General features: G+C 35.0%; 2 protein-coding genes across 2 annotated transcripts; both read right to left on the minus strand.

The window, feature by feature from the left end:
- Positions 1–8,541: 8,541 nt before the first annotated feature.
- Positions 8,542–9,411, minus strand: LOC131075594 (uncharacterized). Its single transcript, XM_058012448.1, has one exon. It carries the CDS (start codon positions 9,207–9,209, stop codon positions 8,691–8,693), a length of 519 nt encoding a protein of 172 aa, XP_057868431.1. The 5' UTR covers positions 9,210–9,411; the 3' UTR covers positions 8,542–8,690.
- A 7,376-nt stretch (positions 9,412–16,787) lies between these two features.
- Positions 16,788–17,615, minus strand: LOC131075530 (uncharacterized). Its single transcript, XM_058012374.2, has one exon. The coding sequence runs from the start codon at positions 17,438–17,440 to the stop codon at positions 16,937–16,939; it is 504 nt and encodes a 167-aa protein (XP_057868357.1). The 5' UTR covers positions 17,441–17,615; the 3' UTR covers positions 16,788–16,936.
- Between the last annotated feature and the right edge of the window lie 54,474 nt (positions 17,616–72,089).

Consider the following 72,089-nt stretch of genomic DNA (forward strand, 5'->3'; position numbering starts at 1 on the left):
AGTATGTGACCTATTAAGAGAAGTTATAAAATAGCTACCATAGGATGAATAAAGGAGTAATGTAACACCAAATAAAAAATACATGGAAAAGGGAGACAACATGAGATTAAGAGATGAGAGAAGATATTAAGTTGACAAAGAAAATTAACATGACAAGTCCAAACACGAAAGTAGTAAGGAAAAGATAGAATATTGAGAGGGAAGAAAGATATTGTAAAAGATTGGAAAATGCAAAAAAGAGAGAGACGGAGTGAGTGCACCAAGGTTGGTACTGCTAAGCATGCCAATGTGGGTGCTATAAAAAATGAGAAAGAAAAAAGAAAGACTCTAGAATAGATGATCTCACATTTTAAAAAAGAAGGAATAATCTAAACAAATTTGGAAAAGAGTATGGAATAATATGAGGAATCAAAGAGGTTATTGGTAGGCGACTGTAGAAGTAGCGAAATTTCAACCCTACCACATTTCACTAAAAAAATGTTAAGAAAGTCAAATCTATTAAACATTACAATCAAATTAAATTATATATTTTTTGATTTCTGAAAAACTCTAGAAAACATTTTATCTATAAAGGAGGAATATTTGGGAAAAATATTCAATAAAAAAGTGTGTAAATTAAGAAGAAATTAAATAGAAAAAGAAACAAACAATGTTTAGTTTAGGGAAGGAATTTTTAATGCTAACTAATGAGACACCATTACAAATAAGAAAGCATCATTAAAAATAAAATGATGTTATGAAGAGGCACAACCTCTAGACTAGGATCCATCCCTTATGTCATATAAGAAAAGAAGAAAATCAATTGAAGAATTACCACAGAAAGAAAAAAACAGTTTGCAAGAATAAATTATTGTAGATTATGAAGACGCCTTGGATAAAGATTAATTGTATACTAAATGCAAGAGAAAATAAAATACAATAATAAAAAGTGTTATGAAGGAGAAGGAGACTCAACCCCTCTACAAACCAAAACAAGAGAAAGCATAAAACATCATGGATTCCTCAATCAAACTCCCACTATTTGGTAAGGATACTATTGAGGTTGTAGAACATATATTCCTACTAGAATCACTCTAGAAGAGGAAAGATATTGATGAGGATAAAATTAAGTTATTTAAATTTGTGGCATTGTTGACAAAGGATTGGGAAGAAGTAAAGAAATATTTTTTGGCAAACTTTAACACTCCAAAAGTGTGAGTAAGATGAGATAAGTGGTACAAAGGATAGGAAAATCAATAAAGTGTGTAATAAAAGGTTCAAGGAAGTATCTCACAAATTTGAGGAACCATTAATAGAAAAACAAAATGTAGAATGGATCATATCCAAACTCCAAAAAGATATTTGAGAAGCATTAGATGGTAGAGTCTTTAATACATAAATGGATGTTGTAACCCTATCCTACTACATCGAGGCACAACCATGGAGAAAGATAGACAAAGAGAAGGAAAGTGAGGCAATAGAGAAACTATAGTTGGTAGTGGAAAAACTCTCTTTGCACAAAGATATAATGGTAAGAGAAGAGTCCAACAAAGGAAAGAAAAATATACGGTGCTCCTACTATTCAAGAGAATGTCACTTAATAAATGACTACTAGAAGGCATAGGGTGAAAAGAAAGCCCATGACATTAATATTAGAAGTATGAATAGTACCACAAACATTTCAATAAGTATTTTGTGGACAATGCAACAAGTGGGATGACCATGTGATAAACAACTATCCATTAAAATCCTTTCAATTTAGAAATTTAGAATTATACCAAGATCCGATATGTGCATTGAACCATGGGTATAATAAAGAAACCAATCAAACTATGACATATGTAAATGGAATTTCACAATGTCCCTTGTATACACAAAATGATGTATGTAAGCTATAATCCCAAAGAGACAATATAAATGACAACACATTGAAAAATACCTCTCTATAGAATTACCAAGAGGATGACAAAGCGTTCAATTACATAGAAGGTAGAGGATGTAGAAGGGAGAATCATAGGAGAGATGAATCAAGTTCCTATAAATAAGGTAAGACCAAGTATTATGACAAAATGTTAGTCAAATAAAAGAAAGAATTACACATTTTGTGGTAATTCAAATAATGAACTTTACAACTATGATAGAGAACAAAGACCTTTACAACTATGAGAGAGAACAAACGAAAATTTAGAATGCCCTATCAAAATCCAAGAATTATGAAATTCAAGGGTTAAGTAGAGGGGTTAGAGTTATAAGGAAAGTACATTCATGAGGGGCTAGAAGGTGTCAAAAAAAAGATAATTAGTCATTTGACACATCTTATAGTCAAGATACATTTGGAGAAGAGATAAATATGACACAAAATTTTAGAAAAATAAAAAATATAATATCACAGAACAAGAAAAATAAATCTATGATAATCACCTACCAAGGGACATATATTGTTTAAAATAAGAAAATTATAAATAGTGAAGATAGTCAAGAATTAGATGAAGAAGAAAAAATAAACTACTTTTTCAACAAAGCAACAGATGTGATAAATTTTTTGAAAACACAAAAAGAGAAATAATCTAACAAAAACATGAAGAAAGTAGATGTTTTTTAGAATTAATTGCATTAAAGTTGACCACTTTTTGTACAACAAAAACTATTTTGGTGAAATTAGAGCAATTTGGCAAGTATTAGAATGGTCACACAAATATCTAACCACATATATGTTGGTGTTTCCAACTGGTTGTTTGGTTATCTCTATAAAGAAGCTATCTTTAGTCCTTGAGACTCTTAGATTAGTGGCCAACAAACATGAGACAATAAATTGTTCTCATCTACACTTTAGGCTCTATTAGACCTAGAGGCTAGACCTTATTACAATATCTTAAAATTTGGCTTTTATAATTTGAGATATTGTTTAAAGTAGACATGTTCTCATTACAGTCTGAATGATTTTATATCAGATTAGCTATACTCTTAATAACCTATCCACCTCAACACCTTGAAACACGAAACAACTTGAATACACTAAAAAAAGATAAAATGTAGTTTTTCTATTTTAGCGTTTTGAGAATCTAGGTTTTGGAACATAATTTTTCTTAGATTAGTTCCTATTTAGGGCTACATAGTCAAAATATCACACATAAATGTCTTATTTTGACAACAAACTTCTTACTCAAAGGATTGATTAAGATATCACTACTTTAGAATGATGCCCAAGAAAGGGTATTGTAGTGTCATAACTTGTATCCCTTTACAATTTCACACTCATTTTTGTGGTTGTGCCTCATGCTCTTGATTCATCTATGATTGTGCTCAATTTCATGGCTATTTTTGGAATCTTGATGCAATCCCCTACTCAAAGACCATTGTTTTGGGATAAAATGCTAGGACAAGGGCACATAGCGCCCTTAACCTCTTGGACTAGGGTGCCTAGTACCCATGTACAACCATTTTGGCTCCAAATTTGAAATTATAATACTTGGCTTTGCAAGTAGAAGAAAAGTGTCTTCTAATGTTGTCCTTCTTCACAAATTAAACACGAAAAGATTAAGTTGTGTATAAATACAACTCTCCTCTCTCATTTGAACATACATCTTGAAATTACCTCTTCACATTAAGCATTCCAATTACGCATTCAATCAAGAATCTTCCAGGCAACTGAGGAGAAGTTTGAAGTCAAACAATCAAGCATTTGAGTTTAGCAATCATGATCAAGCTATGTGTTCCTCCATGATGCATGCATGCACTAACATCCATGAAGAAACATCAAGCTTTATGTGGGGCTTCAAAGAAAAGGATTTCACATCAAAGGTATCATTTCAAGAATTTTATTTAATGTTTCTAGCATCTTTCATACCAGGGGTAGGCTCTATTTATATTCAACATTGTTGTAATGAAGGTGGAAACACCAACACAGGGTTTGAATTAGGCAAGCCCCTATACAACATAACATTTTTCCCTATCATGTGTGTATAATTTATAGATATGATAATCAAAAGTTACAAAAAAATCACAAAGCAAATTGAGATGCACAATCCTAGTCTTCTAACAAATGAAAAATCCTAGACTATGCCAATTAGTTAACTCAATAAAAAATTTTAGGCTGAATTTTGGAGGGGAACATCTACAGAGAATCTTGACATGAAATCTAAATCCTCAGTTGATGAAGACACCTCTAAGTCTAGGGAACCTATCTCCATAGACCAACACTTTCAACTCTAGATTTTATTCATAGGTTCTTATCTGTCTCCTAATTCCACATTTGTCCTTCTATGTTTTCTTCCAATTCTACATTTGCATGTTTACATTGCAGCTTGTCAATTTTGCATCATTTTACCTAGCTTTTGCATTTTCACATCATAATCATATCCAAACATATTAAATAAAATGGGGAACAATAAATCAAATTTGTTCAACTCTCCTTGAGGATTGAAGTTAAACTTAATTGATTGTTCCCTCAATGAAATTATCACAATTGGAAATGGTGAATTAATGTCCCTATTTTTCATTTCTACACTAAGACCCCATTTCCAAACATTTCATTTTAGTGAACCACCTCTATTTGCACAATTTTTGATTTGGATGTTCAAATCTAAGTTTATTTTCATAAGATTTTTAGATTTAGAATCATTTATTTGAAAATTCATCTTTCATGTGCTTTCATTCATTAATTAATCATCATTTTGTTGGCTCATATTGCTTAATTATGTGGTTAATTGATCATATCATTATCACATAGTTTAAGCATTTTCTTAATCAGTTGCATCATTTATATCATTTTCTATCATTACTTAATTTATTGTATTATCATTATTCACGTTTATATTAAATAAATTATCAATTAATAAAAGGCATTGTAAGCATAAACCAATTCCCCTACCTTTGTCTCTAGTTAAATTCGTTTCTTATTTCTTAGGAACAATTGTGTGTTGTTGGAGCTTGTACTTGTTTATGAGTTTCTTAAACTATTGTTTTGAATCTATATTTTTTGTAAAAAGAAGTTATAGACTTTTGGTCTTCAATGCTTTAAATGCTAATGGTGTTGAGCTTGAGTTAGGTGTTAACTTATTCCCACTTGTAAGATTGAGTGAATAATCTTCTCTTAGTCCAATGCCCATCTGACCTAACATTATTGAAAATTATTCCTTTCAAGCTTCTAATGATGAGGATGACCCTTCAATACATGTGTCTAACAAACACTTTTTGGATGATAGTAATTAGTTCTCGGATTTAAAATGAGGATGGTGGTTTTAGAATCTAGACTAGGATAGTGATGTAGTAGTAGTATTCCTAGCTGCAAATCTAGCTATCTTTCAAATAATCTTCACTTTACCCAATGTTGAATGATAAGATGGGATGAAACATGCACTTCTTTTAATGTCAAATGATAAGATGAGATGACATGGATTTTCAATAAACATATTATTTATCATGCCAAAGGTGTATTACACTGACATAGGGACACAAAGACGTCCATCAATAAAAACTAGAAGCATTTAATGTGATGTGTTTGTGACACTTAAATGCATGAAAATATACACACACAAATATAATTTTCAATTATTTTATGCTAATTATATCTTCACTTCCACCTCTCAACTACCGCTCACTCTTAGTTTCATCATCAATCAATTTTCTCTATCTTCATCACGTAATTATCTTAATCTACTACTAGCATATATATCTTAAATTTTAATCTATATAAATTACGTCAAGATATATCAAGGCGATGAAATTTTTCAACGCCGTGATATATCTGAACAATTTAATTATGGGGATTGAAAGTGTCCCTACATATAGCCCACTTTATTATCAAGGACAAGGATAAGAAGGAATATAAAATAAAAATATAATAATAGTATTGTAGTCTTAATAGATTTTTTTGCTTTGGTCAAGAGTTTAATAGAAATATAAAATTATAATAATAATTATTTAATACTAAAAGTGTTTTTACTTTTGTAAAGAGTTTAATAGAAATATAAAATATAAAATATAAAAAATAAGAATATATTAAAACATAATAATATAATTATATCTTAATAATAATTTAATATTAATTATCATATCATTATATAATGACGATATAATATTAATTACAATATAATGATATAATATTTTTAAAAATAAAATAATAAATAAATATGATATTTTGAATAAACTTTACTTATATTTTCAAAAACTAAAAATCCTACTTTATTATTATATTCTTAAACATTGATCTTTATAATCACTAGATATTAATACATCAAATCATATAGACGATAAATTTTATCGCATTAAAAAAATTAATAATTTATAATATATTGAATAGGTGTTGAAACATTATTGACAATTAACTTTTTCCATTTTAAAAATCAATGCACAATTTTTTTATTTTTATTTTTAAATGTTGTCAGCATCATCACAACATAAAACTTCAAACTTGCCAAGCGAATTTGATTCCAATATCAAATAATCCAAGCTAAAGCTAAATTTGTACATGGCACCTTATTGATGGAGATTCTTCTTGTAGTGCACGATACTTGTGGCGATGCATTATTGGACATGTCTATTTAGTCTTAGTAAATCAAATTTTTAATTGCCCGTGATTCATTTTCTGTCTCGCATTTACCATACGTCCTACACGCCCATGTCGTATAGGTCACGTCGTCCTCGTTGTTTTTTTGACTTTTAACTGAATTTTTTAGAGTAATAATTGAGAGAGCGATATTGACATTTTGATACTATTTTAAATAATCTATGATATTTATATTGGCATAGGTGATTGTAATTTTTTATGTTTATTTATTTTATTTTTAAATAAGTTATGTTTTAATATTTTAATGGAAAAAATTATTTAATTTTTTGATAATAATTAAAAATAAAAAATTCATTATTTTCAATATAATTAAATTGTTAAAAGATAAAATTTCGATAAATAGGATCACTTTTTCATATGAATGAAATGAAATCATTATTGATTATTTGACCATTTCATGTTTAAATAAAATAAGAATCATAATTTCTTTAATAAAAGTTAATATTCATAAAAATCTTCATTCCAATTAAAAAATAATAATTTTCCATAACTTTTAGCGTGCATTCAATGAAGTCTATTAAATGAAGTTTACATTTTACTCATAACAAACTCTTTTTTCCCTTCTTTTTTTCATTACTCTCTAGTCTTTTTTGTTGTTTCAGTTTTTGTGGAGGTATTATTTATTACTCCAAATAAAATAGAACCCTCACCACTTGTCTCCAGCCAGATTCAAAGCTGGACTTAATGGATTTGTATTCTTGGTGTTTAGTATTTTAGAAGAACATTTATTTTAGAGATGATTCTCTTCTATTATAAGATATCTCTCCCCATATTTTACATATATTTTTTAAATATGAGTATAAAAATCATTTGCATTTCATTTATCTATATATAATATAAATATTAATAATATATTTATTGTAGAATGTTCTTTTGAATTAAACTATGTATGTTTTTCATTGGTACCACTCAATTATCCAAAAACTTACATTCTACAATTTCATGGACTCTCGAAAATCTATAACAACTAATTTATTTATTATTTGTATTAAAAACTTTCATATGTAAATTATTGTCAAATTTAAGATAAAAGCCAAAGTCCATGTTGTAAGCACTTAGATGGTGTGGAGTTCAAATTTTCTACAATATAAAAAAAAAAATTGTTAACACAATCATGTCATTACATTCGTTTGCTTATGTTGGGGTCCATGGAGCGGAGCTTCCTAAAAAATAGAGTTGGAGCTACTAAATTTTTTTAAGAAAATTTTAAAGTGGGTGGTCCCATGAATTTTGTATACAAATTTAAGCTACCAAATTTTAAAAAGCTGTGATCTCGTGAATATAAAATTGAACTTAGATTTCTAACCCCACCCTTTTTTACAAACTCACATACATAAAAAGTGGCACTCCTATTTTTTTTTGGAAAAGATTCATACAACATTTTATAGAGACACAAAATTGTCTTCACCTAAATAAATTAAAAAAAATTCACGAATAACATTTCATACAAAGACAAAAATTGTAAATATTTTAAAATAATTAAATTTTGTTTTATCCATTAAATTGTTCAGTCCCGTGAAAATGCCGTAAATCTCTCAACATGAGATAAACATGGCCTTATCCGTGTTTCTGAGACAAAAGAGACGGCAAAATGGACCCCAATCCCAGATACAATGACTCCAAAGCTTTGTTTTATTAATTTGTTGTGCGACACACGCTTGTTCAGAACGTATAAGAAACTCCTATTTGCAGACCAAACATACAACAAATCCTGAAACAAATTTCTGAATACATCGACTGCGGTTAAACACCAAAACTCTCAACAAAAAAAAAATTAGTCATGCAATTTCTAAAGTCTAGATTTGATAAATTTCTGGATTAATTTGTGTGTAAATTTTTTAGTATCAATTTTAGAATCCTATTAATTTCAACATTAAACAACAGAAATGATGAAAAATTATGGATTAACAGAAATTATGAAAATTTTACAAAGAAATTTATCAAATCTCAACAAAATTCCACATCAATTTCTGAGAAGCATTTTATCATGGCGATTGCAGCCAACACAAGCTTTCCGATTTCATTAATCATCAATAAGGCGTAGCAGTTACATCCAAAACCGAAATTAAAATACAGGAGAAAATAATTGCAAGAGTTTCTTAAAGGAAAGGGAAAAAACAGAGGGAAAGCAAAGCAGAGGTTTTTACACAGCGATTCCTCTCCGAACATGAAAATTCTGAGCAGTGCTGTAGCTGTGACTGCGAGGAAACCGAGGATCGGCTTCAGGAATGCTTGTTTTGAAAGATCCTGGAAAATAGGCGGGGCTGTCCTCGTCTATTCTTCCTACAGAAGGCGGCGTACTTGCAGAACTGAAACTCCGCGGAAAAGGATCCTGTTGCTGCTGTGCAGAAGAAGATCTGGAAAGGTATGGATTGCTCCTCTGCGAAGCAGCCCTGACAAGCTCCCTGAATTCCTCTTCATTTCTTGAAGAACTTGTGCTGAAACTCTTTGGCAGAGAAGCAGGCATCGCAACTCCTGGACCTCCTGCAGCCAAGCCGCTATAATTTGCCCTTCCTGCGCACTCTGTCAAGCTTCTCACATAATAATCCCTCGCTTTCGCAAGGTATGGAATTGGAGACAAAGCTTTTAAGCGCCTGTAAAATGACTTCCCTCGCTGCTTTTCTGAAACTTCAGCGGCTGGAACTTTCTTGGCAGCTTCCATTGCAGGAATTGCTCCGATGCAAACAAATATTGAATTCTTTGAATCAAATCTGCGCACACAGGCTTTTAAGAAGTTCTATAGAAACTGTGGGCTTGTGGGAAAGCATATAAAGAAGTGTGGGATATGCCTGCCTATTGTTAAATAAGGTACAAGCGCGTCATTTGACGTGGTCGTGAGGGCAACTGCAACTGTCGGAATTTAATTTGGCAGCCGTTTGATTGATTAGTGAGGAATTTATACGGGCTTTTTATAGAAAGAGTGATTTAAAGGGTGGAAAGCATATAGTAGTAATTTTAAAATATTAAATGGTTTTATAGGGGAAGGGTATCAGTAGTCGACACATTGCAATAGTGGACAGTTTTTTGTCAACTCACAACTTTTTGTCAACCCAACCCCCCAGTTACTAGATTGTAGAAGAGCTCAAAAAATTGATAATGAAAAGTTCATTAATGAATATCACATGTACTAGTAGTGGATAACTATGTACAAATGTCCGAGTAGTGGTGCACAAATGGGCTAATTATGGTAAAAAAAAAGTTGATCAACTATTGGGTCATTTGTCCACTACTATTGTATATTTTGAGTTATATGCTATTGGCGCAAAGGTGATTATGTATTTGGTGGCACTTTTAAATGACCATTTTTTGACCTTTGCGGACATAATGAATTCCACATGTGCATCGTTACTACCGAGAAGCCAGATCCTTAGTTATAAATAGTTAAGTTGTATAAGGAGACAACAAAAAAATAAATTGAAATCTGATGTACGGTTTGAGAGCTAAAAATGCCCAAAGTTAGCTATGTCCGCTACTGGTATGCTTCCCCTAGTAAAAATAATTTTTTTATTAAAAATAAGATGAGGTGTAAAATTTTTGTTAATTTTTGTTTCTTAATTATGTTTAATTATTGAAAAAATTGACTATTAATTGTGAACAAAAAAATAAATTTTTAATGAAAAAATACTAATCATAAGGGTTTCAATTGCCAACCCCACCACTTGAAACCACATCTCAATGACAATCATATCTTACATCATGATACAAACAACCATGTCCTACATTGCCAATTCCTTATCACCACCTGAAGCATCACCAAAGGAGCCTCCCTAAAAAGCTACATGGTCATCTCTTCTATTCCACCTAAGGCATCACCAAAAGCACCTCCCTAATAAGCTACATTCAAGGTAGGGAATTTGACCCCATAGAAAACCACAATAGCTCTTTAAGGTACACTACTTGTTGGTCTCTAAATAGGGCAAAACAGGAAGCAATGGGAACTCCCAAATGACCATAAGAGTGTGTAATCATCAAATTCTTAACAATTAGACTCAAATCAATGTTGAAGGCTTGCGACTCTATACATAGAAAATGTCTCTGATGCAGAGCCCTGGTATAGGTATAGGATAGGTTTCCCCAATCCAAGGACAAACCAAGGACTCTAGCAATCATTATAGACTCTAAGGGGTCAAGAAAAATCAATTTGACAAGCCCCACATCCTTACCTTTCTAAGTGCTTCCTCACAAGGTCACTTACCTTGAGTGCTTCACAAGGTCTTCTAGTGATTCTTAAGGACCCTATAGCCCAACACGGTTTGGTTCTCTCTCCAATTCATTAGTTCTTATCTAGGGTTTGGTTTGAAGTCCCCTAGGTCAAGAAGACTCTTTTCAATCACCAATTTAGGTTCCCTCTAACGATTTGTACCAACTGCTGCAATAAGGCCTACAAATCCTAGTAGCCCCGCCATACCGGTTTTCCACAATTAACTTCTTATTTCTCCAAAGGACCCAAAAAAATAGTTCAAGATTTGGATACCCTTTAGAGAGTTAGAAAACATATCCCATGGGTTCTGACATTTTGGGAACACAAGTGTCCAAACCCTATCTTGGTTAGGAGACCTAATAGCCCCAATTAGGCTTATTTTACAAAGGAGAGGGTAGGCACATACCCTATCTTGTCAAACCAACGTAATGAAAACTCTTAGGGCATGGTAAATCCACCAATTCCTAAGTATTAGGCAATGATCAGACCCCTAACACCAGATGTGAGACCTATTTGCTTGCACTTGCACGGTGGGCACATGGAGTTGCTCACCTTAATGCATCAAACCCTTGCCTCCAACCGATCCTAACCTGCAAAAGGCTTTCAAAATATTAAAATACATTAGCCATACTTGCATCTCCTCCAGAGCCGTGGGTCACCCATGAAGGATCAACAAGATGAGGCCATTTCTTTGTGAAACCCTAGGCAAAACTGTCAATTCTAGACCACTTCCAGAAAATGACCGGTTTCTCCCTTGTCCCGATGAATTAAGACCTCAAACTTGATGCATATGAAAGGTGTTTGGCCACTCTAACACATCCTACTGGTTTCCTACTTCCAAAATGATCGTATAGTACGATACCCCGATCAGAACAACAAAATTACAGGAAATTCTAAGAATTTTATTGCTTCCATGATGCCAAATGTTTACAAAACTCTTCTCTCTCCCCAATGATGATTGGGAATGACATTTTATACCTTAATCAATGGTTATCAACCACCATTTGAACTTTCATGACCATTGGAAAGAAGTTTCTCTTTGTAACCAAAAGTTGTCATGAAAGTTGTCATCAAAAGTTGTCATGTTTGAGCAACTTTGACACATGTTAAGTCTGCATACCTAGAGTTATTCCAACATGTCTAAAACCTTCCTAAGACATCCCCAACACACATACATCTACAAAATACTCAACTAAATACCCCTAGGCCTATATGCCCATGGTGGCTTATCAATTTGCCAAATCCATGTCATTGGGTAACAAAGTGGGGTTTATTACAAAAATCAAACAAAGCTATCCTATTACATATATTGAAAGGTCACATTCCCATGTGTGCCCTTTAGGCCTTCATTACCCTAATTGTCTTACTCATGAGGTGCCCCTGCACCATACTCTTGGGGTGAATGAATCTCAAGTGCTTCTGTTTATAGTGTCATTGTAGGCAAACTTAGCCTAAGATAAAATTGAATCCCACTTTTCACCATGCTATCTTGTAAGGAATCTCAACAAATTCCCTAATGATCTATTTACTACTTTTGTTTGTCCATCTGTTTGTGGATGATAGGTTGATGAGAAAGATAGATTGGTGCCAAGTTTCTCCCATAGAGTTCTCCGAAAATGGCCAACAAATTTGACATCCCTATCGGACACTATATTTAATGGGAGTCCATGAATCCTTGCTACTTCTCTGAAAAATAAATCTACTATATAAGATGCATCACTAGTGGACTTACATGGCAAGAAATGTGCCATCTCACTAAACCTATCCACTACCACAAATACACTGTCAAACCCCTTTTGTGTTCTAGGTAAATCCATTACAAAGTCCATTGACACACTTTCCCAAGGTCTTGAGGGAATGGGTAAAGGTTGATAGAGACCAACATCGACGCTTCTTCCTTTTGCCTTTTGGCAAATGGTGCATGCATCTACAAACTTTCTTACATCAACCTGCAATTTGGGCCAAAAGTAGTGCCTCCTTACCAATTCAAGTTTCTTGTCCAAGCCAAAATGACTTGCCATAGCCCCACTATGCTTTTCCTTGATGATATTAGTCCTCATTGAGCACCTTGGTATGCACAATTTCCCATCTTTGAAGAGAAGTCCATATTGGATCAGAAAATCAGAAAATTCCACATGATACCTTTCATCAAATTCAGTACATACCTTGTATATCTCCTTGAATTCCTCATTTGCAACATACATATCCCTCAATGCATTAATCTCCTTGAGGAACACCTTGAGTTGTAGCCATTGGATACTCCATGGATGGGAGTAGTTGAGAGGTTGGACAGTTTGTTTCCTTTTGGAGATGTTGATTGCAACAGAGGCATGAGAATGGTGATAAGATGAAGAGGCAAAGACAAAGATGAAGGTGATGACTTTAATCCAAGGCACTAATTTTTTTTCTTGCAGGTTGATGTTCCCTATGTTTCCAAGAGACTTGGAAAGATTTTAAAGTTGGCAGTATGGTGTAGGAGCACCTTGTCAACAGTCATGTCATGAGTAATTTCATAAGGTTTTGAGTCTATGATTGTCTTTAAGTTCATTTGGATGTAATTCAAGGCATGATGAGTCATTTTGTAAGGCAATGTCACTCATTTGTAACAAGTTGCTCAAGTTGAGTATTTGGGTCCTAATATGGTCAAGGAGGCCAACATTGTGTAAAAGAGTCATGAAAGGGTAAAAGTGATGTAAAAGGTTGTTTTGAGTCCATTACAGGGTTTTCAAAGTGTCTAAGTGAAGTTTAGAGGTCATTTTTTCTAAAATGTGAAAGTTGTCAATGATGTAAAGTGTTGTTAAGCAACAAACCATGTTCTAAAAGTTGCAAACCAAGGATGTAATTGGTCTTGGGCAGTTGTAACTGCCATATGGATGTTTGAAGGTTATAAAATCCATCATTTAGTTGAATCCAATGGGGGTGTGTATGATTGGAGGAAGGAAATGAATAACATTTGAAGTTTTTACATAGTCCACATTGTTTTATGGGTATTGCAATATGATCATTCATGTTTTTCTTTATGAAAAATAATTTCTCCATTGGAAATCTACTGGATATGATAATGGCATGCGCTAAATTTGTTTTCCCTTTGGTTTCATTTAATTTCAATCACTTTGAAGCAAGTTATGCACGTTTTGGTGAAAACTATCAGTCTATCAAAACCCTCAATGAGGGTTACTAGTTTTACAAAAAATGCTATAAGTTTGGATTGAACAGTTGGATCTTTCTGTAAATTTTATGGATGGTCTGTATTGAGGTTATCTAAAGGTCTACCGAAGCGATTGGCTAATTGTTTGCATTTTCAAAAGATATTAATGACTGTTTGTTTGCATTTTATTGTGAAAATCAGACAAATTAAGTTTTGGGACAATGATAGGTTGGTTTGTTCACTTTGTTGTAAGGGGACCTCTCTATGTTTATGAATATTTTAAGGCACTATTAGTTTTTGTTTTTCATGCAAATAAACCCCTCTTGATGTGCTTTGGAACTTATTGGAAGAGATAAACAAAAGACCTTTATGTTGATTGTCACAATTAGGACATTATTTCAGTCATAAAAAAAATGGAAGATTGTTTGTCTTATTTTGCATTTTGGACTCACAAGAACTTAAAGGATTGGTGATAGTTCTATATGGATGGTTTGTTTCATGATGCTCTACATCAGTTTCCTTGCTAGCCAAGCTTATATATCTATTTTAATTATTATTGCCATAGATCAAAATCCATGAAATTTTGTGATGTTTCAACTCCTTTAGTTTTTTAGTCAAAATTCATTCATCAGTATTTCATGTGAAATTATTTACAAGAGCTCATCTCTCACAAATATGAATGGTCCACTTACAACTCATTACATCTAGGAAATGTTCACAAGGGTGAAGCATTGAGATTTCTTAAGAGTTCACCCATCTCAATACTACTCAGACTCAAACATACTAAACAATAGAGCTTTCCCCTTAAACTAAATCCACTTAACTTATTATCTCATCTATAAAACTTTCACTTTATAAATCATTAATCATAGAACTCTCATTATAAAAAATAATATTTTTAACAAAATCAATTCACCTGCTGAAATTTTTAACCAAATTCATTGACCAATGTTCAACTAATCAAATTATGTAATATATTTTTTCATTGACCTATATTTTCTCGATAATAATCCAAAACAACTTTTCCCACAAACATAAGTAATCCACTTCACACTTCTTACCGTCTTATCCATCCAACCTGTTCAAGAATATCAAGTTGTTTAAGAAAAGCTGAGGAGATAACCATTCTTAAAACAATCAGTGCAAACCGGAACTAACGGTCAAATATAGCGGTCTAAGGCACTAGGCGATAATAGGTAAAGGTCAAAGAGGGCATAAGAGCAAGACAGAGAGAGTCCGCAAAACAGGCAAGGCGAAAACAACCGGATGTCCTGGTCAAGCAAATAATCATTTACTTAATAAATAGGCATCCGCGGAAAATCGGACGTCCTGGTTAGTATGGTCAAGCAAACAATCATTTAATTAATAAATAGACATCCGCTAAAAATTGATTAAAAGATAGTTCTAGCCGGTGCTGGAAGACTAGGATGAACTTATGTTCTAGTTTCAATGCACATGTGAGGACTCACGCTGATTTCTAACCGTGCCTAGATGGTAATGGATATAATGGCAATGATGGCACTTCTTATCCATAGAAGTTATCCCTTTTTAAGACTTTCCACGCTTTTATTCACATTTTGATTATATTTTCATTAAATTTTTTTATATCTAATTTTACATCATTTTATTCACAAGGAATGTGATTGTTTTTTTTGTTTTTTTTCAGGTCTTTAAATTGTTTTTCTCTTTATTCTTAGTAAATTGTATTTATTTATTTTTTATTATGTTTACATTTGTTAAAAATAAAAATATATTTTATTTGTATTTCATATATTTATACTTATATAATATAAATATTAATAATAAATTTCTTATAGAATGCAAGCTTTTGGATTAAACTTTGTATTTTTTTATTGACATTAGAAACCATTCAATTATCTAAATGTTTTATGTGCATTCCAACTGTACATTATCATCTTCCTAAAAATAACATGCATTCTACAATTTCTTGGACTTTCTCAAAATCATACCAACTGGATTCATACCAACTAATATATTCATTACTATAATAAAAACTCTCAATCATTATCAAATTTAAAATAAAATGAAAAAAATTGTTAACACTATCATATCATTGCATCCCATTACTTATTATCATTGTAAATTACCTCTCATTATAAATATATAAATTATCTATCAATCTCTTTTTAATTCAACACTCTTTTCCTGAATTAAAAAAATAAATTTGACAATTAACATTTACTACAAACACAGAAATTGCCTTTACCTAGATAAATAAATAAAAAGCACATTTAACATTTTATACAAACACAAAAAAGTTTTGTTTTATTAATGTTTTGTGCGACAGACCCTGTTCAGAGAGCACAAGAAACTCCTGTTCCTGAATCAAATTGTCTTTACCTAAATAAATAAATAAAAAGCACATTCAACATTTTATACGAACACACAAATGTTTTGTTTTATTAATGTTTGCACGACACACGCCTGTTCAGAGAGCACAAGAAACTCCAATTTGCAGGCCAAATGCACAACAAATCCTGAAACAAATTTCTGAATACATCGATAGCCGTTAAACACTAAAACTCTCAACAAAACTAGTCATGTAATTTCTAAGTCTAGATTTGATAAATTTAGATTTGATGCATTTGTTATTCATATCAGAATGAAATGATTTGATAAAGTTTTGAATTAAATTGTGTAAAAAGTTTTTACTATCAATTTTCAAATCATATTAAACTATCATCGGAATGAAATGATTTGATAATTTTTTAATTAAATTGTGTGTAAAGTTTTCCGTATCAATTTTCAAATCCTATTAATCTATCATAATAAAATATTAAAAAGCACAAATGATAAAGAAATTTACCAGAAATTTATGAAACCTCAACAAAATTCCACATCAATTTCTGAGAAGCATTTGATCATGGCGATTGCAGAAAAACCAAGCTTTCCGCTTCCATTAATCATCAATAAGGCGTAGCAGTTACATCCAAAACCGAAATTAAAATATTGGAGAAAAGAATTGCAAGAGTTTGTTAAAGAAAAGGGAAAAAACAGAGGGAAAGCAAAGCAGAGGTTATTACACAGCGATTCTTCTCCGAACATGAAAATTCTGAGCAGTGCTGTAGCTGTGACTACGGGGAAACCGAAGATCGGCTTCAGGAAAGGTTTTCTTGAAAGATCCTGAAAAATAGGCGGGGCTGTCTTCGTCGATTCTTTCCACAGAGGGCGCCGTACTGGCGGAACTGAAGCTTCGCGGAAAATGATCCTGTTCCTGCTGTGCAGAAGAAGATCTGGAAAGGTGTGGATGGCTCCTCTGCGAGGCAGCCCTGACAAGCTCCATGAAGTCCTCGTCATTTCTTGAAGAAGATGTGCTGAAACTCTTTGGTAGAGAAGCAACGCCCGGACCTTTTGGAGGCAGGCCGTTGGACCTTCCTGCGCACTCCGTAAAGCTTTTCACATAATAATCCCTCACTTTCACAAGGTATGGAATTGGAGACAAAGCTTTTAAGCGCCTGTAAAATGACTTCCTTCGCTGCTTTTCTGAAACTTCCGCGGCTGGAACTTTTTTTCTGGCTTCCATTGCAGGAATTGCTCTGATGCAAACAAAAATTGAATTCTTTAAGCAAATCTGCGCACGCAGGCTTTAAATAAGTTGTATAAAAACTGTGGGCTCGTCTGTGAGGTAATCATATAAAGATGAAGTGTGGGATTTGCCTGCCTATTGTGAATAAGGTACAGGCGCGTCATTTGACGTGGTCCTGAGGCAACTGCAACTGTTGTGTTTTAATTTGACAGCCGTTTGAGGAATTTATACGGACCTCCTTTTCAAGTATAAAAGATATATTAAATAAATAGTGATTCAAAGGGTGGAAAGCATTAAGTAGTAATTTTAAAAAATTAAATAGTTTTATAGTCAAAAGGTTAATTTTTTTAAGAAACATAACATGAGGTGTATAATTTTCTTATTTAGTCTTTTAATGTGTAAGTAATTTATGTTTGTTTAATTTGTCTATCGATTTTTAATATAAGAACAAACTCTTAAGGAGAAAAAAATTAAGAATGGGGTTTCAATTGCCAACCCCACCATTTGAAACCACACCTCAACCACAATCATATTCTACATTGCCATCCCAACCATGTCCTACGTTGCCATGTCCTCACCCCCCTGAAGCATCACCAAAAGAACCTCACTAATAAGCTACACCACCATCTCTCCATAGCACCTAAGGCATCACCAAAAGCACTTCCCTAATAAGCTACGTTCAAGGTAGAGAATTTGACCCCATAGAAAACCATTGGTACACCACTTTGTTGGTCTTTAAAGAGGGCAAATTAGGAAGCAACTTAAGTATGTTTAATTATTGAACACAATTTGTCTATCCATTTTTAATAAAAGAAAAGAAAAAATTAACGAGAAAAGAATTAAGAATGGGGGTTTCAATTTTCAACTCCACCATTTGAAACCACACCTCAACCACAATCATATCCTACATTGCCATCCCAACCATGTCCTACGTTGCCATCTCTATACCACCTGAAGCATCACCCAAAGAACCTCCCTAATAAGCTACACCACCATCTCTTCTATACCACCTAAGCCATCACCAAAAACACTTCCCTAATAAGCTACATTCAAGGTAGAGAATTTGACCCCATCGTTCAAACTACTACTAATTCTTTGGCGTACACCTCTTTGTTGGTCTCTAAAGAGGGCAAATTTGGAAGCAATGGAAACTCTCAAATGACCATGGGAATGGGTAATCATCAAATTCTTAACAATTAGACCCAAATGAGTGTTGAAGAATTGCAACTCTATAGATAGAAAATGTCTCAATGCTAGCCAATCTTATATCTATTATAGTTATCATTGCCATAGATCAGACTCCATAACCTTTTATGTGATGTTTTTTGAGGTTTCAACTCCAATCAAACCCATCTATCCATATCTCATGAGCACTGTTCATAAAGAACTCATCTTTCACAAGCATGAATGGTCCACTTACAACTCATTACATATAGGTGATGATCACAAGGATGAAAGCATTGTGATTTTTCCAATGGTCACCCATCTCAATACTACTCCAACTTAAACACGCATAATCATAAAGTTTTCCCCAAAAATCAAATCCACTTAACTTTTTACCTCATCTACAAAACTTTCACTTTATAAATCATCAACTATAAAACCCTCATTATAAAATGGATAATATTTTTAACGAGTCAAAACATACAATATTTTATTAAAATTCACCTACTTAAATTTTTAGCCAAATTCATTCATCAATATTTCACAATCCAATAATCCAATTATGTAATATTTTATTTGATCAACGATAAATATCCTCAATAATAATCCAAAAAACTTCTCTCTCAAACGTGAATAATCCACTTTACACTTGTTACCATCTTATCCATCCAACCTGTTAAAGAAGATCTAAGTTGCTTTACAATGTGAGCAGATAACCATTCTTAAAAACAATTTGCTGAAGAATGCAAACCGGAACCGACGGTCAAATTTAGCGGCCTAAGGCACTAGGCGATAATAGGAAAAGGTCAAAAAAGGAAATAAGGCAAGGCGGAGAGAGTCCGCAAAACATGCAAGAGGAAAACAACCGGACGTACTGGTTAGTCTGGTCAAGGAAACAATAATAATTAGGCATCGCTTAAAATTGATAATAAAGGTATATATACCTAGTTCTAGCCGGCGTTGAAAGACTAGAAGCAACTTATGAATACAATTCTAATTTCAAAACACATGTGAGCAAGGTTAATTTTTGACTATGGGAAATGGATAACAATGGCGAGGATGACACTTTAACTATAGAAGTTATTCCTTTTAAAGACTCTCCGTTATCGTTGAGACTCACCTTTTTACTAAGTTTGCATAGGATTCAACGCTTCCTTAAAAGAGTTGTAGTACAAACTTGAATAAAAAAACTTTTAGGTTGCACAAATTCTAATAAGAAAAGTTTTTGTCATTTTAATAGGAGAAATGGGTATTTTAAATGATTATTTATAAATCATATAATTAATCAAGAAATATAAAATAATAGTATGGTATAAGAAAGATGAGATGATACAATAATTTATTCATGTTGGTTAGTTTTTTTATCTTTTTTAGTCATTCTCTATCATAGAAGATGAATTGTCACTTCTTTATGTAAGCATAAATCTCATTCTTGTTAGGGGCTTGTCTTTTAGTGCACATAGAGCCTAATCTAATGATGCATGCTAAGAAAACTAGTCTTTCATAGTGCTACAAAGGTTGTAAAGTTGATAGTGCTATGTTGGTTTGTAGACACCTAATATTTCCCTTGTACATCCTTGTCTCAATCAACTAAATAATTACATTATCTAGTTAAATCCCTTTCACCTATTGTACCCCACTTAATTGAATAATTTTATTATTTAAATATATCTATCTTCCATCTTCCAACTAGTTGAATAATTGCCCCAAATTTTCACCTCACATGGCTAAAATAATTAAATAATTGTACAATTTCATTGTTATTATATTCTCCCCACCAAATTTTAAGAATAAAGGGGGTCCTAAATGGACTTGCCCCCCCACATTCTCCATGGTTGCAACAACTTACTAGCCCTTCATATTCCAACAACCTCCACCATGACTAATGCCACATCTCATCTTTTTTACTTGTTTTATTAATGAAATAAATTGGATTTTATTATTAGTTAATTATATCTTGATTATTTGATTATGATTAAATATATTATAATTAGTGTAATTAATGTAAATGTAAATGAAAAGATGATAATTTAATTGTGATATTATTATGGTTCCATATGATGTACATGCTTCGGCTATGTTCTGAGGGCTAACCTATTGATGTATGACTGATTGCAAGTATGAGTCAAAGGTGAGAATATGATTGATGAGAAGTGATCTAGCCACTCGGTAAAGAATGGCCATGATGGGAAACCTATTTCACATACCACTTAGTTTCATATAGTTTTGCATTTTAAATGACTTAATGATTGCATTACAACTTAGAATGATTGCTTAGTTTTTTTTATGTTAAATTATGTCTATGATTACTATTTTCATCATGACGCTTCAATTGGTTTGATTGTAAAACAAAACTACCTACCTTGTATTCATATTCTTGTACTTGCTACCATGGGGGTAGCACCTTTCCATTAAAAAAGAGAAAAAAATTACAAACATATCAGCAAAGAGAGAAAACCAAGACTCTTATGGCATCAATGACCTCCCGAGATCTCTCCAACTACTCAGAAGTTAACAATTTCTCATTCTCATTGATCATATATTCATGTCTCCATATTGTTCCCCCTCAAATAGTCCCTCATCATTGCGATGGAGTTTGTCACGTCCCCATTCTGGATGGTCTCATCTATGTTGATGGCATCCAACACCAAGCCCTCAAAAGATTTTATTTTCAATTTCTAAATCCTTCACGACCAGCTCCCACATCCCTAGAATGATTAGCCATTGGACGACCTTCTCAACCATAACATGGTCCTCGGTGGTCCTTGTAATGTTAATACACAAAGCACTCGAGGAGTTCAACATTGTGTACATGAGGCCCATCAAGCACCTTATTTCCAATATTGTTGTGCATGACTCCCTCTTCCACATCTCCACTGTATTAAAAAATATCCTTTAACTGCTCCCCAACAAACTTTTATATAGATATTTACATTCACACTCTAAAATGGAAATGAACTCTACCTCCTCCACACTAGACACAAAAGACCCCACCATACTCACTTTCATGCAAAAAAATTAATGACCAAGTTTCTACTTCGAGTCGACCTTTATAGATAGAGATTGGAATGACCACTCATTCATCAGTTTACCAAACTTAGACCAAATCCTGAAGGAGATGGTTTTTGAGACATGCATACATAATGTGGACTACCCTCTTGAATTCTTAATTTCTTTCCATGTGATCCTTGCAAAGGGAATGGACTCAATGTCCTACCATGTCAAAATTCTACAATGGAGGTGTTTGTAATTGCACCGCCATTCAAAACTAGGCTGACCCAAATAGTTGTGAAATTTGAAATGATAGTGATCGATGACATGCTTAGAAAGATAGTTTGCTTCTTTATTTGCCTCTTGATATATATGCTTTATCATATAGTTCATTTCATCTAGAATCTCACAGATCCCATTCAAACACATGGTTAATTTCCAACTTGGAGCTTTAGCGAGATTACATCTCTAATCACATCGAGAGAATCACCTTCGATATCAATCTGTTGAAGGTTTTCCTCCATGCATAGTTTCAGGATGCAAAGAAGAGTCACATATTCAACATCATTATTGGTACCATCAGAAAGCTTTATCCACCCCTTCATACCAGTTCTCTTATTTTTTCCTGATGATGAAACCAACACCAGGTGGTCCAGGATTGCCTCTAGAAGCACTGTCAAAATTAAGTTTCAAACAATCTTTTGGTGGTAAGGACCACTTGACATCTCATCAAGCCTTATTATTTTATATGGGTAAGTGCAAGAAGTTGTGTCCACTTTTTGGCCAAAAAGGGGAAGTTTTTTCCCTTTTTTTTCGATTTCATCTTGTTTGACCTAAATATTTGAGGCACTCAAAGGATGATTCTTGAAAAAATTTAGTAATAGAAAATGTAGTGCTCGAAGTCTACTTTCCAAATATGTAATTTTTTTCAATACCCAGATCTTAAAAAGGAAGTTTGAATAGGCATTAGTAAAACCTATAGTTTAAAAGTCACTTTTTAGGACCATACCATGCCCGTGTACGGCAAGCATAATTTGACCTAAATGAAACTATTTTTCTTTATCCTTTTGGGAAAAGATCTATAACTCACTCATCTTTGATGAGGATATTTTTTTGTAATTTTTTTCCATATATTTTTTTTTTGTTATTTTTTAATTGGGCATAATCACTGTTTTGTAAAATCCGCGTGTACGACAAGCATAATTTGACCTAAACTTAACATTTTTTAATTTTTTTTTTTAAACTGTATAGATTTGTCTGTAGTTTGATGCCATATAATTTTTTTTTCAAAAAACTTAAAGACAAAAAAGTTATTAAAATTTTTAAAAACCATGTTATTTCAAGTTTATGGATCTCTTTCATTAGAAATTATTTTAAAATTAAAAATATTGATCCATTCTATTAAAAAATTATATATTTGGAATCTAGACAATGTGTACTATAATGGGTTTTTGTTGTTTAAAAAAATTCTGAAAATTAGGTGTTCAGATATATTTTTGAAGTCATTTTTTTGTATGAAGCTTGATTTAGGCTTGAAGTTGCAGGTCAAACCAGTTCCAAGCCTCAGGTTCAGCTTTCCGAACCATTTACCAAGCCTATTTCCGAACCTAAAAGTGGCCCCCCCCAAAATCTTTTTACAAACGGGATCTTGTGTTGAGAACGGGATCCCGTGTTGAAAACGGGATCCCGTTCTTTATTGCAAATTATTTTTAAAAAAAAGCAAACGGGATCCCGTTTCTAATTAAAATGGGATCCTGTTTTCAACACGGGATCTTGTTTGCTTTTACCATTAATTTTTTTTTTTGGAATTGTATAAATATATGATCATTTAACATTATAAAAGATGTCGATTCAAATGTGCGAGTTTTTAAATTATATAGTATGATCTAGTTGTCCTTTGGATGCTTTTTGGTTGCAATTTTAGATCCATTTTTTGAAGGTGGCATTTATTGTATAAGTTTTTAGTCATGGGGTCTAAACAATGTCAGAAGAAGAAACAAAGGAGGAAATTGACCGTCGAGGAAATTCAAGAAGAATGAGAGAAGGAGGCCAAACGTCAAAGGGATAGAAGAATGATGATTCGACAAATGAATAATCCTGATGCTTCTGGATCCACAACAATGGAAGAGACAAACATTCAAGATGATGCCTTGGGGGATTAGATGGACGTAGATGATGCAATTATGGATGATGATGATACGAATGAAATAATTATGAAGAATATTCCAAGTACATTATCCTCAAATCCAGGTACATCTTCAAATTATCCAGGCACATCTTCAAATCCTTCTCTACAAGACATGGATAATGTGATTATAGGTGATCTTCATATTGCTGATTTAGTAGAAGCTGGATATACCAATGTTGAGATTGATAGAATTGTCCATGAAAATGAAAACCTTCATGTTGGTAGAGATGAAATTCTTTTGAATGTTGAAACTGAAAATCCTCCAATTGTTGAAGATCAGGGAAACTTTTTTATAAAAATTGAAAAAAATGTTTTGGATAATCTTCCTGGTAAGATTTCTTGGAGACAGATAAGAACATATGCCAATAGAATATACAAAGAGTTTTTTTATCGAAAAAAACTTGCAATTCAATGTCAACTTATGATGCAATTGATGAGAATGTGGAAAATGAGAAAAGTGATGAAAAAAATAGGCATCTATGTGAAAGCATCAAAAAAAGATGAATCTGTTAAGCATGTTATGTCTACTGTTGTAAGAGCCATTGAATCTATTGGTACAACAAGTCGATCTAAAGATAAGAATGTGGTGCGACGAGCTATAACAACTGCCATAGTGAATAAAGCAACCCTGAATAAAAGGATGGTAAGCAACATTAGTGGAATTTTAAAGATGCATCCTAAAACATTGGTTAGAGTAGCTAAAAGAAGAGAAAGTATTGAAAGTGATCCAATCAACCAAAGTTGGAGTTTTAGTGGTAGACTTTGTAGGTCAGATATGAAATTGAATATTGAAGTGAAATCTTTGGTTGAAAAGTTTTGGCATGATAATACAAGGGTATCATCTAATGCTAGAGATGTTCTAAAGTTGAGAGTGGGGTGTAAAATTCGTGACCCTCATCCAAAACACCTATTAGACACAACTCAAACTGAATTTTATAGAAAATTTTTGGATGAAGTTTTGGTACCTGGAAATATCACTATAAGTCAAAGATCATTTGAAAAATGCAAGCCCTGGTATGTGAAAATTAACAAGCAAAGAGTCTCTTGTTGTTGTAAAACACACGTGCAATTTCATTACTATTATGATGTTTTTCGATACATACGTTGTGTTTTGCATAGTAACATGCTTATCCAAGAATGTGGTATTGATATGCCACCTGAATCAATCAAAGAATTTGTAGCAAATTTGTTTTGTCAAAGAACCGATGGACAATTATTTTATTTACATTCATGTATTTCTGGACAATGTTCTAGTTGTGGCAATTTTTCATCACTAGTAGAATATATGCATGAGAGTAGTGAAACTGATTTTGGACAACAACTAGTGGATGTTAGAAGATTTAAGAATGTTGAGTATCCCTTAAAGGATGGAAAAACAAGAAAGCGTGTCGATTTAATCACAGAGAAGGTTAGTGTACATGCATTCATGTCAGAATTTAAAAGTAAGATTGTACCAAAACATGTGACACACTCATTTCCAGTTGGAAGTATACTATCAGTGGTGTACTTTGCAGAAAACTATACTCTTAAGCCACAAGAGGAAATTCAATCTCAATATTACAATTCCACTCAAGTTGCTATTTTTGTTCATATTGTTTATAGACACGCAGATGATAGCACAGAGGATGATAGAAAAATCCTAAGGGAGTATCATTTCTATGTGAGTGATAATAGGATGCACTCGTTAGAGTTTGTTCAATATTGTTTTAGCATATTCTATAGAAATATAAGAGAAAGAGGAATCCAGATGACAAAACATCTTATATGGTCAGATAATTGTACTGGACAATTCAAGAATGCTCGAATGTTTTATTGGTTAAGCAGGGCTCACAAGGAATACAATATCCAACATATATGGAGTTTTTTTGAAGCTGGACATGGCAAAGGAGAACATGATGGAGCTGGTGCACGTGTTAAAAGAATTCTTGCTAGAGAGCAATTAAAATTTGAAGATAATGTAAAATTTAAAGATGCACATGCAATTGTAGATTGCTGCAACACAACCTTATCTACTAGATCAAGTGTGAACTCTACAATTCAACGATTCTTTTGGTTAGTTGAAGAGGAAAACATTGTGCCGAAACTTGATTGTGAGACAATTAGCGGATCAGCGAAATGGCATTCATTTAAGAGTTCAAATGCAAGCACATGGACTATATGGATAAGGGAACTTGCATGTTTTTGTTAGTTTTGTATTTCAGGTGATTCTGATGTATGTGAGAATACTGAATGGGTTGAAGATTGGAATCAAAGATCGTTGACTCCTACTCAAGCACAAGATCAGATTAACACAATTGAAGATAATGATGAACTATTTGCATCAGATGATTATGATCATGTTTCAGACCTTGTACAGAAAGGTAATCATTTTTTATTATTTTGTTGGCCATTTAATAAAATTAGTTTCAAACGTTTTTATATTTGGTGTAAATTAAAAATGGCATTTTTTAATTCTAAATTATGATAATTTATTAATTTTTTGTTTTTCTAGGACATGTGTATGCCATTGTTGCACCTAAGGACAATGAAGAGGAAACATAATATTGGTTGGCTCGATGTGTTGAGACTAAACACAAACTAGTTAATCCTCAAGAAGATGATGATGATTTTCATTATCCGACTGGTTCAGTGGTAGTTGTTGGAACTTGGCTAAGGAAATATTTGACAAGGAAGAATGGTTTGCCTACTTTTGAAGATTATGAAACACATAAGAAGATAATACACTACTCGCATTTGATTGTTGCAACAAATATACAACTAGTGAGATATCGCGACAGACCTAGTAATAAAAAGTTGTGGACAATTTCTATGGAAGATCACGAGACAATTATAGATGCTTTGGAAAAAAGAGAGGATGCAGATCACGTGTCAATTATATATGTATCAATTAATTTAATTTTTAAATAAAATATGATTCTGAAACTTGTATCAATTTTTTTAAATTTAAATCAACATTAAATACCTGAATGATGATGATGTCTGTAGAAAACTATCAAGTGGATTAGGATGATCATATGGCCCATCTGGATGTAAACTCATCCTGATGGTCGTGTCCACCTGTACAACAAAATTAATTAAATCTAGATATTAAATCAAATGTACATGATGTTTATTTATTTATTTAAAATATTGAATGTAAGTTTGATGAACAAAATTAATTAAATCTCTAAATATATATATAAATTAAGATATAGAGTGTCAACGTACCAAATCTCTCTACTCATCCGCAACAACTGATGCTGGAGGAGCTGCACTCACCATAGTGGCAGATGGGTAATCTGACGTGGAAGTTGGTGTCGTAGTGGCCCCAAACATGGGCTGGAGACATGCAAATGTGTAAATAGTGAAGTCATATAGATAGAGAGATCTATATAAATTATGTAAATTTAAATATATATATATATATATATATATATATATATAACTGCAAACTGTACATGTATGTACTGGATCTCCCCATACCTGTTTACCACGTAAATCATGATCTATGGGATGATCATCGGCACAAAGAAAATCAACATATGAACCAATATTATCATGATCAGTGGATGCTTCCCATGTAGTTGAAGAGGATGGACCATGATGTGAACTCGAAGCAAGGTGTGGACCATCACAAGGCCCATAGCACAGTCGATGGCAACTCGTACAAAAATGAGGTGTCGATGTACGCGGAATGGCTATACTCATGTCAACATCATCCTCACCAGTCTCAATGTTTCCACGGTCCAACAAATCGGCTATCTGCTGACTAAGGCTACCAGTGAGTGTGGTCAATGAGTCCAATGTGGAGATAATAGAACACTGATGAATAGTCATAGGTATAATAGGCATAGGAGCCACAATGGCCTGGCGATGGGCAGGTCTATTGGGGTCAATACGTGCCCCCAACCTATCCTGTGGCATGCCACCACCAACACCCTGGAATGCTCTTATATCAAAATAATTGGGCTTTAAACCCAAAACAAACTCTGCATATAATTTTCTCAAGAAGTATAAAGGGCACTCTAAGTTGGCATGTGGTGGAGTATCAAATACCATCTGCCATCGATCCCAAAAATTATCGGCCATGCCTCGATGTGTACACCACCCCATGGATATGCGGGATTTGTTTGGTGGAATGGGTTCACCTGTGACAGGGTTTGAAAAATATGGATAAAGGTGAGATTTGTCTATTCTTAGGTTCAAAATATCCTTATAGGAGAGGCCATCAGAATAAAATCGGCGTCTCTCCTCTCTCCATGCTCGATGTGAATCGAGCTCTACATCTATAGACCTAACAACATCAATAACGTTTTGCATCTTCGATGCAAAACGGTGCATGTGTGGGGATATATGTGGTGCTCTAAGGATCTCATTAACTTTCCCCTGTATGAAAATAACATTCTCATCAATAATGGCTCAAAATCGACCCTCAGCAGAATCAGGAGGTGGAGGATGATGATCAGGTGGGGGTGGGGGTGGAGGAGGTGGTGGGGGTGGGGGTGGAGGTGGTGCACCATGGGCAGGGTCATCTGGGGGGGGGTTGCTCAGGCCCTGTTTCATTAAGAAAATCTTCTATATCAAACAAATCCATGTGATGATGTGTATGTAATCTGAGCTCTACATATATATATATATATATATACACACACACACACACACACACATGTACACATTCAATACATTTAATTAAAAATCAAATAAGAATTTAAATTCTAACTTTTCAAACTAAAACATGAATTTAAATTACAAATAATTTTAAATCATGTACAATCTACATATATATACATTGTAAACATATATATATATATATATATATATATATATATATATATATATATATATATATATATATATATATATATATATATATATATATACATATACAAATTTTACAAACAGATAAATGATAAAAAATTACATGTGTACATATGAAATCAAGAACATGCACAATTTTACATATAATATATATGATCATGTACATAAGAATTTAAAATTTAACATCTACATGAAAATGTTTATAATTAATCATCAAGTGACACACATGACTTAAGGGGATTGGCCTACAGAACTAGGACACGTGGCTTAAGGGGATCAAACTAGAAATAGGATAATTTTGGCTTAAGGGGATAGGCCTAAATAGGTCGTAATTAATCATTTAAGACACACGACTTAAATGGATTGTCCTAACCAGGACAATTGGCTTAAGGGGGTAGGCTTAATTAGGATGTATGCTAATAGATTGGCTTAAAGGGATAGATTTAATGTATGTTAATAGGGGAATTGTCGTAATAGTATGTTAAGAATAGTAATTTGATGTAAATATAGTTGATTTAATGTACTTAGAATAGGAATTTCAAATTTAGCAACTACAAATTATAGGATGTATGTGGCTTAAGGGGAGGAGCCTAAATTATAGGATGTACGTGCATTTCCTAATTACATGCGGCTTAAGGGGACATGGTCGAAATTAAATTAAATTTGATCATAATTAAGTTTAATAAATTGAATATATAGTTAATAGGACCTATTTCATGCTATTTAATATATATGGCATTTAATAATATATATAGTTAATAGGTCCTAGTATGTTAAAAGGGGAATTGTTGTAATAGTATGTTAAGAGGCCTCTATGGTTGTAAATATAGTTGATTTAATGTACTTAGAATATGAATTTAAAATTTAGCATCTACAAATTATAGGATGTATGTGGCTTAAGGGGAGAGGCATAAATTCTAGGATGTATCTGGCTTAAGGGGATAGGCCTAGAAATTATAGGGTGTACTTGCAACATTTCCTAATTACATGTGTCTTAAGGGGACATGGTCGAAATTATATTACATTTGATCATAATTAAGTTTAATAAATTGAATATATAGTTAATAGGACCTATTACATGCTATTTAAGAGGCCCATATGGTTGTAATTAGTTAATTTCATGTAAGTTTAGAATAGGAATTTCAAATTTAACATCTACAACTTTTGTAATTAATCATTTAAGACACATGACTTAAACGATTGGGCTAATTAGGATGTATGTGGCTTAATACCATTTGCCTAGATTATAGGATGTATGTGGCAAGTAAAGGAAAGAAGATTTACTTTAAATATAGGACACACATGTGGCTTAAGGGGATCATTTTATAAGGTCCTAGTATATACATATAGTTAATAGGTCCTAGTATACATTTTAAAATGTCCTAGTATACATATAGTTTATAGGTCCTAGTATACATATAGTTAAGGGGATCATTTTATAAGAAGATTTACTTTAAATATAGTTAATAGGTCCTAGTATACATTAAAACGGGTATGATTGTAATAGTATGTTTTAAGAGGGGTATCGTCATAATTAGTTAATTAGTTAATTTCATGTACTTAAGACACTCGACTTAAGGGGATGGATGTATGTACACAATATAGGAGATCTTATGTGGTCAAATTGGGTCATAAGGGGTACATGTTGTGTACATAAATGTTAAAAAAGTGGCATGTGTGTGACGGGCCTTTAGGACCACATTGTGTTGTAAGGGGTCACACATGTGTTCTAACGCATGCGTGACCCCTTAGGACCACATATGAGCCCTTTTAACATCCTATACTTAGTGTATGCAATATACCCTAACTACTAGGATGGTAAAAGGGGTCATATGTGGTCCTAAGGGGTCACACATGTGTTCTAACACATGTGTGACCCCTTAGGACCATATTATGACCCATTAGAATAGAATGTGGTCCTAGTAAAGGCTCGTCACACACATACACGCATTCTAACTCAAGGTATAATATAGACATGGCTCAAACTAAATTATAGGACAAATGTGGCTTAAAAGGGGAATGGATTTGAAAATAGGAGATGGCTTAAGGGGATACATGCATGTGTTCTACAATGTACATGTACGATCCCATGGGATCATGCATAGTGTCCTAAGGGGTCATGTATGTGGTCCTAAGGGGTCACACATGTACATTAGAATGTGCATGCATGACCCCTTAAGACCACATACATGACCCCTTTGGACACTATGGCTGATCCTATGGGGTCATATGTGGTCATAAGGGGTTGGACGTGATGTGATCCTATGTGGTCATAGGGGATATGTTGTATACAATTTAAAGATGTTTTAAATAGTTTTAGTTTTGTTGTAATTTTTTGGTTTTGGTTTTCATTTTTGTTTTTGTTTTGATCTTGTAAACTAAATGTTTTGGTTTTGATTTTTTTTGGGTTTTCATTTCGTTTAAAAAAATATCCTAATCTAATCAATTCATAAAAAAAATTGAAACTAAATTTAACTAATTTTTAAAATAAAAACATACTTTTCTAATTAAAATAAATTTATTGAACTAAAACACATTTTTTTCTAACAAAAAAAATAAATTTAAAACTAAAAATTATTAACCAAAAAAAATAATTTTTAAACTAAAAATCTAATTTTTCAACTAAAAAACTAATCTAAACATGAATTATTGAATAAAAATGGGTATTGGGCATACCTGGAAGACTAGAAGACGAGTTGCTAGCAATTCCTGGGAGGGCTCCACACCTTGAATCGGGATCCCGTATGATAAAAATGAACTGCATTATGTTTAATTTTTTTTTTTATATATTCAGAACGGGATCCCATGTTGAAATGAAATGGGATGTTGAAATGAAACGGGAAACGGGATCCTGTGTTGAAATGAAACGGGATCCCGTTTCATTTCAACACGGGATCCCGTTTCATTTTCAAAACGGGATCCCATTTGGAGCTATAGGCTCGGGATCCTGGGGCCCATGAGATCCCATTTGATTTTAGGCTCAGGATGCCGAGAGCCAACGGGATCCCGATTCGTCTCCTATTCTTTCCGCCCAATTTCGACTCTTTAACTAAGTCCAAAACTTCCACATTAAGTAGACACAACTTCTTGCACTTACCCATATATTTTCTAACTTTGGGGGTATCAAATTTGGCCAATCCCTTGAAATCTGATCATGCTAAGAAGTGAAAGACTCATATTTCCTTTCTACCACTTCAACATTGATGTATTCATAGATTTCAACTTCACTTCTATTTAAAATTGTTTGAAGTGAAGACTCCTTATTATTGAATATGTGGCCACTCCTCTCCCTTCAAATGTGCCAGATTATCATTGTAGGAATGACAAAACACAAACCACCCCACATAGATCCCTTGTGAATCATCGATCAACTAGTAAAAATGTCTATTAAGGAATTTGGATTTACTCCTTGCCACTTCAATTTGTTTGAAAAATGTACCCAACAAGGATTAGAAAAGTCACATTGAACAAATAAATGATTCACATTCTACTCTTGTACATGACACAAAGGACACCTAAAAGGGCCTAGAAAACCCAACTTCATAAGACAGTCACCAGTTAGGACTTTGTTTTGTACAACAAGCCAAGCAAAATCTCTGGCTTTCATAAGGACACTACCATTCCAACACAACTACTACCACACATACTGTTTTGTCTCCTATACCAAAATTTCATAGCCCAACTTTGAAGAGTAATTGCCATATTCACGACACACCATTTGATTTCATCTTCCTCACTTTGAAGGACAAGTGGCACTTTTTGAATTCTTCCATCAAAGTCTCTTTGCTGGCAAGCTCAATTATTCTAAAGTCCTTCCACTTAATTGTCCTTTGATCTCCATTTGTTGGGATTTCCAAGTAATCATAGTCTAGCTCTCCATATTATCTAGTGGTGATATCAATGGTGTTGACAATTTTTGGTAATTCTGATAATGATTTATACCCATTCCATGAGTCAAACCAGAAACCTGCTTTCTTTGAATTTCAAATTCCCCATGAATGATGATCTATAACCAGGTATCTATATTTCAACATGTAATTCCATATGGTTGATCCAACTAGGGGATTTTTTAATGGTAATAATTCTCTCTACAACACTATCATCTAAATACCTGTTACTCAATACTTTACTCCACAATGCCTTCGACTGTATGTACATTCTTCAGATCAATTTGGCACCAGAAGCATGATTCTAAATCAAGTTATCTCTGATTTCAACCCTACCCATTACCTTTGGATGCTTCACAATATCCCAATCCAATAAAGAAATTCTATGTTTATCATTTGCTCCATCCAAAGAAATTTTTGTTGTAAACTTGTGATCTCATGTGCCAATCTTTTGATGATTTCTATTGTTGATAGGAGATAGATGGGGATAGTCGATTGAACTAATGTTATCATAGTTAGCCTCCCAACTAGAGTTAAGCTTTGCCCCTTCTAGTATTCTATCTTTTTACCAAACTTTTCTATGGTTTCGTTCCATAATTTATTACTTATTGTTCCATTAAAAAAGGTACCCGTTCAATTAAAAAGAGGTACCCCAAGATAAGTTGATGGTATTTTGATAATATCAAAGCCCATAATGTTGTCTATTCACCTCTGCATTGATGGTTTTGTATTAAAAAATAAAATACTGGATTTATCTCCATTAATCAGTTGTCCTGAAACTAAGTAGTAACTGTGCAACAATTGTTTGATTCTCGATGCTTCTAGGTTAGTCATTTGACTATACAATAGTGTATTATTAGCATAGAGTTGATGTGAAAAATGCTGCATAATTGAGATGGCTCTAATCTCGTTCCATATACCATTCTCTGTCATGATTCTTATCCTTCGACTTAATGAATCTACCATAAGAAGGAATAGAAAGGGGGACAAGGGGTCCACTTAGTGTAGCTCTCTGGCTCCTTGGAAGAAGTCACATGGAGCCCCATTTACCATTATTAAGTATTGAGGAGAGGATATACATCCCCATACCCAGTCAATCCATTTCTTATGGAAACCATACTTTTTTAGGATTAGTAATAAATATCTCTATTGCACATTATCATAAGCCTTACAAACATCCAGTTAAGAATCATAATTCTGTGATTTCTTGATTGAGTGCAAGACTTCGTGGGCAATTATAATTCCATCAACAATGTTCCTATTTGGGACGAAACCACTCTAATCTGGTAATATCAATTTTTGTAGTAGGAGTTTCAATCTATTTTCCATTACTTTTGGTATGATTTTGTAAATTGCATTACATAAGGATATTGAACAAAAGTACCCAAAGGTAGCGAAACTTTGTTTCTTGATAATCAACACAATATTTGCATTATTCAGGTCTTTCAAAAGTAATCCTTTTTTCCTAGATTCCTCCACCACTCCTAAGATATCAGAAGCCATAAATTCCCAACATTTCTAAAATACCAAAGCTTTAAATCCATCAAGACTCAAACCCTTATCTAGTCCAAGCTAAAAAGTAGTCATTTTCACCTCCTCATGAGTGACTGTTGTAGTAAAAAAATACCAACTGTGGAATATCATTTATGAATGCATAGTCAACTTGTTCTGATTTACCTTCCCCACCTAGGAGATTGGTAAAAAAATTAACCCCTTCTTTTTAATATCATCCCCATTGGCCAATACTCTCCCAACTGTATCTTGAATCTAGCTAATCCTATTGCAACTTCTTCTCATTTTTTTGAGTCATGAACAAACTTGGTGTTGAGATCCCCTTCTTTTAACTAGATATCCTTCAATTTGGATTTCTAGTAACACTCCTCATGGACCAAAATTTCATCATATTCTAAAATTAGTTCTTTTTCCTTCAAATTTTTTGTTTCTAACACTCTGTTACTTATTACATATTGGCTCAAATGCTCTATCTCCCTCTTGATCCTTACCTTTTCTTCAAAGATATTTTAAAGATATTTTTGTTCCAATCTTTTAATTTCTCCTCTAAAGCATATAGTCTCTTATAAAAGAAAAAAAAATTCATGCCTCTAATATGCCTCGGCTTTGTCCCCCATTCCTTCATAATTTCTATCAATATTGGCCATCTAAACCACATTTTTTTGAAATTTGAATTGACTCTTGGTCATACATGTTTCTTCTATCAAATTCAAGTCATCTAGAAAATAATCTAATATAGAAATTGATTTTATGGTTGTGTGATGTATGAAAATGAAATCAAGTAGCTAAGACCTAATCCCACTCCCATGCACACATTGGAATACGAAAGAACCTAAGGAGATGATTCACTTTAACTACTTTTTGCGAGAGAAAGAGAGAGTCAAGGAATATCTTTAGGGTTTCTATTCCTTTGTTGCAATGAAGAGGAGATGTGCAAAGTGCAATGCAATGATAAACTATGCTAGGAGATGAACAAAGATGCAAACATAAACTGAAAACAAAGAAACTTGCAGATCTGAAACTGAGAGTTTGAGTACAGAGCTAGAAAAGGAACTCAAATGTGCACCTGTCACTGAAATTTGTTGTTGATTGTGCAGGACCAGGGCGCCACGCCCTGGTCCCTAATACCACAAGGAGCCGAACTTCTGGATTTTGGGCTTTGAGACACTGAAATGTTGAACTACAAAAAAACATTATAAAACACAAGGGACTAGGGTGCCACGCCCTGGTCCTGAACTAAGATTCCACGCCCTAGTCTCAGAAAGCTGAGATCTTCTTTTGAGGTTGAGTTTTTACCCGTGTGTTCCGTTGGTCTTGAAATTTAGGTGTGCATCGAATTACTGTACCTGCACCTACAACTTGAAAAATAGTGTCTAGGTGGTTATATAGGGTATGCTTTAGTCAAAACCCTTGTTTTGGTGATTTCCACCTCCACAAATAGCTGATAATGTATTGGAAATGTGTGTCCAAGAATCTTGTGTGTATGCAAGATCCTAGATGAACAAGAAAGCAAATCTAGAGTTCTACCCTACACTTTGGAGAGTAAACCCTAAATGATTGTAAATGTAAATGTAAATGCTTCAAATCACAAATTCACTAATGGATCTAAAGAATGAATGTAAATCTAAAAATGAATGTTATGAAGCTCATACAAATACATGAAACCATACCAAACCCTAAGGGAGAGGTACAATCCAATCAACAATCGATGAACTCCTATTATTCTTCAATGTCTTCAAAGATCCTAATTAATGTTGAAGATGATTGATGTAGACTTGATAGATACTTGATTTGCTGATGAATAATTCACATAACTTGCACTTTTACTTCACAAGAGGCTCCTTCAAAATTGCTAGATCCAGATCCTTCAAATGATATTTTTTCGCAATCTCTTGGATTCAAACATTAAAATACTACCAAAACATGCTCCCAAAATTCGAGGAGAAAAAGTTGAGACCAAGAGGCCACCTCTTGGTTCGACCAAATTTTTTCCAAATTTTCGAGGAAGCAAGATATTGTGATTCTAAAGTCAATTCCAAGAGTATGTGAAAAATCAAGGTGTCTAGATTGTTGACAATTGACACTCATCTGGTGGTTTTTGGTGGTTTCTAATGGCTGGTTATTGGTTTAGGGTTGTCATTGATGGCAAATCTTCAAGTAGATTCAATCTAGTGATCATAATTCTTCTTATCCAGAAGCAAGTGTTAACTGGAAACAGATTAATCGATATTTCAGGAAGAACATAACATTTTTGGTTCGGAAGCTTTCCGATGATTGCGGTGCATTGAATCGTGTTTGGGATGATTGGGCTAACATAGACACATCATTTTATCATTGTTTTGGTGATTTGCATTTATCCTTTGGGATCTGGTCAAGCCGACATGAGACTACACGTTATATTAGTACGCCGACATGGTAAATGACCTATTTTGTAATTACCGGTATATAAGTTTGGTGTGGATAATCTTTTTGGTGGATAATGCAATTATATGTGAATGCGTGGTGATTGAGAATCTATTTTGGTGCAGTTTCACATGCGCATTCTTAATCCGGTAGCTGACTGAGACAGAGAACATGGCAGAACAAAGAAGGTGATCCAGTTAGTATATTTAGCACTCAACCGAAACTCATCCATGCATTGTAGAAGCTATTGCAGAGTTCATTCATTGTATTTCATCACTGTAACTAATTTGTAAGGTAGTGAGCCTTCCCTGGAGATTGTAGCCTTCCAGGTTATTGTAATTGAGCAGTGAGCTCTAGGTAGTGTGCTTGAATGCCTGTGCATTCCCATATTATAATATTATTTTGCTACTATCCATAACGAAATATTATTGTGGGTTCAAATCCCACTGTGGTTTTTCCCATTCGGGTTTTCACATAAAAATTTGGTGTTATGCTTTTGTGGTTGTTTGTTTTATGTTTCTGCATTTTAGTTTCAAGTGTTTGCTTCCAGTGGTTTAAAGTTAAGCTTGAAAATTTGATTACCAATATATTATTGATTCACCCCCCCTCTTAGTGATCCCCGATTTCAGCAATTGGTATCAGAGTCTAGTTCCTCTAAGGAAGCTTAACTGCTTGAGGAAGGTCCGAGAGATTGAATCAATGGATTCTGGTTTTTCAGAGACAGCTCAGTGTGGCACTTGAGGATCTTGATGCAGCTAGAAATGAGATATGTACCTTGAAGAAAAACTTGAATGCTGTTGATGATTTTATTAATGACTTGAAGGATCAAGCAAGCACTTCAAGAGACAAGAGGAAGGAATTGATGGACAAGCTGAAGGAGAAAGAAGATTAGATCATGGAATACTGGGGTAAAGATGATGAATGTGACAAGCTTGAGAGAGAGAATGTTGCCTTGAAGAATGAGATGCAATCCATTGTGATGAGGATGACTAAGGAGATTGAGAAACAGAAGAAAAATGGGGAGAATTTGGCACAATTTTTGAAGGAAAGAGATGATGAATGCTTCACGCTTACCTATGAGAATGATTAGTTGAAGCTTGAGTTGACACAGTCAAGAAATAATGGTCATGAACTTGAAAGATAGATTGCTACCTTGAGGGATGAACTTGCTACTGCTAATGAATACAAAGACAAATTCAAAGCTAGCTCAGTAAGGATTGATGAGATGTTGGAAAGTCAGAGACATGGAAAGTATATGTGAGGACTTGGTTTTGAGAAAGGTGAATCCTCTAGATCTGAACAAGGAAATGCAAAACCTTATCAGAAGAAGAGTAAGAATCCTTTGATAAGACAACCTAATGCTCATAAATTCAATGGTAGATGCTTTACTTGCAATAAGTTTGGTCATATGGCGAATCAATGCAGAAGTAGGATGAATAATGGAATGAACAACATGAATAATGCTCCTACCTTTATCGGTCAATATTTCATATGTAATAATTTTGGTCACAAGTCAAATATGTGTAGAGAAATAATAAAAAATTTCCAAAACAAGAGGTGCTATGCTTGTGGGATGTTTGGAAATATCTCTAACCAGTGTAGGATGAGACCAAATCAGATGAACTTCAAACCTGTGAAGAATAATGTTGTTTGTCGTGCATGCAATAAAACCGGTCACATTTCAAAGTATTGCAGAAGCAAGAATAGTGTTTCGGTAGACAAGAGCAATCAAATGAGAAGGGAAAAGCAAAGGTAGAAGAGATCAGATACAAACATGAGAAGATGTGGGTTAGAAAAGATGAATCTAAAGCAGAAAATGGGTCTGCACCTGAATCCGATGCAGGATCTTCACCGGTAACTAGGGCTTTATGCCTTAGGGGGAACTTTTCATGCAGATTCTAAGAACCCCCTCTTTGGTGGTCTGCAATCCATTCCAGAAGGTCGCACAAGGATTAAATCATATATGTAGATGTTATTCAAAAGTTTCAGAGAAGAATTGATGCTCTGGTAAGTGATTGTAAAAATCATGGTAATCGGTTGCATTTATTGCAATAGAAAATTAGGTTTTCGAAGGATAAAAGGGGCATTTCACAACTTCATTTGTCACAATGCAATCAAGCAAATAATACAGAGAAGAAAAGCAAAGTGATTTGTTGATTTCAATAGAAATCTCAACAATCCAAAAGCGAATTTCAGCGTCAAGTTGTGAATCGAGGTATTTATCTGTTCAAGCTTTCAGTTTCTGCAAACCCTAAAATTCGAAATGGCTTCAGCTTCTGGTGTTTCTACCCCTTTGGCTATCGAGATTAAGGACAGGGCCAGACCTGTATTCAAGAAACACCCTTTCAAGTCGGTTGAAGATGATCCGGAAGGTGCATTTTCATTGGTACCCTACGACGTGCTCCATAATGAAGATATTAGGGCATACATCCATTGTGATCTCAAGGAAATTGGAAATGCCGATATGTTGGATTTGTACAACAAACACTTGGCAGACAGCTTGGGAAATCTCAAACCTGAATACAAAGTTCTTCAAGACAAGGTTTTTCATAGTTCATGCATTTTTCGCTATAGAGTGGATCCAGTACATTCTCAATCATGTTCATGATGAGTTTATATGGCTTGACAGGCCCCACAAGATTACCAAACAATTGATTCAAGTTGTGACATGCCTCAGTGAAACTAGTGAAGTACCTAGCCTAAGGAAAGTGTTGAATGACATGGTGATAGCGATCACTGGTTCCAAACTTGACAATAAAGCAATGACGATAAATGACATTTTGGAGAATGATGAGTTTGCATAGATGATGGTTGGTTACAAGGTTTACCAGTTGAGAAGACACAACTCAGTCTCTAGTACTGCCATTTACCCAACTTATCAGATGTTGAAAGATGACAAAAGGTATTACTTGTGCACAGTTCTCCTGAATGAGTTATTAAGCAATTTGAAGAAAATTAAGCAAGATAAGAAACACACCTTCAAATATGGAACTCTTCTTATTTTCTTGGCCCTATACTTCTTGAATGAGATCCCCAGTGTGAAAGGAAAGGTCCAATGGGCCTATGATATACCAGTGGTGATGCAGATTAAAGAGGGATTATGGGGAATTGGAGATGCAACAATGAGAATATCTGGTCTTTGGGGATACTTCAAATCTTTCCAAGAAGCAATGAAAAGAAGAGAGAGAATTCCTAAGGAAATTGTGGAGAAGTATGAGCAAACCATTTGCTTCATGGTTGACAAAGATCAATGCCAAATGGAAGCGATGGAACCCAAAACAATATGGATCATGCCCATGGGGTATGAAGTTGACTCCATTACACTTGAGGCATATGCTCAACATTTATTGAGTCAACCGGTGGACCCTAGGGAAGGGAAATTTAGAACATTAAAGGAGAAAGACCTTGAATTACGCAAACAATCCACTACACGTGCCAGAAAAAGGAAAGTCACAAAGATGGCTGAGGAGGTGGCAGCTTAGATGGGATTCACCCGGGAGGAGGTGAAGAAAGAAAGAGAAAGACATGCATATAAAGAGGCAAAAGAGGAAACCAAGAAGCCTAAGGTTGATCTTGTTCCCTCCAAGGTCAAACCTAAAGAGACCAAGTCTTCTCTTGCTCCGATGGCACAATTTGCAAGACCTAGCCCATCTGGAAAAGGTGTATTGAAGAAGAAGGAGAATCCCAAGAGGACTTACGTTGCAGTGTCTCCAATGGCTTCAGAAACTAAATATGAGGAGGAAGCAGGAAAGGCGAAGAAGAAAGGTGAGTTTGTGAGAGTGGTGAGGAAGCCACAGTCTGGTGGAGCCCAACGAAGCAAGAAGGCAAAATCTAATCTTCTCCTACCGGAAGGTCCAATAAAGGTAGACAGGTCAAAAGTCAACTTGACAAAGACCTTGAGGCTGGTGACTTACAAGGTAAGTACACAATTGTTCCTTCACTGTCAATAGATTAGCTAATAGATGAAATAATAGTTGATGGAAACTTAAAGAATATCAAAGCTTATTATGAGAATTTAGATGAGGTTGATCAAAGAAAGGTAGAAGAAGCAGGTGTATTATATTTACATAATTTTAGCAAAACATTAATTGAGCTGGAGAAGAGAATTCCCAAGGATTTGTATAATCTTATTGATGCAAGGAGAATGATAGCAAGCAAAACACACAAAGAAATGAAAGAGAGAGAACAAATAAATGTCTGCACCTGTATCACTCATGAAGAAGCCAAGAGGCTTATTGAGGAAGCAAACAAGAAAGAATTTAGAAGCAAAAATAAAGTGAACAAACTAATGATTGGGAAGGTAGAGGAAGTAAGGAAAGAGACATAGGACATATGGAAAAAGATAATTGTGAATGATCCCCTATATAAAGATGCATTGAAGTCTTCTTAGCTGGAAGAAAAGCAAGGTGTTTCCGGTGATTAGAAGGATGAAACTCAGATTGAGGGACATCTGGAAGATCAAGTTAACACATCACTTGATGATGAGACTGATGATAATATTTCGGTGGTGGACAACTTAGTAGCCCTTGAGATCCAAAAGGATGATACTGCACCAAGTGGCAACACTGGTGCAAAAGATAAAGGGGATGGAGAAGAGAAGACAGATGTTGGGAGTATAAAGGCTAAGGTCACTGAGGTAGATAAAGACAAAGGAGTAGCTGATCTGACAATTGTCACTCCTCCGGTTATAGGGACCCCACCTCAGATCCCTATCAATCTTGATGGTCCGCTGAACCTTGGACAAATATCCCCTACAAAAAAGCTCATGCTCGCAACTGCTGTGCAATCTTGGGCTAGCCAAGATCTGGTGAAGTTGGAGTATGAAGATAAGAAGCTTATTTTGATGTCGCTTGATGTTTTGCAGAAGGTGGCTCCAAATGTATAGTTGGATTCCAATAAGAGCCCCTCTGGTAAATTGTTGCAATTAGTTAACAGTGTAAATAGAAATTTTGATTCTTTAGAGAAGTCTGCAAGTCAAAAAGTTTTGGATAGATTTAAGGATGTTAGGATGCAGAATTTTCGCAAGATGATTGAGAATGATAGAGTAAGACTAAATAAGAGACTGCAAATTATTTATGATGCATTGTTAGAAGGTGGTAAATTGTACAAGTCTTGTCTAATTTATCCTAAATTTATTGTAGATATAGCCAAGCAAATAGGTGTTTGCTAGGGCAAGTTTGCTAGTATTTCATAGTCCTTTGATCCTAATGTAACTCTAATTAGCAGCATTGAAGGGCATATTATAGCTCTAATGATCAAATCTCAAGCCTCCAAACAGACAAGGACAAAATTTTGAGAAAAGTTGGTGAACTCTGGAATCAGATTGCCCCTCGATTGGACAGCATGTTAAGTAATAATGTAGATTGTAAGAAGGAAATGGCCCAATCTATGCCATCTGATCTAAATGAATTATAAATTCATGCCACTGTATTTAGCGCATTCATCACAGTTTTGGACAACTTGAAGAGTGGGTGGGATACTCACTTAGGAATTTTGAAGACTATTTATGCTGACATCTTCAAGTATTTGTAGAATATATCTGGTAAATATCTATGTATATAAGTTTTGAACAACAACCCATATTTGGCATTGCTGTCAAAGGGGGAGAGGAAAGGTGAAAAATGTACTGTATTGGAGAGTGGATGTCTTTGTCTAAGGGGGAGCCTTAGAAATTATTTTGATTCTTTTGAACCAGTGAACAATGCTAAACACTTAGTCATTTTTCATGAATGTTGCCATCAATGCCAAAGGGGGAGATTGTTGGCAATTGACACTCATCCGATGGTTTTTGGTGGTTTTCAGTGATTGGTTATTGGTTTAGGATTGTCATTGATGGAAAATCTTCATGTATATTTGATCCAGTGACCATAATTCTTCTTATCTAGAAGCAAGTGTTAACCAGTATTTCAGGAAGAACAAAATATTTTTGGTCTGGAAGCTTTCCAGTGATTGCGGTGCATTGAATCATGTTTGGGATGATTGGGCCGACATAGACACATCATTTTATCATTGTTTTGGTGATCCACATTTATCCTTTGGGATCCGGTCAAGCCAACATGAGACTACATGCTACACTAGCTGGGCGACATGGTAAATGACCTATTTTGTGATTATTAGTATATAAGTTTGGTGTGGATGATCTTTTTGGTGGATAATGTGATTGTATGCAAACAAGTGGTGATCAAGAATCATTTTTGGCGCATTTTCACGTGCACATTTTTTATGTGATAGCTGATTGAGACAAAGAACAGGGCAAAACACAGCATAACAAAGAAGGTGATCCAGTCAGTATATTTAACACTCAACCGGAACTCATACAATTATTGTAGATGTTATTTCAGAGTTCATTCACTATATTTCATCAGTAAACTAATTTTTAAGGTAGTGACCCTTCCGGGTTATTGTAATTGAGCAGTGAGCTCTAGGCAGTGTGCCTAAATGCCTGTGCATTCCCATATTATAATATTGTTTTTCTACTGGCCATAGTGGAATAATATTGTGGGTTCAAATCCCACCATGGCTTTTCCCATTTGGGTTTCCACGTAAAAAATCAATGTTATTCTTTGGTGGTTGTTTGTTTTATGTTTTTGAATTTTAGTTTCAAGTGTTTTCTTTCGATGGTTTAAAGTTAAGCTTGAAAAAAAGATTACTGTTAGATCACTGATTCACCCCCCCCTCAGTGATCCCTAATTTCAACATACATATGCGAAATCAGGCCTTGAAGGTCTAAATAAGACATAATTAGGGCTTTTAATGAAATAATTAATTGGAAGAATAAAATAAAAAGAGGCACACTTAGGGTAAAGGTCCCAATTTTATGACGTGTAGAGTGATGAAAGAATACTTTATATTTAATTAAATTAATTAATTAAATGCTTAAATGAATTTTAAAATGCAAGATGCAAACACAATAAGGTGGGTGCTAACCTAAGCGTGAAATTGTACCACCCAACTAAGGGTGTACAATTTACGATGCTACAGGTTGTACTTGGTTGAATATTTGTATTGTGCCATACATCTGAGATGAGGAATTAGTCAAATCTTTCTACAATGTTAATATGTCCTCTTCTCCTATTGGTCCAAGTACGCTTCCCATTTATTGGGATTATATCATTTAGACCGCAGTTCCTTAAAAAAATTGCAAAATTGGATTGTACTTGCTCATTCTCCCTCATCTCCTCTTTTGTCACTCGGATAGAGAATTGGGTTGACCGTTGAAGTCTCTACCCAAAATAACTTTCTCATCATTTCCTTGCAGTTATACCTATATTTCCTCCCACTATTTTGACTTCTCCTTTATTTTTACTGATCCATTATATTGTATAAAATAAAATGAAGATTAGACACTAGGCTAGTCACCTTAACTTTCATCTGATTTTGTCCCCCCTAAGCAATTGTACCTTAACTTTGTTGGGTTTCCACATGATACACAAACTCCCCAATGCTCCATTCACATCTATAGTGACCCCAACCCATCCGCGATAATATTACACAAATTTGTCTTCTTATTCCTTAGATAGTTTGGTTTCTTGTATTAAAACAACTTTGATCAATTGAATTTCCAATTGGCGCTTGATCATGCACCTTTTGTTAGGGGCACCAAGACCCCTAACATTCCATGTAAGGAATCTCTTTGCTCTACAAGGGAGGAATCACTTCCCTTGGATCTAGTCATGTAGGTTCTAATTGATTTTTGTTTTGGTATCAACCCACCCTTTTCCTGCTTCTTACTCTTTGTCTTCTTCCCAATCTTGGGTCTAGCAGTCCTCGTTTTTGGTAAATTTTGAGTATTTTGATTATCATTCTTGTTTCAGTGATATCCAATTTATTCCCTATCTCCTATGGAAATAAGATAGGGTCATCAACCTATACTGCACCACCCTCCTTATGTGGTGTATGTTTCTCTAATCCTCCCTTGTTACCTAAATCAATAATCAAGTTTGAACATTCACCCCTCTCATGTCCATGGGCTTGTTGGTCTTCTTGGATTTTTTCTACTAGGTTCAATTCTAGTATCATCACCCCTAAATCCATTTTCAAGGGAGGAGGTAAAGGTGGTTTAGTTTGAGTTACTTCTTCCTAAATATGAAATATAGTTGGTTTCAGTTTCCATTCCTTTTTTAATGATACTTTGCAATTTTCAACATTATGACTTCTCCTTCGACATCTAGTGTAGAAAAATTTCATCTTGCACTTCAATTTTCTATGACCAATTTCTAGTTGATGTCTTCAGATTTAATGATGGAAGAGAGGAAATAGTCAAGATCTTTATTCAGGCATACAAAATATGGTCATAATCTCCCATATCTATTTCTAGGGTTTTCCCTATATTATCTCCTATCCTTTGTAGGTTGTCTTCACTCTAGAATTCAAAAGGAAGATTATAAATTTGTAACCTTAGTATTTTTTCCTCTGAGCTAATAATTGGCGGATCAAAATTTGGTACTCATCTCTGTTGGCATTCTGGTGCATCTTGTATGTTTGGTGACTAATATGGTTGTCATTGTTGGAAACATCATTTCTCAAGTCCTCACAATCTATCTATAGAAAGTAGACTGGTACACTGAGGTTAACCAACTAAATAATAAGTAAACATGGTAAACATGAGAAGACCGACAAGCAGTGAGCAGACTGGAAAGCAGTGAGTAGACCGGAAAGCAGTAAGTAGACTGGCAAGCAGTGAGTAGATCAACATAGAAGAGGTCAACCGACAAGTAGAGAGTAGACCGACACATCGATATACGAAAGGTAATTGGTAAGTAGATTTTGATCAGTACACCAGTAGAGTCTATAACCGACATACTAGTAACGTTCAGTTAAACATCCTGTTAATTCGACAGTCTTCTCTAGTCAATCGACAAACTTATCAGCATGAATGACTGTTCTGGCAGAGATTCTTGGAATGATTTCTGGAGAGTGTTTTATGACGCGGTAACATATTTTTGAATATAATGTTTTGGAGGGAAAAGTTGGTGACAGATCCAAAGGGTATTAAATTTTCTTAATTCATTTTGATGAGGTTGTTGTTCATGCGAAAAGGGGTAATGTGAAAGTGAACACAAGGGAAGTATAATAGAGTGTAGAGCCGAGTGACAGAGGACCGACAGAGTGCAGAGCTGAAGGTCAGAGAACTGACAGAGTGCAAAGCCAAAGGATAGAGAACCGACAAAGAGTAGTGCTGAATGTATAAGCAGGAAACCAATATTTTACAAAGAAGATAGAATTGGTGCAGATAGAGTTTGTTTTTCAGTGTGATCTGATCAAGTTATTGGTATCTGCTCCAACAGATCATCCTTATGTTTCTATCTAACCATTGCAACTAAAACCCCTTAATAGGGTGGACTTTAATAGGTCCCATTGTAAGAATCCCTTAATCGGGTGTCATCTTAATTGATGATCTTAAGACCTTTGACAAGGATACCTTTAACAGGGTAAAGGCACTAATAGGCCTTAGACAAAATCACTTAACTGGGTGGCACTTAACAGTGTCTTGTAATCTCCTAACAGGGATGGCTCCTCACCGGGCATACTCTAGAAGAGTATAGATTTTGTGAGTTCCTACTCACACCATGGTTTTCTCCCATTTGGGTTTCCACGAGATAAATCTTGGTGTCACTATGTATCTTTTCATGCATGCTTATTATTCTACACTAGTTATTTATATTGATGAATGTTAAGTTAATGAGAACTTAAGTTAAAAGTTTTAATTGGTGAAAACCGGTACAGTGTTGATTCACCCCTCCCCTCTCAGCATCGGTTGGGACTAACAATTGGTATCAGAGCCATATTGCTCTAGAGTGAAGCTTGATAGCTTGAGGATAGAGATCATGGAAGAATACTGGTAGCAGAAGCAGATTGATGAAGGAAACGAAGTTATTGCTCAACTGAAAGAGAGATTGAGAAAATCTCTTGCAAAAAGAAATGAATTAGCTCAACAACTAAATGAGAGTCAGGACATCATAGATCAACTCTCAGAACAGAGTGGATCTGAAGAAATAGTCTTAGAACTCATGGAAAAGAACAAGAGGCTGACTGAAGAAGTTACACATCTCAAAAGAGAACATGAAGGTCAGGCCTTGAGAATGAGTGAGATACTGGAAGCGAGTAGAAGTGCTGATGAAAGAAAGAGGGAGGCAGAAGAAGATCTGTCAAAAGTTGAAAGAGCCAGGAGACTTGCTGAAGATGCCCTGAGAGAAAATGATGCAATCATGATTGAGAAAGATGAAGAAATCTGAATTCTCACTCAGGAGAATGAATATATACATAAGCATCTGCATGACAATACATAAGAAAAAGAGAACATGATGAAAGAGATTGAACAACTCAAGAGTGAGTTGAAAACTAAAAATGAGAAAAATGAGAAGTTGAGGAAATTCAATGAAAGCTTTGAGAAGGTAGATAAACAGTTGAAGGCTCAGAGAAGAACAAAGGAAACAACCGATCTTGGTTACCCCGGTTCAAGTCATATGGAAACTAGAGAATCATATAAATCCAAAAGGATGGAGGATGATAAAAGGAGCCATTCAGAAGTGAAAGGTATGAAGTTTCCAAAATCCTCTTGTAATCATTGTGGTAAATCGGGTCATAAGAGTAATGACTGTAAAAATAAACCGGTTAGTCAAAAGAAAATTTTCATGTTTGATGGTTACTGCCATAATTGTCATAAGTATGGCCTCACTGCTTATGAGTGTCGATCCCAATCTAGTAGTATGTCAAATAGAAAAAGATTTAATGGACATTTTTTCACATGCAATAAGTTTGGACACAAATTTGAAGAATGCAAGTTCAAGCCAAATGTATCAAAATCACCATTCAAACCGGTCAGTCCTAACAAAAGGAGTAATCAGTTCAATGCCACCTGTTCCACGTGTTGTAATTTTGGTCGATCATGTTGTAGAAAATTGCAGAATGAGAATGGGCTAGAGAAATAATTCAGGACCATGGAGGATAATTGGTATGACATGTTTCAACTTCCATAAGATCGGTCACTTAGCCAGAGAGTGTAGGAACTGATCCTACAACCGGTTTGAAGACAAGAACTAGTTTAGCAAGAAGAAAGAGAAAAATGACCTGAAAGGAAAGAAGACAATTGAAGAAGTAAGAAATGAAATGAAAAAAAACATGGATCAAGAAGGAAGAAGGAAAATAAGGTGGTCATTCTGAAACCAAGTCATCATCCATCGGTGATGACAATTCTTCTTCTAACTAGGCATATCGATGCCCAGGGGGAGCACATATGGTAAGATTACTTTTGAATCCCCTTAAGAAATATAAGGATGTTTCTATTTGCATAGTTGTGATGCATAAAAGCTAGTTGAAAACTTCTCGATTGAAGAATGTCTTGTGAGTTAGTTGTTTGTGTATCGGTATCGGTAACAAACAACCGGTAAAGGCAAATTGGTGTAATTTAAGTTTTAAGTTTCAAATCTAACCATTGTATCATAACATTGATAAATCTCAATGGATAAATAAGGAAATGTCAACACGTTTTCATTTATCCTATTTTCTTGTGAAATCTCTCGAGCTCTTGTGCGATCAAAGGTGATTTAAATCTTACTAAGAAATATTTGTGCGGGAAGTTCAAGTAAAGCAATAGTGGTGTTTGGTATTTCTAAGGAGAAGGTATTCAACTTTGTCTGAGAAAAGTTTGTTTGAAGTTCATCATGGCAGCGCCGATATCGACTCCTGTGTTGGTTGAAGCTATCAAAGAATCCCAACCCGAGTTCAAGCTGCATCCGATGAAAGCCGGTGAGATCGACATGACCAGTGCTTTATCATCTGTGCCCTCTAGTGTATTGCTAGTAGAAGACATTCACTCCTACATTCACTACAAGCTCGAAGAGCTTGGAGACAAAATTTCTATCTCTGAAGACTAAGGGTTCTGTGTCAATGATCAATTGAAGGCAAAATTTCTATCTCTGAAGACCAAGGGTTTGGCAAATGTTGTTGATTTTCTTGATCAGTTTCATGATGAGTGGGTTAGGTATGTACTGAGTAGGGCTCATGATCAATTTTTGTGGTTAGAAGTTGAAGCATCGATCAAGATTACAAAGGAGGTGTTTCAAAAAGTGACATGGTTTAGTGAAACCGGTGAAGCATTAACCCTAAGAATGATTTCATCATTTGAAGTCATCCGGTTAACCAAATCCCGATGTGATAGTAGAGCAATGACAATCACACATATTGAGGATGCTGAAGTAAGATTTGCCTCTGCAGTGTTAGGTTATAGAGTTTATCAATCAAGACAGATGAATAGTGTGCCGAGTGGTGCCATACACGCTGGATATCAAATTATCAAGGAGGATGCTACCTATGATATCTATGAGATAATCAAAAGTCAATTTATGGTGAACATGGAAAGAATTAAGAAGGACAAGAAGCAATCCTTCAAATATGGCTCACTTCTAGTATGTATATTTTTCTATGTGCAAAATTTTTTCCCTGGTAAGGGTAAGGTAGTATGGTCTGAAGAAAAACCTATCATGGTTCAGATAGGTGAAATGTCTATGGATCTAGGAGATAAGTTTGGTGAAACAATGTGGGGATATTTTAAGGAAATCCAAATTAGGATGCACAAGAGGGAAAGAATTCCAACCAGAATAGTGCAGAAATACAAAGATAACATTTGTTTTCTTGTAGACACAAATTGTTGTATCATTCAAGCAATTCAACCCAAAACCTTTTGGGTTCCACCTATGGGCTCTGAAGTTGCAGCAAATATTGTTAAAATTCATGTCAATATGCTACTATCCAAACTGGTAGACTCGAAGGCTAAGAGATTTGGAACTTGTGAGGAGGCAAGCTCCAAAATTAAACAGAAACTTCAGGTGCCAATAATGAAAAGAAAAGTAAGAAGAATGATTGATACCCTTGACAAGAAATATGGAGGTGAAGCATCCACTGCCACTACCTCCACCAGTGCTAGTGAGCAAATAGGGGTCACACCTGCTAAAGATGAAGAATTAATAGGTGGAAAGAAGAGAGTTTCAAAGACAAAACCTAAGGGGACTGCAACAACCAAGCCTACAACATACTCAAAAGAAAAGGATCTAGGTACTCCTATATCTTCCCCAAGTAAAGATAGACTGGTAGGAGTGACTTATACTAGAAAGAAGAAGAGTGATTCAAAGCTTAAAAGGATGAGAAAGAGGGTGATATCACTGACACCCTATCATATGTGGAAATAAAGGAGGTTAGAAGAAGTGGAAGGAACAAAGCCCCAATAGTTGATGAGTTGGTGCATGGGATCAAAGAATTTGGAGGTCTGTCCGGTGTTGGGAGAAGATATTCCCTCAGTAACAAAGAAGACAAAAGAAAATTTGAGGAAGCCCTAATCTGGAACTTGGACAAGTTTCGTAGGACTCCTAGTGAATTATATGGCATAATCCCATCAGATTTGCAAGATCAAATTGAAGGGAGATGGAAAACAACTCTAGCTACTAAAAAGGAACTCAGAATAAAAGCATTCATGGAAGTGCAGCGTGACTTAGACCTTGATCAAGCTTCACTAGTGGCTGAAGCATGCATTCAACATTTCAAAATAAGGAATAGAACTCAGAGAGTAGCAATAGGTGAAGTTGGAGCAGTGCACGCTGAAGATGTTTCCTTGTGGAAGAAAATTATGGATCAACAAAAGGAAATTGAAGAAGAAATAGAAAAGGAAACAAAACAGGACCAAGGTGCAGCTGCCCTTGACAAAGGAAAAGCTAAGGAAAAAGACTCCACTGAAGAATTTGATACTTTCACAGTTGAGGACATCATAGGAAATTTTGTGTCAGATATCCCCAATCTGACAAAGGATATCAGACAACCGGTTCACACTTCACCAGTAAAGGAATCTGATCAAACTAAGGTTCTCGGTCAAGATGAAGTGATAATTGAAGATATTCCTTATGAGGACACACCTTAGAGAACCTTATTGACACCAAATCCTATTAAAAAAAAAGAAGTAAAAGAGGAAGAGAAGAAAATAGAGGAAGGAAAAGAGGAAGAGAAGAAAGCAGAGGAAGGAAAAGAGGAAGAAAAGAAAGTAGAGGATACTAAAGCAATGATGAATACTCCTCTGGCAAAGAGGAAGTTAGGTTTAGAAAATGAAAGTGAGAAGAAGAAGGTAAGAATCATCACAACAACCAACTCAGAAGTTGAGACTGTAGAAAAGGAAGATGGAACGAAGGAGGAAGAAGAGGGAGACTCTATCATTGATATAAAGAAAATGACTCCCAAGCAATTGATGAAAGACTCAGAAAAACTGAGAATCCAAGTTGAAAAGGCTAAACTAAGAGGAAAGAAAAAGAAGGCAAGAATTCTCAATTTTGCCAAGACAATTCTCTCTGACCTAATCCTGGACATTGAAGTTGATGATATTGCATCCATCATTGATCAGTTGAATGCTCTTGTTACAACAATCAGTTCAGAGGCAATCGATCTAGAGAAGGTTGCAGTAAGGCAATATGAAATGAAGAGAGGAGATAACTTAATGGAACAAATATCAGTTGGAAAAGTTGCTCTTTCCACCAGAACAGAAGAAGTTATAAATATATTGCAGAAAGTTGGTCAATTAGTGGTGAAATCTTCAAGTTTTCCTTCTTTAATCAAAGATTTAGAAGACAAAATATATCAGATTCAAAAATAAATTCAAGATCTGATAAGCTCTTTTGATCATCTTACCTGTTCAACATCAACCTTTACTGGGAAAATCAAAATGCTAAATCATGAAATCAGAAGGTTGAAAGAAGAAGAAGACAAATGAAGTCTTAGTTTGTTAGAGCTCTAGTGCTATCTAGCACCAATTATTGATTTCATGCAAGTGAATATTAAAGAAGCAAACTACCTAATAAATGAACCTAACTACAAGATAATTGATGATATGGAGGTCTTCATTGCAGTCTTACATGGCCACTTCACCACCATGAAACAGGTTCAATCTTCATGGGAATCTTCTTTGAAAGTGGCTCGAGAAAACTTCAAAGATATTTTTGCTTTATTTTGACAAATTCTTTTGGATAGTCTTTGCCATTGATGGCAAAAAGGGGGAATTTTGGAATCTTGTATACTGTGAGTTACGAGTTACAGGGGCCAGAACCAGCATAGTTTTGTAGCATTTTGTAGTAGTTGCCACCAATGCCAAAGGGGGAGTTTGTTAGCATTCTGGTGCATCTTGTATGACCGGTGACTAATATGGTTGTCATTTTTGGCAACATCATTTCCCAAGTCCTCACATTCTATCGACAGTAAGTAGACTGGTACACTGAGTTTAACTAGCTAAACAATAAGTAAACATGGTAAACATGAGTAGACCGACAAGCAGTGAGTAGACCGACAAGCAGTAAGTAGACTGGAAAGCAGCGAGTAGACCAGCACAGAAGAGGTCAACCAACAAGCAGAGAGTAGACCGACACATTGGTATATGAAAGGTAATTGGTAAGTAGATTCTGATTGGTACACCGGTAGAGTTTGTAACTGACAAACTGGTAACATTCAGTTAAACATCTTGATAATTCAACAGTCTTCTCTAGTCAACCGACGAACTTATCGGCATGAACGACTGTTCTGGCAAAGATTCCTAGAATGATTTTTGGAGAGTATTTTATGACATGGTAACATAATTTTGAATAGAATGTTTTGGAGGGGAAAGTTGGTGACAAATCCAAAGGGTATTAAATTCGCTTAATTCATTTTGATGAGGTTGTTGTTCATGCAAAAACGGATAATGTGAAAGTGAACATAGGGGGAGTATAACAGAGTGTAGAGTCGAGTGACAGAGGACCGACATAGTGCAGAGCCGAAGGTCAGAGAACCGACAGAGAGCAGAGCTGAATGCATAAGCAGGAAAACGATATTGTACAGAGAAGATACAACTCGTGCAGATAGAGTTTGTTTTTTAGTATGATTTGATCAATCTATTGGTAGCTACTCCAGTAGATCATCTTTATGTTGCTATCTAACCATTGCAACTAAAATCCCTTAATAGGGTGGACTTTAACAGGTCCCATTGTAAAAATCCCTTAACCGAGTGTCATCTTAATTGACGATCTTAATACCTTTGACAAGGCTACCTTTAACAGGGTAAAGGCACTAACAGGCCTTAGACAAAATCCCTTAACCGGGTGGCACCTAACAGGGATGGATCCTCATTGGGCATACTCCAGAAGAGTAAAGATTTTGTGAGTTCCTACTCACACCGTGGTTTTCTCCCATTTGGGTTTCCATGAGATAAATCTTAGTGTCACTGTGTATCTTTTCATACATGATTATTCTTCTGTAGTAGTTATTTATATTAATGAATGTTAAGTTAATGAGAATTTAAGTTAAAAGTTTTAATTGGTGAAAACCGGTATAGTGCTGATTCACCCCTCCCCTCTCAGCACCGGTTGGGACTAACAATCTCTACATATAAACATAATTGTCTCCACACTACCATGGACCCTGAGACAAAATTTTATTTCTCTCTTTCTCACTTTCAAATTCAATTGTAAAAAAATGTCTGGTCTTGAAATAAACTTCTTTCATGCTTTGTCAATTTTCCTTTAGCCATCTCCTTATTTCCTCCCGACTCTTCCTATCACCAATTATTTGCCCAATTATTGTCATGTTCATGTAGGCATTGATACCTCTATCCACAATATTTGAGAAATTAGTTTTGCAAACCTCACTACGATTTTCATCCATTTTAAGGTTTGTAGGTTCAATCCTAAATTTTGAGCTTTTCTATGTCGTGTTCTATTTTTCATATTATGTGGGTGATATTTGAGTGCATGTAAAACATTATTTTTAATTATATATTTGAGAAATCAATTTTGCAAACCTCACTACGAGTTTCATCCATTTTAGGGTTTGTAGGTTCGACCCTATTTTGCTTTTCCATGTAGTGTGTCATTTTTCATCTTGTGTGGGTGATAGTTGAGTGCATCTAAAATCTTGGTTTTAATTATACACACACACACACATACATATGTATGTGTATACATACATACATACATACATACATACATATATATGTGTGTGTGTGTGTGTGTGTGTGTGCACGCGCGCACAAGTTCATTGTCATCCACCTTATCATCATAAAGATAAGTTTAAAAAAAGTAACGATGGATGGCCTAGTTATTATAATAATATTGATACCTAGCTTTCCCTCCTTGGGGGTAAGAAAATTTAAAATATATAAAATCATTAATATGTTTTTTGAATAAATAGAATTGAATTATAAATAGATATTTTTACTTTTGTTTTTTATATTGAGTTATAATATAATAAGTAATTATATATTCAAATTAGAAGTTTTTTTTTAGTCAAGTTAGTAAGGGTCAAAGAAATAAGAAATAACTCTTTGTTTATGTCATTATGTGATAAGGATAATACAACATTTTTGATTGGGTTATTTATAAAAATTTAAAATTCTAAAAAAAATCTACAAATTTTTGTTTTTTTGAATACTGATAATTGAATTATAAATAGGTATTTTTACTTTTGTTTTTTATATTGAGTTATAATATAATAAGTAATTATATATTCAAATTAGAAGTTTTTTTTAGTCAAGTTAGTAATGGTCAAAGAAATAAGAAATAACTCTTTGTTTATGTCACTATGTGTTAAGGATAATACAACATTTTTTGATTGGTTTATTTATAAAAAAATAAAATTCTTAAAAAAATCTACTCATTTTGACAAATTCATTAGTTTTATTTCAAATAGGAGTATAGAGTTTTAATGTGGTGTACCTTTTTAAGCCAGACGAGCCTTGCCAACACTAGCAAACAAAAACCAACACTGTGAGAAAACAACTATTGGAAACTCATATTGAAATGTTCTAGCATTGAAACATAATATATCAACTCTTAAAGAATGATTCACCATATAATTTGCCAAACAAAATATTTTTTGGATAGAATATTTCACCAATGTAAATGATATATTGACAAGCTAGCTAGGAATATTTTGGTAGGCAATAGGCATATTTTGATGAGTTACTATGTTGAAATCAACATGGAATAGCTAGGTCACTTCACCCAACCACTCCCTTCTTCAATGCAGTTTTTATTTTGGTACTGAGTCTTAAAATGACCATAGTCTGGGTTGAGGACCTTCTTTTACATAGATAAGTGTTTTGATTTGGGTATAACTTTATGCTCTTAATAGTAGTTCTCATTTTTAGAACTTCGAAGACTATTTTTAGACTCATAAAGTAACATTTTTTTGGCATATTTTTTTCAAAAGTGTATAATTTTTTTATGCACTTTATAATGGTGTGATAAGATTGATGATATTTTATCTAAAAGTTATAATTTGTTTTGTGGCCTAATTTGGCATTTGCATGCAACAAGTTCAAGTCTACTTTGTTATTTTTGGAAAGTTGCACTTGTAATTGCACTAGGTATGAAACCCAAAATCATATATTTATTGTTGGAAATGTGCCTTGAATTAACTTGACTTGTGTTCAGACTGATTGGAGTAACCTATCCCAATGGAACAGCTGTCAGTGTGACTCTTGCCGATGGGCCAATGGAACCCTCTTCTTGTGACCGACTATCGGGTGAGCAAGTCTGAGTTGATCCAATGGTGGTCGCTAGGTCGCGATGAGAAACTGCTCGATAGAATATCCATTGCGACCCAACGACAAAGAAGGGCTTCATTCTGGCGGATAGTGAGGTCATGCTAAGGTGGCAGGGTAGGGACTCCGGATCCAATAAGGAAATGACATGTGGCATAAGAGAGTGGCCCAGGTGAGATAAGGGTCATGCAAATCGAGAAGATCCAACGGCAAATTTGAGGAAGATCAATGGTGGAGTAAAATTCTGGGACTATCAGCAGTTATCCTTGTATCGAGGTTGTGAGGTGCCCGAAATGGTATCCCTCGCGACATGGCAACCAAGTGGTGGGACCCGACAGGAGAGCGGCTAAGGAAAGTTAAAGGCTGAGAAGATCGTAGATGATCGGATGACGATTGCAGAAGATCCGATGGTGGTCGCTAGGTCGCGATGGGAAATTTCTCGTTAGACTTTCCATCGTGACCCAGCGACAAAGAAGAGTTTCATTTGGGGTGGTTAGTGAGGTCATGCTAAAATGGTAGGGTAGGGGCGCCAGAGCCAATCAGGGGGTGCCACATGGTAGAGCCGCATTAATGGAGTCATTGGTTCATTGGGAGATCAGAGCAATGCTTTTGTGGTCTTTCCGATGGCTGATGGAGTAAAGACTGACTACGGGTGTGTGCTCCAACTGGAGTCCAAAAGGTAAACACTTGGACATTGAAGATGGTCTGATCGGTGTATATGAATACGAACCGACCCGACTTCTTGGTGCATGTGGGATATTGTGTTTCTCATGAATGCAGACCGATGTAGATAGTTATACTTCCTGGCGATTTGAGCGAATAACTGTTGTGTGAACTACATTCAAAATATGTAATCAGAGTAGCCAGAGGAAACCGAAATACAATGTTGGTTAGGTGGATGGATCTTACTGAATGACAGACCATTGGACTCCATAATGGTTATGCTTAACCGATACATTGTAATTGATGGCTGATAAATATGTTGCCAGAGATGTAACCAAAAGGTGAGATAGGTTACTGTGTGATGTATGGTGTTGAGTCCTGTATGTTGGAAGCCTGAGTGTTATGCATAGGTGATGAATGTGATCCAAACATAGATTCTGAGAGAAAATGCCTGTGAAGAGGATTTGTAACTTTATTGTAACCTTCTGTTAACTGTGAATAAAGTGATCTCTCTTTGGTGGTGTGTTTTTTACCTGTAAGGGTTTTTCCACATAAATTTGGTGTTAACTCTTTGTTATTTTTTCTATGTGATTAATTTTTCATTAGTTTGTGTATATCTTAATGTTCTGCAAAATAATTTAAAGACATACTTGCTTGATTCCCGTTAGAATTGGTGTTAGGAGAGCGTTTGCCACACTTTGCTTTCCTTACAAGTGGTATCAGAGCTTGGCCTATTGTGTTATCCTTGTTGGGTATGGTTGGTTCTTTGTGCCAATTCAGGTTTCAGTGGGAATCTAGCAGAGTGTTTATTTTTCTTGTTTACAGTTTAAGATGGTGAACACCTCTGGGCAAATGGACATTGAGAAGTTCAATGGCTCCAACTTTGAGTTGTGGAAACTTAAAGTTGAAGATTTGCTAGTTGATAGAGATCTCTAGATTGCAGTGGCTGGAACTAAACCTGCAGGCATGAAATAAGAGGACTAGGACCTTGCAGATAGAAAAGACAAAGGGTTGATCAAACTCTGTTTGGCAAACTTTGTTCTGTTAAATTTTCATGAGGAGAAGACTACTATTCTTCTGTGGAAGAAACTTGGTGATATTTATCAGGGAAAGTCTCTGGTAAATAAGTTGTTCTTGAGGAAGAAGTTGTATTCCTTGAAGATGGATGAGGGTACATCTTTAGCAGATCACCTGAATGTTTTCAACATGATTGTTGCACAGTTAACCTCCAGAGGAGTCAAGATTGATGGCGAGGATCGATGTATGCTTCTGTTATGTTCTCTGTCTGACACATGGGATCATTTGGTAATGGTCATTAGGAGTACAACAACCATGCTCACAATGGAAGGTGCAGTTGCTTCGTTACTGTCAAGAGAAACATGAAGAAAATATTCTGAGATGGTCAAGGAGGCTCTCGCTATTAGAGGCAAGCAAGAGGACAAGAAGTCTAAATCCAAGTCAGAGGAAATTTCTAAGTCTCATGGAAAGAATTCCAAAGCAAAGTGCTGGAATTGTGGATAGACTGGTCATATCCGAAAGGATTGCAGAGAGAAGAAGAAAAATAAGATTTCTTCAGATTCTGGGTCCTCTCAGAATGATGATGGAGATGCCTTCTGAGCTGCTTTGGCAAGTCAGACATCTATTGATGTCTAGTTCAATCTTCATGAAGAAGATGTTTATCACAATGCCATGTAAGACTTGGTACCATGTTTGGCAGTGATGTATATTCACCACTTGATGGTGGATGATCTTCATGTGACTGAAGATGCTGACATCTTAAGGATTCATAAGTCCTTGGTAGAGATGTTGTTTATGTTTTAACATATTATTCTTGTTAGGATGTTTTTTATTGTTTCGTGGTACACTCTTGAGATGCATTTAGAGTTATGGCATGATATGGAGGTGCTCATATGGAGCATGTTATCTCTTTGGATGAGATGTTATAGATCATGGTTGTCATGTTTAAGTTCCTGATTCTACAATTGTAATTTTGACATTGATCTTGGTATTTTTGTGTTTTGAGGACACTGATCATTTGCTTGATACTTCATGATATTATGGTTTTTCATTTGGAGTTTTGGCATGGGTTGATCAGTTAAAGGTACTCATGGATACATGGAAATATAGTATACCTTAGAGGTATGTATAGTTGGATGTGCTAGCACTTGCTGTAGGTGCTTTTCCAGCTATGTTTGTGACAAATGTTGGTACATTCGGTTAACCTTTTTTGGATCAAGAGTTTTTTATTCTTGGGAGACAGAGTTATGTTTTTTCTGTGAGACAGATTATATGGGTTTCTTAGTGGATAGCTTCTATGTGTGTCTAGTGGCAGTGGCGCGGTATAAGGTAGGTATGTCCATGAATGAGATGTGACTACTCTACAGGTATCTCAATGATGCACACAATAAATTCAATTTCTTGATGATTTTTGATCGAGTGGTATATCAACATTGATGGGCTTTAGAGCCCATGTTTCTCAGGTATGTCTATAAGTGTTTGGCAGTCCAATGAATTCCTCATCAAGTGGGAGATTGTTGGAAATGTGCCTTGAATTAACTTGACTTGTGTTCAAACTGATCGAAGTAACCTATCCTGATGGAACAACTATCGGTGTAACTCTTGCCGATGGGCCGATGGAACCCTCTTCTTGTGACCGGCTATTGGGTGAGCAAGTCCAAGTTGATCCAATGGTGGTCGCTAGGTTGAGATGGGAAACTGCTCAATAGAATATCCATCGTGACCTAGCAACAAAGAAGGGCTTCATTCCGGTGGATAGTGAGGTCGTGCTAAGGTGGTAGGGCAAGGACTCCGAAGCCAATCAGGAAATGACATGTGGCATAAGTGAGCGGCCCAGGTAAGATAAGGGTCGTGCAAATTGAGAAGATCCAATGATAGATTTGAGGAAGATCAACGGTGGAGTAAAATTATGGGACTATCAGCGGTTGTCGCTATACCGAGGTTGTGAGGTGCCCAAATGGTATCCCTCGTAGCATGGCGACCAAGTGGTGGGACCCAACAAGAGAGCGGCTAAGGCGAGTTAAAGGCCGAGCAGATCACAGATGATCAGATGATGATCACAGAAGATCTGACGGTGGTCGCTAGGTCACGATGGGAAATTGCTCGTTAGACTTTCCATCATGACCCAGTGACAAAGAAGAGTTTCATTCCGAGCGGTTAGTGAGGCCATGCTAAGATGGCAAGGCAGGGACCTCGAAGCCAATTAGTGGGTGCCATGGGCGGAGCCACATTAGTGGAGTCGTTGGTTCATCGGGAGATCGGAGCAATGATTTTGTGGTCTTTCCGATGGCCGATGGAGTAGAGACTGACTACGAGTGTGCGCTCAAACCAGATTCCAAAAGGTAAACACTTGGACACTGAAGATGGTCTTGTCGGTGTATATGAATATGAACCAACCTGACTTCCTAGTGCATGTAGGATATTGTGTTTGTCATGAATGCACACCGACACAGACAGTTAGACTTCCTGGTAGTTGGAGCGACTAACTGTTGTGTGAACTTGATTTGACAGATGTAATTAGAGTAGCTAGAGGAAACAAAAACACAATGTTGGTTAGATGGATGGATGTTACTAAATGACAGACCGTTGGACTCCATAACGGTTATGCTTAACCAATATGTTGTAATCGATGGCTGATATATATGTTGCTAGAGATGTAACTGAAAGGTGAGAGAGGTTACTATGTGATGTATGGTGTTGAGTCCTATATGTTGGAAGCCTGAGTGTTTTGCATAGGTGATGACTGCGATCCGAACATAGATTTTGAGAGAAAATGTCTATGAAGAGGATCTGTAACTTTATTGTAATATTCTGTTAACTGTGAATAAAGTGATCTCTCTTTGGTGGTGGGCTTTTTACTCGTAAGGGTTTTCCCACGTAAATATGGTATTAACTCTCTGTTGTGTTTTCTGTGTGATTAGTTTTTCATTAGTCTGTGTATATCTTAATGTTCTACAAAATAATTTAAAGAAATACTTGCTTGATTCCCCTTAGAATTGGTGTTAGGAGAGCATTTTCCACACTTTTCTTTCCTTACATTTATAGGGGCTTCTAATAATTGAGCAAGTTTGGGTGTGTAATATTGTGTTTCTTGGTTGTAATCATGTATCCTAATCCATGGAAAAATAATTATTACTACTTTGGGAAGAAAATTAATGCAATAAATTTATTCTTCTGAAAGGAACCTGATGAGTATAACTTCTATTTGATCTTTATGAGTTGAGATAGCTTTGCATTTCTAATGGCACCAATTTTCCACATTCTTCTAAAATATCATCAAAAATTCCTTTGAAGTTCACACTCAAGAAATTTGTGTAAATAAAAAAATTATTTTGAGATGGACATGAAGAATATTATTGTTATAAGAAGTACACCAATGTATTAAAATATATTATTAAGAATAGCAACATTGATCTATGTTCTAGAATGTCTACTTTGACTTCTTCTTCTAGTTTGAAAAATTCAAATTTGATAAGGAAAAAGGTCATGCTCTTGGGATAGGTAAGAATAAATTAAAATATAATTGTGTTTCTATATTTCATGGATTAGGGAGACAAATTGTAAATTTAGGAGTCTCTCATTATATGAAATCTTCACAATCCATGTTCTCTTGTTTTGAGCCTTGTGTTATGTCACCTATTTTGATGGGAAATAATACTAATTTGAATATAATTATGAGGGTATTGTTGATATTAAGGATGCCACTTTCAATGATGTTTTGTGTTTACCTCATTTAACAAACAATGTCCTTTATATTTATCAAATTACCTATGGTGTATTAGGGAAGAATATGGAATTTACACTTGATTCAATTACCATTAAATAGTTGGAGAGAAAAGAGGTTATCTCTACTAGGATGGTTGCCCATGTAGCTTAGTTATATACTTTTTTATAATTTATTTATGATGATTGCTTTAATCCTTTGGACAATAATCAAAATTCTAGTGTGGGTTTTGAGTTTGAGGAGAACTTTAGTTACTTGAAATTGGGTATTCTCACATGTAATTTAGTTCTTGATTTGTGTACTCTATATCCTCCATATATTGTTGGATTTAATGATGCTTGTGTTGATACATTCATGGATACTTGGGATTTAGTGTAGACAAAATATAAATTGTCTTCCAAATATGGTTACTTGGGATGAGTACTTCACATAAATTGTTGGTTTATTTAGAGTCCCATATTTTAGATTTGGGAGACATTGTTAAGTGCATTTGAATCTTCTATTTGATGAAGTTGATTGTTCTTTAGTTATTGTGAGAGAACATTCAAATATTCTTGTTCATTATCCACATGATTATTCAACATAGTTTGAAATGAGTGTGGATAAATTTGAGCAAAATTTAGAGGAGGCATCTTTGTCTTTAGAGGAGATACTTGAGTCTTTGGATCATGCTCTATAAAAATCTTCACTAGATTCTAGATTTTAATTTTTATTAGTGTGGCTTAGAATAATTAATTTGAAAGGGGAAACCTTTAGCATAAAAATGGGGACACTTGCTCACTTTTTGGAGAAAACATACATCTTTATTTTCCCTCCTTATTCCTTTGATGAATGAGAATACATCATACACACACCTTTGGTTTTGTTTGTTTCTCTGGGGATAAATATTGTTTGATAAATGTGAACCATCTTTTACATTCAACTTCAAGAATATACCATTAGTATAGATTTTACATCAAGGGGGGTCTCCATTGTCTCTCTTATTCTCTCTTATGGGGACAAGTTTTCCTCACATGGGTTTTTTTCCTTCTTATTCTTCTTGAGGAGAACTTTTCTTGTATTTTATTTCATGGGGGACTTTTGTCCCATCAAGAGTTTTCTCCATTTGTTAGATATTTCATTTGTACATGGGTAGCTAACATGTCCTAGTAGTTGGGACCCATCCTTGTATCCTTGCATCCTTGTATCTTTGAATATTTTTTATTCTCCTTAAGTTGCACTTAAGGGGCATGTTGGTGTGAATAGATGTATTATCTAATGAGTTCTACTCGATCCTTTTCACACCTTATGGATTAAATTTACTTAGGGTACACATAAGATACTGATCATTTTATGTCTCTTGTCATAGTATTAAGGCACCTATCATAATCTTATCATATCCTATATTTAACCTTGTTCTATATATAACTAAGGCATTCCCTTTGTAATCTCAATTGATCACCATTATATATTTACATTTATTAATATGAATATAGTTCATCCCTTTCAAACTGATCTTCTCATTTGATAGTGTTTCCTATTAGGCCTATAGATCTTGGTTAGTTGTCTTCATAGCTAACTCTAAAATTGTGAAGGTGATTTTTGTGCATTCTTGAAATTGGTGATGTAGTTAGCCTCTGATTATTGAAGCTAGTCATCCAACACATGAGATCAATTTTATCTTATAGTATTGAGATGCCAATAATTATTTTTACCTTAAATTAGATTTGGTGATGAATCTAGATGAACCAACAGATAATGTAAATATTATTTTATGGTTTAGTTAGAGCATTAGGTCATATATTTGTGACAAAAACTCATTTCTTCATTATTTCAAGCATTCTTAGACAAGAATTTGGAATTCCTTTTGTTTCCTTTAAATCTTCAACCATGTTGGATTTATGAAATCACTCTTTTGGATAGACAAAAATATAATTAGGTTGTATGTCTTCTTTCTAATACCATGAATAAGTGATTCAATATAATTAAGATTTTAACGAGAAGGCAAGAATAAGATGGTTGTGAAGGATACCAACTTTCTAAATTGATATTAAAATTAAATAAAGACAAATGTGGTCTAAATAGAAATTATTTTGAGAGCATTAATTTATGTTGAACTTAGGTACTACATAGTACACAATCCAAAAACTATAAACCATTTTACTAACTTAATCTATGAATTATTTTGGATATGTAATTTAAATGAAAGGAAACTATGGAAGCATCATTATACATTCATAATAAATGAGGAATGGAAAATAAACATCTTCTATTCTTTATGAAAAAATGTCATGTAGAGAATAACATAAATAATTTGGGAATCCAACACTATTTTTGTATTGTTCAAATCTTAAGAAGCATTGTGTGGTACTAAGAATGTGAGTACATGTGTTACAGTTTAATTTCTAGAATAATTGTGATTTTTTCGTTGTTAATCTAGATGAGGTAAAACAATCATATTACAATACATTACACAAAGATAAATAGTTACATGAGATCTATTCATACAAATTGATATTTTTTTATGTTTTAGTTGTTTCTTGAGCATGAGTGGAATTTGATGTTGTTATGAGATTATCTTATAATGCAAGTAGAATTTGATCTGACAATGCATCTTACATAGTTTTATAATTCTTATGCAATATTAACGAGGATTAAAATTTAATAGATTTGCACAATATGGTGCTAAATGCTATGCAGATTTTCAAGATGTTAAAAACTATATGAAGTTGCAATATTGACCCTAAACCTAGTTGTTCAAGTTGTCAATTGACCTTTCTCAATGTGTAATTCTACTCTATGGCTCACTTGACTATCTTTATCTACACTATTCTTTTTGAAATCTAAAGACTAACAAAATATTAAAATAATTTGAAAAGATTGGAATGCTATCATAATTTTAATTATAATTATATTATATTATATTATATTATATTACATTATAATTAAAGATGAGACAAATTATGCTTGTGAAGATATTGATTATATAATTATTTTGACTTTTGAGTTGCAACTTCATATATGAAATTAGTTTGACAAATGGTGCTAAATGTTATGGTTGAAAAACTAGTTGTTCAAGTTGTAGCTAGTAGGAAGGATTCAGTCTTTGTATGATAAAGAGGATGTCCAATCAGACATCTTGCTTGGTTGGAGGCTAATGGAAAGCCAAAGGTCCCACTTATACATGAGCTTAAGGATATACTTGAGAATGAAGCCAAAAAAGTATATTCAACGAAGCAAGAGGAGTCTGGTTTCAAAACTCCACTTTGAGGCAGCAACACATATGATTCATCCCAAGAGGAAGGTGGATTTGTTCATCTTTTCCAAGGAGTGTTTCATCAAGTTCTATTACCCTTGTTCATTATCCATCTATACAAATTTTCTTATGATCATGCAAGGCATTGCAAGCTATTGAAGAAAGGTAGTTATTTTGGAAAGCCTATGAATGGTTTCATTTAGGAAGGTTTCAATTGTTGGTTAGTTTAGGTTAGGTTAGTTTTCTTTTCAATAAGTGCATTTACAAAAGCTTGAGTCTTATTTTCAGTCATATCATCTTGTAGTGTCATAAAATTGTGCCCCTAGCAATTTTTTGATTGCATTAGGGTACTCACGCACACGAGATCAAATCTTCTAGCTTTATCAGAGACCAGAGATTGCTCAACCCTCAGAAACAACTTCTTTCTTGGCCTCTTCATCACCCCGTCCGCACTTTGCCCTGGAGAAAGGGGTAGAAAAGGGGCCTGGCACCCTTGACCTCCTAGGATAGGAGTGTGGTGCCCCTATCTGTTGGCATTTGCATGAATTGGCCCTTGTCCTCCTAGGACAAGAGTGTGGCGCCCCTATCACTGCCCTATTTTGGGGTAGGACCCTTCCTAGGGTTGCATTGTTGGTTGTGCATTGGGCGGGAAACTCCCCCGATGTCGGCCTATGACAAAAATAAACTCCACTAACATGTATTTAAGAGGCATTCATCCTATCATTTGCATAAGTTGGATAGGTCGAAGTTGGATATATTCAAGTTGTACAAGTGATCAAGCATTCAAGCATTCTTTTCTAGCATTGAGCATTCTCAAGTCTCCTTTCAAGGTTAGGTATTGCATTCAAGTCAAGGATTCAACCATTGAAGAGGAGATTGATTCCAACATTCAATTCTATACAAGCATTTCTATCAACATTTCTATCACAAGCTCCCTTGAGGTGATTTACAATCCAGTCTTTCATTTACTGCTACTTGCAAGTACTTTCTTTCATTACTTGGTTAATTCCAAAATTGGGGTTTGCCCTAAAGGAAAACCCCCAATCCAAAACCATTTTCCTCTTTTTTCTGTGTGTAGGTTTTAGGTGCGCAGTTGTACTTTTAGATTCAGGCTCAATTTGCAGAGGCAGAAAAACCCTTTTTCGTTTCGTGGATTTTTCAGAGAACCGTGTACATTCCCACCACGGTTCAGGCAAATTTTCCTCAAATTCGTAGGGTGACTTCATCTTGACATGTTACTACTAGATCCAGGTGCACAACTTCATCCCATATTTCGATCTCAAGTTATAATTAGTTCTTTGTCACTTTTGCACTACATAATTCATTCAATTCCTTAACATTTTAAATAAGGAAGAGGGGATCAACTTATCATTCCCATTTCATTCAGAATTCAATCTTCATCTTTGAAGGTTGAATCTAGTGAGTTGCCCTCTCCTCTTCCAAATGTAATTTGGTGAAAAGTGTTTGAAGGGTAATCAATAGTGAAACTCTCATCTCTCTTTAAGGGAAAGGGTAGTTTTCCTCTTGATCCATCATTCACCAATTTCCCACATCACACATCCTTCTTGTCATCTATGTCTTCTTGTCGCCTGACTCTATAGCCCAATGGATACAGGCACTCAGAGTTCTAGCTTCTACAAGCTTCAAGTGGTGTAGATTGTTCCCTAGTCAGAGCCAGTTGTTGTCCTCGATTTCGGTGTGGCCAAAATCCTGAGACAACCCTACGAAACTGGCCTATTTCATACCTCACATCCTCCAAGAAAGGCTAATTGACCTTGTCGATTAGTCGCTTTTCATTTTGTGTCTTTATGATTAGTCATTTAGAAGTTATAGGTTTCCTTTATTTTTACTAACACGTTGGGTTTTAAACCTCGACATGTCAGTTTGGTTGTGTCAGCACATCAGACTTTAAAATCCAATGTGCTGGTCTGCTTGGCTAGCAGGTTAGACTTTAAAGTCCAACTTGCAGTTTTTCCTTTCCTGCTAACCTCTCATGTTGGGGTTTGAAACCCAAAATGAGAATTGTTTTATGCACATGTCGAGCTTCAAAACCCGACATGACGATCGTTCTTCCCTGGACTTTCATGTCGAGTTTTGAAGTCCAACTTGCAAGTTGGCCAATATGAAATACCCTCAACTCACATTTTGGGGTTTGAAACCCGACATGTGAGGATGAAATACCCTCAACTAGCATGTCAGGTTTCAAACCCCAACATGCGAGTCTTTCCTAAGTTCTTTCAACTAGCAGGTCGGGGTTTGAAACCCAACATGCTAGTCATATTCGGTCATTGACATGTCAGGTTTTAAACCTCGACCTGTCAGTGACTTGTTTTCCTTTGAACCAGTAGGTCAGGTTTTAAACCTTGACTTGTCAGTCCGGTCTCATTGGCATGTCGGGTTTTAAACCCTGACCTATCAGTTCGGTCTCACTGGCATGTCGGTTTTTAAACCCCGACCTGTTAGTGACTTATTTTCCTTTGAACCAGCAGGTCGGGTTTTAAACCCTGACCTGTTAGTTCGATGTCATTGGCATGTCAGTTTTTAAACCCCGACCTGTCAATGACTTGTTTTCCTATGAACTAGCATGTCAGCTTTTAAAACTCGACATGTCAGTTCCTCGACCTTGCAATTAGAAGGTCAGGTTTTAAACCCTGACCTGCCAGTTTTAATGTTTTTCCCTTCATGAGCCTTTTTCAACCAAGTATTTTGTCCTGTTTGATTCTGGATCTCCAGTTTGTTCTTTTGATGATGAATATTGATCATAGGCCTAACAAACATGTTCTCTACAACATCTTTACAAATGTCCAAGTCATCTGCAAGCAAATTGAAGGCCTCTCCCATTCATACAAATCCATCATCAAGCAAACCTGTATAAAAAAAGATGAAGCTGAGATGAAATCCATCTTGGCTAAATTTGAAGAATTTAAATCCAATGAGGAGGAAAAAGATGAATAAAGTGTCCCCTTTTTACACTTAGTTTTTCATGTAGATGCATTTTTAATGTAGTTGCATTTTTAGATGTTGTAAGTTTTTTCGCAGCTGAATGTTCCCTTTATGTTGTAGTTGTAGTCAAGTGGGACTATGCACTTGAATTAGTCAACTATGCCCACCTTTTCTCCTTTTCTCTCCTATATATAGAGGAGCCTCATTTGTAAATATCTTATCTTTTAATATGCTTAGCAAAACTCTATCGAAATTTTGTCCCAACTAAGACTTTGAGCTTTTTTGGATGTAAAATTGAATTCAAATTAATATAAGAAAGCAATCCATTAAACCTCAACTTTGAGTGAGTAGAAGATTGTGATTGTGATTGGAATTACTCCTATGTTTAGTTCTCATAATCGTTCTTATATATATTAGAATTTTCTACCAAATTTGTTTATGTTTTTGAAAGAGATTTCCAAGTATGTTGAGTAGACTTTGTGCTATTTGCATATTTGGGAAATTTTATGATGTTAAGTGATTAGTGGTAGGATTTGTATTGCTGTTGTTACTTGTAGTTTTAAGGGATTGAGAAATTATACTTGAAGACTTTGAGCTACAAGTTAAATTTCTTATCATTTGTAATCATTAGCTTAGTTAGAATTACATTCAAGAAAGACTTTGTGCTTCTTGATTGTAAGTTTAGTTTGTTCATTTCTTTAAGTATCAAAAGTGATAGAGAATTCTAACAAAGTTTAGGGAGAATACATAAAATCTAAAAAAAAAGAGTTATATGCCCAAAACTTACTCACATATTTTAGTTTCTTGTTAATTAGAGAAGAAATTTCAAAGGGAACCTCCCCTTGCTAAGATGAGAGATTAATTTCTCAACATAGTTGTGTGTGAATTATATATTTTGTCATTGGTATGCTAGTGAAGAAATATTCACCCAACATATAGCTTAGCATTATATTAGTTATTAGTCTAAATTGATGTGTGCTAAGTTGTACGAATTTCACTTAATTAGCCTATGCTAAACCAAACAATTTTTTTTTGTTTACAACATATTTTGACTTTTTTCAAAATTATGTGAAACACAAGAAAATTTAATAGTGTTAAATTATACTAGGATAATAGTCACACAATCCTATCTTAATTAGGATCATACAAGAATGATAGCCAATTTACTTAATGATACTTGAAATAAGTTTTTTAATTAATTTTATATGCAGTTATCTAAAAGGTGTAATGAAGAAGTCTCATGCAAGGCCCTCAAGATCTGAAGTTATAAAGTTACATATCTCATGAGTAGAAGATAAAAAAGATAGAGGATATATTACACTTATCTTGGAGTCCTTACCTTTTAAAATTTAATTTTTAATGATTATTTTTTAAATTGGATTGAAAATTTCTCACACTAGCATAGAGGTTTTTAAACCATGTCACATAATCAAAAGATATCTTAAATATTACAAATCATAAATAAATCATATGACCACCGACTTTTTATTTTTTTCATTATTTATAAAATTTATAAAACTATTTCATAATTAAAAAACAAAGATTTTCTAACAATGCCCACTCAAAAAAATTATCCCCTTCATAGTGAAATCTTCACTTTGGAATATTATTTAAATTAACCCCCTTAAAATTCAAGTCTTGACTTTGGAAAAAATAATGAGGTTAGGGTATATGATTAAATAATCAAATGAAAAAATAATCACTCCAACCATTAATGTAACCAAAATGAACCAGACCTGTGTTGCATCGCGACAACGGGAAAATGGGCATGCAAAAAATTTGGGGGGGCCAGACATATTTCCCCATTGCCATCGGGAACCAGGCCTGTGGTTTTTCCAGCATCGATATCCTAATGAGAATTTGAGCGGTGGGATCAAATGACCAACAAAGTGGGGTGAACGATTAAACCCTTTGTCATTCCCCAACTCCATCCTTGTAGTTTTCCCAACCCTGTCTCCATTCTTTCCTGCATCATATCCTAATAATATTCCCATTGACAGCTCTCCCTTTGTCGCAAAGGTAGTTTCCCATGGTAAAACACAACATTTCAAAAATAAATATTCATTCCTAGGGCCCAAGGTAGATTCTCATGGTTCAACACAATATTTTCATAATAAATATTCATTCCAGGGGCCTAGGAGATCCAAATCTCATAGAAGGTCTTAGAAATCAAAGTTGGGTTTTTGGAAAGTGAAGAAGCACAATAGAAGTGCAAGATATCGACCCCATTTTCATCCAGAGTAGAAGGTCATTCTTAGAAAATGGGTTCGAAAGGCTCCTGCAAATACCCTAGTTTTTTAAGAAGCATACACTCCTCCAAACACTAGAAAACAGAGCTCTGATGCCTCTCTCAGGGTGACCTTCTCTTTGCAAGCCTTGGTGGACCAAACCATAGACCTTAGAGACAAGGCGTTATTTGGTAAGTTTTGGAACTCATCCCCGACTCTTGCAACTCTTTTAGAATGGATTGATAGTTTTTGGAATGAAGTTGTTCAAGTTTCTTATCTAGATCAGAGTAATGGCGTTGTCGTTCCAATATTTCATAATAAAGATGCTAGAGATGCAACCCATAGGATTAAATCCTGGTTCTTAGATGGTGCTGGCCTCTTCACTTAGATCAGGTGTCCAAATGTTTACCCTTTTGAGACTTTGGTGAGATTTGTTCCCTTTTGGATTCAGTTACCCTCCCTACCTCTTGAATATAGGGAACCTTAGCTACTGGAAGTATTGGGTAATCAAATTGGGATTTTCCTTAAAAAGGACTCCCATTTCTTCAAGAATGTGGACATGGTTGTGCTTATCTATGTCCTTTTGGATACATCCAATTTTTTTAAAAATTTCTCATTATCTCTTCAAACAATTGCACTTGGGTACAACAAATCTTGATCGAATCTCCAGAAGCATTTTTTTGTGTGTGCCACTCATAGACCCACCTTGCAAAGTAGTTCCTTTTGCATGATGCTTCACTTTTGTCTTCTGCATCCCCCTAATGTAGTTCTGGTCTTTCAGTCACCATCCCTAGTTAGGTGGATCTTGGGCTCTTTCCAGAAATAAATTCCTGGAAAAACTAGTATTGTCACAACAACAATGATATTGTTGCTAAAAAAAGTGGGGACTCAGAGTGCTCTGAGTCTTTGGCCTTGCAAGAACATGGAGACATCATTGGGATTGATATCACCTTGGAGGAAAATCAGGGCATAACAATATCTTCAGGGAACCCTGTGGTTCTAGATCTTATTTTTTAGCCCAGGGTCTCTCCTACCTCTCCCCTGCATGGTCTTCCTTATCAGAAGTTTTAGCCCTCAGGTCCTCAACTTCCATTTCCAATGTCATTTGTTTCTCATTTATCTCCACCGACCCACCATTTGTTCACTTTTCCCTAGTAAACATGCCCCTTTTCTCTGAAGTCTCCCTTTATCCCCAATGGTTTTGGTCCCTCTCCATTAATAAGCCTACTAAGATTGTTTCCCCAAATCCTTTGTCACGATCTATCCACCCCTGATGTGATTTATGCAACCCTCATTTTGATTCTTTCCTTTTTTCCTCCTCCCCCATTTGCTATAGATTTGACCCATAAATCATCTTTTGTGCATCATCTCATGCCCCTTTCGACCCGTCAGATATGTGCTTCAGAGGATATGTTTATGATTCAAAGCTTCATTCAGAATCAGATTTAAGACATTCAAGAGTCATCCCATCAAATCTCCCATCCTTTCTTGTGGATAAAAACTTAGATCACATGTCAAATGAACTCCTTTCAAATGTTTGTGAGAAATTAATTGAAGATATTGCTAATGAAATTGCCAATGAGAATCCATTAATTGGTCCCCTTCAAAACTTCATTCAAGTGTCTCAGCCTCAATCTGATACAAATTTTGTGGGGTAAGTGCATCCTCTTGAAGGAATCTTAGTGTCCCCCTAGCATCTAGTTCCTTGTTGCTCTCCTAAATCATTGTTTTCCCCCTCTCTCCCTTCAGAAGGCAAAGTTATTAAAAAGGTCAAATCCAAAGAAAACTCTTTGAAATTTTTATCTAGGAAAGCTAAGGGTTCAAAATCAAAAGAGGCAGGTAGGAAAAGCTCTCATACTAACCACTCCAAGGCAGGGAAAGCTCATGGGTCTGTTGAGAGAAAGGCTAATAAGAGTCCACTGAATAATGTGGTTACTTTTTTATCCACTTCTGGAGATAGTCCAGTTCAATCTCCACTTGAAGATCACCATCTTTCTCATTCACTCAAGATTCCCAAGAACATGATATCATGGTTTCAACATGATACAACACTGGCTCATCCAATAATACAAGGGAATACAAACTTGGTTAACCAATTATCAGAGGGAAATATCAATAGAAATATAGATTATGACTTCTCTCAAACTTTATCTATATCTCAAATTGGTCGTAAAGAACTTCTCCCAGCAGTTACTCTACCATCAAGTAGAGGTAGACCCACTAATAGCAATAAAACTCAAGCATAAATTATAACAGTCATCCAAACAACTTTGGATCAGAGCTTCAATTCCAAAAAGTTCACTCAAGTACTTTCTCAAACAAATTCTGGTATGGGAAGAGCATGCTTCTCTTCTCGAGATCAATGAGAATCCTTTCATGGAATATTAGGGTATTAAATGCCCCTAACAAAAGGCAATTGATCAAGCATCATCTTGAGGCTGAAGATAATAGCATCAGCCTCCAAGAAACAAAATTATTTGAGCAACAAGGTTTAGAAATATTCTCCAAATGGAAAAAAAATGACAATCTCTTCAAATCCCAGCTCTAGGAGCGTCAGGTGGGTTGGCATTACTTTGGAATAAAAAGCTTTCCTAGGTGGAACTTATTGCTTCAAAACAAAATTGGATACTTGTTAAAGTCTCTTCCTTTGATCTTTCCTTTTGGATCTTTAATGTGTATGCTCCCTCATCAGCAGTTGGGAAAAAAATGGTGTGGGACACTATTTTTGCAGTGCTATGTCATTTACAGGAGGAAAATGTCCTATTAGGTGGAGACTTTAATGCAATACATAACCATGCTAAGAAATGTGGGGGCATCATTCCACCTTCCAAGGTGATTGAGGATTTTAAAGAGTTTCTCTCAGATAATGATTTATTAGACTGTCCTCCTCAAAATGGCAGCTTTACTTGGACCAACAAACACAAGGATTTTTGTCTAATTGTAGAAAGGCTTGATAGATTCCTCATATCTATTGATTGGGCTGCCCAGATTACACCTCTTCAATAAAAAATTCTCCCCTTCTATGGATCATATCACTTCCCCATTCAGCTGGAATTTTAAGTGTTGCCCTATCATCCTGAATCTTCCTTCAAATTTCAAGGAATGTGGTTGAGAGACCCAAAATTCCTTCCCCTCTTGAAAAGTTGGTGGGAAAAGGCCCCCTTTATTGTTGGTTCTAGAATGTTCCATCTCGTAAAAAAGTTATCATATGTCAAACTCCAAATCAAAATTTGGAATGAAGACCATTTCAAAAATATATTCTTACAGAAAGCAAGCATTCAAGAGAAACTAGATAAGATCAATGAACACATCATCAACAACAGGATGAATATTTTCTCATTCAACGT

The sequence above is a fragment of the Cryptomeria japonica genome, chromosome 5, assembly GCF_030272615.1.
Source record: "Cryptomeria japonica chromosome 5, Sugi_1.0, whole genome shotgun sequence".
NCBI lineage: Eukaryota > Viridiplantae > Streptophyta > Pinopsida > Cupressales > Cupressaceae > Cryptomeria > Cryptomeria japonica.

Bases quoted from the DNA above. Each gene is read 5' to 3' on its own strand.
- LOC131075530 (XM_058012374.2), bottom strand. From the start codon at position 17,440: ATGGAAGCCAGAAAAAAAGTTCCAGCCGCGGAAGTTTCAGAAAAGCAG.
- LOC131075594 (XM_058012448.1), bottom strand. From the start codon at position 9,209: ATGGAAGCTGCCAAGAAAGTTCCAGCCGCTGAAGTTTCAGAAAAGCAG.